Raw genomic sequence first — 72089 nt, 5'->3', positions numbered from 1 at the left:
TGTAATGCACTTTACATGGGACTGCCCTTGGAGATCATCCAGAAATTACAGCTCAGGTCAACACAGAACTTTATGCAATATAGGGCACTTCCTGGTTTCCCCATGTTATACCATCGCTATATCAGCTTCACTGGCTCCCGGTTTCCTTCTGGGTACAACTTAAGTTGGTGTTTATTACCTTTAAAGTTCTACATGGAATATTGCTAGGTCAAACACAGGACCACCTCTCCCTGCAGATATCAACCCATCCACTAGTTTGGGTAGTGATACCCTGAAAGTGCTTTCCTTTAAATATTGCCATCTATAGGGGTGGGAAGGGTGTCCTTTTCATAGTAGCCCCTGCTGTGTGGAGCTCCAGTACCCTCCCACCCTCTTAGCTTTCTAAAAGCCATTAAGACTTGGCTTTTCCCTGAGGCATTGGAAAAGCAAGGTTGAAGCCTGCAGCAATGTATAATTGAGTGGATGTAGTTGGGGGCAGGTTTTTTTCTGGTGTGTTGGATTTTTTTTTTACTGTTGAGTTTTTACCTTTGCTGCTAGCTAACCAGAGTGATGTCTCATGAGATGGGCAGCTTTATAAATATTTTATAATATTTGTTGCTGTTGCATGCCAACACCCAAATCCAAAGGGAACCCCAACATGAAGTTATCTTTATGCATGGATGGCTGCCCATGTAGCCTTTTGAACCTCTTAAATGTTTCATTTATTTTGGCTAAAAGTGGCTTTACTTCCACTCACAAGATCTTGTACAGCTTCATAGCTCAGCAATTAAAGTTAGTATTACAACTGCAAGGCCAGGGTCTCACCCCAAGAGTATACTCACATCAATGTATACAAACACATAAGCAGCATCATAAATATTTCATAATATCCAATTTATTAGGTTTAGTATGATTGAAACTCTATGCACTGTTATGTGGGAGAAACTGCCAATGAAATTATTGATGTGTGCTTGTGCATAGATCCACCTTGTGAACCATAACAGGTGTCAATAAGATATTCTCAGTTAGCAGAAATGCAACATTAAGCAGAAAATCTGTTTGTTTGTTTGTTTGTTTTAAAAAAGTGGGATAGCATCTAGAATGCTAGGGAAAATAGAAGGCTTATGAAGGTCTTATCAGGAAAATAAGATGATTAGAAAAATTATGGAGTGTGCGGAAATGGATAAACTCACAAAGGAGATACAAGAAAAAGATGAAACAGAATATTACTTAGTCTGGGAGAAATGGTATAAATGGTTGGAGGAGAAAGGGAGAAAAAAGGGGGGGGACAAATGAAAACTAAACAATGGTTAAATTAGATGGAGGAATATGGGAACAAATGGGAAGATATAAATTGTGGAAAGGAAATTAGGTACCTGTTTATGTTAAATATAAATAAAATATTTAGATGAAGAGGATATATTATAATGGTATATATATGATATACTAGAAATATATGTATAAAAGATATATTAAGATAAGAAAGAGAAAATGTATAAATATGGATTACTGATGCAAAGATGTTGAAAAGAAGATGTAAATATATATTTTTGTTTGTTTTTTGTTTGTTTGTTTTTTAAAAACTGTTTAATAAAAATTATTTTTTTAAAAAAACCTGGCTTCTCTTTATTTTTCCCCCCACATAGGCTTACTCCTTCTATACCAATCCAATACAAACTATAGTCAAATCAGAAAATCTTATATTCATTTAAATCAACAAAATTATTTCAATTATAACCTTGGCAACTTCAAGAGCTGTGGACTTTTTGAACTCTTAGAATTCCTCAACCAGTCTGCTGGTTTGGGAATTCTGAGAGTTGAAATTCAGACCTCTTAAAGTTGTCAAGCTAGAGAAACACTGATCTAAATACTCTACAAAAGGGTCTCAGAATCGCATCTTTGAAAAATATACTTCCCTTCCATCCTTGTGAAGTAATCTAATTTATACAGTGTCTTCAGCTTAAACATGGCTTCTTCATTTGTTTCTTTGCAAGGACAGAAATTCATGAGCAAAGATTGGGTGAAGGAAGGGAAGTATGTACATTTTGTTACAAAAGCAAAATCTAATAATTGCTCTGGAAGGCCCATATTAGTTTTCCAACAGTTTTTGTGGAAAGCATCAAGAGAACTTCTGTTCCCATCCTAAAAGTTGCTGCTGTATTTCTGTTCCTATGTTTCTCTAAATTGCTGTCAGGATCATCATGAGGAGATACACTAGTTTGATTGTTTACTGCTTTTGAGCCAGGGCATTCATAAATGTTTGCAATGAAACAAGCACGGAAACTGGATGCTACATTGTGGGATTCTTTGGTAGACATGTTCTTACCAAGTAGCCTAAACCTCTACTCTGTTATCCAACAGTTATTTGATAGTCCACTACAAAACTTCTCAAGGGAAACATAAGGAGCAGACCAAATTTTCACTAGAGCTGGCTTTCACTTTCTGAGCCACTCATTCATGGTTTTTCTAATGCCTTCTCAGGTTCTGACATGAGATTGCTTCTAGTTTATTACACTGGTTATTGGTCGAGTGCTTTTCTCAGAGAATAGATGATTGTTTTTCCCTTTCCTATAGACTTTCTTGATAGCATTACAGCACGTTTGTGAATTACCACTCTGGTTCTTTTGACCATGATCACACTGCTTCTCCATCTGCCTTCTGTGTTTGTATATCAAAAGACAACTACTCACCCATAGAATGGCCTCTTTTCTTTCGCCTCCTGTACTTCATTCTGGACTTGGAACACTTCTCCTTTTTGAGGCAAATTCTATTACGATAATTCTGGAGAATCTGTCATACCAGCGAACTGTTTTGTTTATACACCAGTTAGCCTTGATGCCTCTTCTAGTGAATTGCATCGTTGCCCTTTCTTATTAATACTTCTTGCTATCTGTCTGTTCCCCTGGGCTTCAAGCGCGGTCCATTTATGGAACAAAGCGTACCCTGTTTGGCCCAGTTTTTTAAACCAGGCAAAGCAACAAAATCAACCTGCTGAAAAATGCAACAAGAGGGAGCCCTAGAGGCCCTGCCTTGTATTGCAGTCTGATGATTCAACAATCAATTCAAATGTATGCCATAGGCATCTCCCTTACATTTCTGATCCTGCTTATTATAATACTCCCCCGTTTATATATTCTGCACCAGTTGTTATGATAGCATATGCAACTTTCTCCCATTATTATTCTTTTCTAGATGGCTTCCTTAAGGTAATAATAGTAATAGCCTAACAAGGCAGGAGGCAAATGCAGCAGAAAAATAAGCGTCGAATAATCACTTCTCCAGACTCTGCACTGAGTGCATTATGGCATGTCATGAGAGAACTTTGTACAGGTGGTGTATAAAAAGAAACTAGACATGTCTGAGTTTCAATACACAAGAGGTGGCAAAGAGTCTCCCTGTGTTTGATGTACTGCAGAGCCTTTCCTCTTTCCAATCAGGTTCCACACCAGGCAGATAATTCTCTTCTGTCAGTATTTATTGAGTGCAATTGTGTCAGGACAGGGTCATGGACAGCAATCTGAAGGGAGGCAGAAGTCAGGAGATGAGCCAGAAGTTAGGACTGAGGAACCAGGCAGGATCAAAGGACGAATCTGAAGGAAGGATTAGAGAATATTATTTATTTATTTATTTTGTCGCATTTCTATGCCGCCCAACTCCCAAGGGACTCCCAAGAGTAAGACAGTAACGGAAAATAGCCAAGAATCCAGGAACACATTGAAGTTTAACAAAACCATATTATTTGAGAAATGTTCGGCTGGAAAAGAAAATATGTCACACTTTTTTCTGCTCACAACAATCAAATTGCCCACTATCATTTAGTGACATTGGGTGGGAAAACGTAACAAAGGTCAACTCTGAAGAGGAGGTATTGTTGATTTTCTGCACAATTCACTGGCAAGGCAAGGGTACAGGGAATGACTAAAAATATCTCAGCAATTCGCATGCTCTCTGAAGCTGTGACCTGCATACCTGTAGTGTACATCCAGCGCACTATTCTCTTTTGAGTTAAACAAAGAACAGAAAAAGGCCTAGTAAGCAAATATAGGCTAAGGAAAAGAAAGGAAATACAACTAATCTAATTTATACCAACACATTGTATAACATTTCCAGATCTTTCTGCCTTGCAAACCATTCTTGCCGTATATTCATATGTTGCCCTTTAAAAACTTGTCTTTTTCCAGGGTGTCTTCTTCCCCTTCCTAAACCCATCTACTCTTCCTTAGACCAGTTTGGTCTGGTGGTTAAGGCACCAGACTTTAAACCAGGAGACTGTGATTTAGCCTTAGGCACGTCTAGCCTTAGGCATGAAAACAAGCTAGGTGACTTTGAGCCAGTCACTTTCTCTCAGCCCAATCCACTCACAGGGTTGTTGTTGTAGATAAAGTAGGAAGAGAGAGGAGTGTCAGGTATATTTGCTTTGAGTTATTTATAAAAATAATAAAGGCAAAATATTAAATAAATAAACAAACAAATACATTGTTACATTTATTTATTTGCAATTCAGCCTTGAGTTATGCTCTCTAGGTAGTCAAACTACATCAATGTTCTTTTCAACAGATCGTTACTTTGCTGTTTAATCTGCAATCATTCGGCACCCGTTCATTCTTGAACCTACTGTATATCACCACCAGCATTAGCTAATCATTCATCTTATATAGCTAATCATTCACCTCATTTTCCCATTCAATTACTACTACTTTAGACTTTGATATATTAATTTTTAGATCCATGCTCCTTTTTACATTTTACAACTACCAACATTTCCTGCAAAATATTTTTTTTTTTAATTTGAATTATATGCCGCCCTTCTCCAGAGACTCAGGGCAGCTTACAATGCGTTAAGCAATAGCCTTCATACTTTTGTATATTTATACAAAGTCAGCTTATTGCCCCCACAAACTGGGTCCTCAATTTACCCACCTTAGAAAGGATAGAAGGCTGAGTCGACCTTGAGCCTGGAAAGAATTGAACTCGCAGTAATTGCAGGCAGCTGGATGTTAAATGCTGCCTTTAGGAGACATTAGCCTCCTACGCCACTCAGGCTCCTACTTAACTTAAAATATTAAGTTTCTTGGTCAGCAAGTTAGCATCACATGCCCTTATAATTCCTCAGCATGCCACTGCTACCATCACCAAAATCATATATATATATAGCTATAAAGTTATAAAATAACCAAGTTTACATAAAATATCCTCGACTTACTCTCTGCACAATGTTAAACCATTCATTAAACATTCCATATATTCTTATGAATGCTTTACTTCCATTTTATTTCACTTCTATCATATTCAAAACCAACCTTCAACTCTGTAATCTTGTTCCATAGTTCAGGATTATTCTTTTTATCATATGCTTGCTCTAAATCAACAAATGGCCAATACATTTTCTTTTTTAAATTCTAAAGCTAAAAGCTGATGTGCCTATTCCCAGCCCAGCATAAAAAATCTCAGCATTTCCTGAATTTTGCACCTTGTCTCTTCTTCTCTCTACCTCTTTATTTCTTCTTTCTTTCTTTCTTTCTTTCTTTCTTTCTTTCTTTCTTTTTTATTTTTATTTTATTTTATTTTTTTGCATTCTGGAGAGTCTCACCAAATTCAGAAGAAAGGAGCCACCATGATACAAAAGGATAGTTTGCTTCTTCTACCACAGCTTCCAAATTTCTGTGGGGCTACCAACAACCTTAGCTCCAATCCCATTTCCCAAAGGCAAGAAAAAGAGATGCAAGTGGGATCAGAACATCTAATGTAATTAATACGCATGGCATCCCCTTTATCTGATGACACAAAACTAATTGATGGCTTGATCATGGGCCATCAAGTCATTGTTGACTCTTAGGAATCACATAGATAAATAAGATACCTTTAATTAAGATTAATGTTGCTTCCTTTCTGTCATATTAAAAATGACAGCTAAATCCCCAGCTAACTTGGCCATTGTTGAGAATTCTGGGAATTTAAATCATGTCCATTATGAAAAAGCTTGTGTGATCCATCAGCTCTACATTCTTCTGTGGTTTCAAGTGAGAGCATCTTTCCTAGTATAGAAAGAAAGATTCAATTTTTTAAAGATGTGCAACTGCGAATATATTGAGCATCTTCTAAGTAAATTTCTTTGGATGTTTAGCGTATCGTATATTTCAAAATAAATTCTGCAAATTCTCTAGTCTGTGTGACTCATTTCATTAAAAAAAAACACTAAACATTTGTATATCAAGGTTCTAGCCATCACAGCAATCAAGCGTTGGAAAAAAAAAATAGAAGTGAGAATGAGAATCAATATAATTTGTTAAGGGAAAGTGCCACAAAGAAATAATGTTTCCAGATAAACAGTGATCAAGTCAAAATAGTTATGTTGTCAGATCTGAAAAGGACAAAAAAGAAGATGAGGAGAATTAGAACAAAAGAAAGCTACAAAACACTGAGAAAACCTGACAGGCTGGTGAGAAAAAAAAAATACATTCATACTTCACAGAAATTACAAATAAATCCCTGTGATTTTGTAAAAAAGAAAGGTGAACACCACCAACAGTCTCCTATTATTTATTTGCCTTGTTTTCAGTGGAATGTTCTTTCTATTGTTTTACCACCCCCTCACCCAATCATTTTTCTTTGTCATTTCTCTGTTTTAGAGAAATTATTTCCTTCAACTGTACAAAAAAAGATTCCAATATAATTATATTTATATTCTGAACTAGGTTGCAGTTTAGCTGGTCTCCTAAAATGAATCAATATGTCTTCAAAACAATTAAAGTGTAGAGCCCCATTTATTAAATAATGAGTATTTATTTAGAATATATATTAAAGTCAAAGACCAGTATGGTTAAAAAGTACCTGGTTAAAAGTTCTAGAATAAAATAATGACAAATAACAAATAAAATCTATGTTAAAAATCATAATTTGGCAGCCTATCTATCAGTTGCAAGTTGCCTACTGAGCTCCGGACGGCTCCTGATCTCCGCTCCTTCCGTCGGGACCTGAAGACTTGGTTGTTCAAGCAAATAGGCTGACTCTGATTCTGGGTTTTATTATTTATTATTTATTAGTTAATTTGGTTTAAAATGGGATTTTGTTGTACATGTTTTTAACTTGTGTTCGCCGCCCTGAGTCCTTCTGGAGAAGGGCGGCATATAAATACATGAAATAAATAAATAAATAAATAAATAAATAAATAAATAAATAAATAAATAAAAGATAAATAAATAAATAAACAAAAGAATGGTCTAAGCAATAATGTAATATTAATCTTTAAATCTGTAACGTCTGTAGTACTAAAATAACACGGTGATCATATCACAAGATTTGGTACGTTAATTGTATAAAACGTTTATAATAGATTATTGATCAAGTTCCCATGAATCAAGCATTTATTTAGTTTGTGACAAAACATATACTGTTCTATGGAAGTTAAACACAGATCCCAATATCTTCTTCCTTGTAAATCTGCTTATAAATCTGCTTAAACTTTGGTCAGAAAAGAAAGGAAAGAACAGAGACTTGAAGTGGCTGGTGAGAACTGGGAAAGACAGAATCAAAAGAATGGCATTGAATTTGGGTTAAATGAAGTGAATTCTCTGAAGGTTGCATTAAATGGAGGTCCAAACTAAGCCCAGGACAGAAAATTCACAACAACGATCTCTTCTGACTTTTTTTCATACTGTAAAAACAGCTCCAAGAAGGTCAGGTTTGAATCAAAATCATGGCACTGATGGAGAAAAAGTGTTCGTTTTGTTCAAGTCATACTTCCAAGGAAATTTCCTCTTGACGAGATGACAGGAGTGACAACATATCTGCCAGTCCTGATCAACAGCAAGGGCTTGATTAATGCATCAAAGCCATTGTTTTATGTCAACTCTAGTATAAAATCCAAACCCTCTCTGTTAATATGAGTTTCAAATCAGGCTAACTCAACATTTCAATAGATTTTCCGTCACTTCCCAATAGAAAAACGGGTTCTACAAAAGCTTTTTGCAAGTTCCTATACCACCAGCATCAGTAAAGCTATAGGCTAGCCTGGAAAGTAAATATTCTGAGTGAAGGTGATGCGACATTACTGCATGTTTGAATCTTCATAATCACAAGACGGGTTTGACTTGAATAAATTGCCTTATCATTGTGCTCTAGTGTAGGGAACTTCAAGAAAGTATAACAAATTTCAGTGTAGTATAATGGTGAAATGATGGAAACTATCAATTCTGAGTGAGGGTTTGGCTTGAGGAAGGCTGCTGAATGAATCATGTATACATTAACTTCCTGTATGAAAGTATGTTGGTGCCTGCGCGTGTGTGCACATGTGCACACCTTTCAGTCTGGGCATGCATACACGCACAGTTTTGACACTCAGTGTCTAAAAGGTCCGCCATCACTGCCCTATACCATTTCAGACAAGTGTCTGTCCAGTCTCTTCAAACCTTCAATGATGAAGCATCTACAACTTCTGAAGGCAAGCTGTTCCACTGGTTAATTATTCTCATTGTTAGGAAGTTTCTCCTTAATTCCGGGTTGCTTTTCTCCTTAGTGTCAATTCATTATTTCTTGTCTTGCCTTCTGGTGCTTTGGAAAATAATTTGACCCCCTCTTCTTTGTGGTACTGGAATAATACTGCTATCATGTCAACGCTAGTCTTTCTTTTCTCTAGACTAGCCAGACCCAGTTCCTGCAGCCGTTCTTCATATCTTTTAATTTCCAGGCCTTTAATCATCTTAGTTGCTCTCCTCTGCATTATCTCCAAAGTTTCAACATCTTTTTTGTAATGTGGTGACCAAAACTGGATGAGGTATTCCAGGTGTGGTCTTACTAAAATTTTATAAAATAGTAGTAATACTTCAAGTGATACATTAGAGAAAGCTAATCTGCCTGATGCATGAATATCACCCAAGCATGGCTTCAAGTAATAAAAGTTACCCCCATTACCCTTCATGCTGGAATATCACCTCCTAATATAGTCCCATAAATCAATTATTTGGATAACATCCAATATATTTAAACATACACTGACATTAGAAGCTTCAATTGCTTCAGGGGCTAGGATATGAGAATTCATAATAATTAAGAGTACTTGAATGTTTAAGCACTTCAAACCTGCATCACAATTAGTTTAGGATGGGGAAATGATGAATACATAATTTACTGAGATATGTCTTTTGCCAGGAATTCAGTACAAGGTGTTAGCGTTTTCACCAAAGTATCATCATTAAAACGAGTACAATTCTAAGCAACTGCTGTAGTGATATAAAGAGTATGAATGTATTTCAAGTCCCCCTTCATTATAAATCCATTTGGCTTCTATTCTAATTGCCAAACTAAACTCAAAATTTATGTGATGTGTGTGCTGGTGTCATATGTGCCTGGTATTTTTATGTTACTTCTACTGTAATCTCACATTAATTAAATTTCCCATTAAAATGCTGTCAGCCACACTGCCTGAATTTGTGAATGAGAAAATAAAGCTCCTTTCTATTTTATTACAATTCCATCCACTAAATTTATCCTTTCTCTCAGTTTATTGATATCCTGAACCCACAAGAATATTATTTTCTAATAAAGCCGAAATGGGCAAATTGTGGATTATATGCTGCATGGGGTTACTGACGTCCCATTTGTGGTTTGCAAAGCAAACTGAAATCATGTTTTCCAGACTGGCCAACAAAATGGCTGATTTGTTATGATGCACAAGGCCCTCGGGAGGTATACTTCCACCTTGAAACCCAGTTCAAAACCCCAACATTCACACAGAAAAAATGTTGCCGGTGCTCTGCATAATATCATAATTGCAAAGGCTGATGTGAATCTTTTGCTATTAATAAGTTGCCACCTCTGATATAGCATAATCTATAACCTCTAAACTAGCCTTGTGTGTAATTTCCTTAAATTCAAAATATTGCCTTTAGGCTATTAATTATAGTTGAACATAAGTCAGTGTTTTACCTTAAATCCGTGCTCTAAAACAATTCAGCAGCTTCTTGTCTATTTCTAGTTCACTTCTAAGTTCAAACCAAAGTTACAGTGCCAACATTTGAAACCTTTTACAGCTCTGAATCAGAATACTTAAGGAAAAATTGATTAAAATCAATCTGACCCATTCTCTTTTACCGACAAGTTGAAGTAAGGTGCATAGAAGAGAACAGAAGATCTACTCTCTGTCTCCTACATTAAGGCAAAGGCAAGTAGTCCTTGTTTAGAAACCACAATTGGGACCTGCAACTTGGTTATTAAGCAAAACGGTTGCTAAGTGAAAACGCAAATATGTTTATGATCTTAATTCCATTTTAATTTGCTTTACAGAACTGCAAAGGTCATAAATGCATATAGCAGTATGTGAGGAATATTTTCAGTCATGGAATGAAAAAATGCTTCCTATAGAATAGTCGGATAAGAGATGGCATAGCCCGCTGCTGCACGATGGCTGGAGAAAGAGGCTTAGAAAAAACCCTACTTGGCTTCTCAGCCTGTAAAGAAAATGGTGGGAGATTTGTACTGTCAGACTTGAAAGATTGATGTCAGCCTTCCAAGTTAGAGACCAGACAGGAAATACAACCAGATGAGCTAATTCTAATTTATTATGAAGTTACACTAACAGAATTCTACGAATCTGAAAGTACAAATCTCCCGCTGTCTCCTTCTGAATCTTTTCTCTACTCCACTCAGCTGTGGACCATGCCTTCACTTATATGACCATTCCCCAACCCATGGGCCGTGACCCACTACCTTGAGCCCTTCAGAATTGGGCTGTGGAAATGGCAGGTGAGTGCAAGTGTATATCCCCATTTGTGTGAGCAGTGGGCAAGCGCAGTCACATATGCTCCATTTGCATGAGCGGCAGGCACCCATTGCTTTTGCAAATGGAACTGTGCACACATACACACTTGCCCACCACTTGCATTGAATCATCCCCTCTCCCCTAACCCCCCCAACCCAACTAGTCTACAAAGCCAGAAAGACTAGGAAACTGCCCAGGCAATATATTCTCAAGGCCTTTCTCACCATTACAATGCAAGGATTGGTTGCAAAGTTACTTTTTTATCACTGCAGTCACTAAACAAGGCAATCACTTTTGTACTTCAAATCTTCCAGCTAGCTGATATTTATAGTTACATGTACCAATAGAAGATAATATTTATAGCTCAGAGATGAACTGTGGGGTGCTTCGTGGCCTTTGAGCTTGCTTGTTTTCTTGCAGATGTCTCATTATTCAACTAAGTAACATCATCAGTCCTAACACTAATGATATTACCTAGTTGGGTAATGAAAAATCTGCAAGAAAACAACCAAGCTCAGAGACCACCAAGGGCCCTATAATAACATGTTTTGATTCCTCGGTTTGCTGCATTGTTGCCTTCTAAATTATTACACAATGTCCTTAATCAAAGAAACATAATTAATTAATTAATAGCACAGGACCCTGGGAGAGGCTAATCTGAATTCATTTTGTAGCAAAACATTAATAGCAGATGTCATTCATTCTAAATTGACTTGAATGCACAGAAATGCTTCATCACTCAAACGCTAGTCAGGTTGCTATGCCGCAATGATCCTCCCTGAAGACATGCATGGCGCTATGTATCTTGAAAGGGAGCCATCTTTATCCAATAGCACCAACCCTTCCCTTTAGTTAACATGCGCATGGTGGAGTACTTGACTTGTTTGTCCTTCATTAGCTTTTCATTTCATCAAATTATGTCCAGGCCTAAATTACTACTAGAAAGCAAAAATAAGAAAATGCAGGCCCACAGATACCCATTCTGGATCTCAGCCATGACCTTGAAATGAGATGTGACAGGTGGTAAAAAGTCCTTCCTTTCAGCGTTTTGATACCGCTGATCTCTTTTCTTTTGTGTCCCATCTAAGCAACAGCTGGATACTGACATTTGTCTTCTGAGGTAAAAGTCCTAGAAATGCCTTTGTTTGTCCCAGACTGTTATTTAATAGCATTTTAAGAGGCGGTAACCCTAGAGATATACACAAGTCTTGACATTTGGAATCAAGGAAATGACATTTGGATTTACTTAAATTCAGAAAATCCAAGTTTTAAATAACGGCAGACTATATTGCTGTGCCTCTCTTCTTTACCCTGGGGGACAGCTTTGCTTTTCTAAGGAACCTCATTGTTTTCCAGTAAATGTCTTAAAATTGTACAATGAGGTGTGTTTTTTGAAAACTTTCACTTCACTTCAGTTCAACGTTCTCTAAAGAGATACAGTTTATTATGTGATTGTCTACTTTTGTGAACAGAAATTATGGAGAATCCAAATACAGTTGTTCATAAATAACTGGGCTTCACACTGGTTCAACCAAAACTGGTGTAGATACAGAACATCTTGTATAGGAACAGATAAAGCTTCTTGGATGAGAAGCCAAACATCTTCCTCAAGAAAAATAAAACAGTCCAACTGCCTTTTGAAAAAAGCACCTTTGAGAAAAGCGTACTGCAGTGTGGAGATTTCAGATTTCCAAAAGGAAAGATGCATGAGAAAGGAATGGCCTTCTACCACCTAAGAAGTTCTCTGGAAGAAAGGTGGTCTTCAACAAAGTTGAATTTCTTCCAACATTTAGCTCAAAGATATTTTGAAATGATTTTCTATGCAGATATAGACAAACTGTTTCCATTTTTTACTTTTAATTTCTAACTATTCCGCCCAACAAGTTATTTAATGTATTTTAATTATGAGAGACTTGCTTGAAAGACAGACATAAGTCTCATGAGTTAAGACAATTATAAACTTTTTATCAAATGCTTAGATAATTGAGCTAGATAATTCCATGTGTGTTAGAATAAAACAAGTTATCTAACTCAATTTCAGCCTGGATGGTCACTTCCACATTTCTACAACTTTTGTTTCCTGACCCTTTAGAAGTTATTGTTTATTGAGTCAAAATGCTGAAAATAAAGAACAAAATGTCATGGTCCTTTCCCAAGCTGCCACAGGGCCTGCATAACAAAAAATTCCCTCATCCTCTACTGTGGTTGCCCTTGAAGACTATCTGGAAATTATAATTGATTGAGAATATACCAACAGAGGTATTTATGAGCATAGCTCAGTATGTCTATGTAATATTACTACTTTGCTAGCTGCACTGGCTCTAGATAGGCTTCTGAATGAATTGCGTATTGTAAACTTAAAACAATAATGACGGAGGCGTGGTGGGTTAACAATTAACAGCTCTTTATTCAATAACAGTAAAGTCTAACCATGACTCGCTCCTTACTACTAACACTGGTGAGCAAGCAGTTTCCTCAGCGCTCAATAAGCATGTTCCAATATTCCGCCAGTTAGTTGCCATGCCGGCGGACCAATCAGCTGTGCATCCTTGCCACATGGCCTCTGGCTTGCCGTAACATTGCCTGTTGTTGATCCTTGCTTATCTGTCTAAGGAAATGTGTTCTAGTCTTTTGGTTTCATTCCTAGGTTTTGTTATTGTCTTTTTTGAATCAGATAGAAAATAATAATCAAAAAACCCATCAAGGGGGAAACCACAGTCCCACCAAAACTGGCAGAGAATTCTATTATATACAAATAAACAGCATACTCCAGATTCACACGCACCAATGAAGTTATCTAGTTGGGTAATGAAATGTCTATAAGCAAACAACCAAGTGCAGAGATCACTAAGGACTCCATAGTTCAATCCTGAGTTACATCTCTTCCACTGGAGAAAAGAATTCCTACTAATGATAAATCAAATCTCCCAGAAACGCTACAAGATTTTATTATTCCAAAATAAATATATCTTTTTTTAATAATTTCAGATATACAGCAGTTAAACCAGAAATTAATTACCTCAACTACTAAATATGTGCATGGGCATATTTATAAGAACACAGAGGTCCAGGCTTGATTCTGGAGTGGTACAAAGAGCCCATGTGGGTTTTTTTTTTTTTCCTTACAAACACAGCAAGCAATAAAAAAAATAATTCTCATTGATTCACTGGCTTATTGAGTTCTTTATTTTTTTCCACATGAAAGCATCCATGGACAGAAACCAGGCACAGTGTGTGAAGAAAAAAAATACCATGAGAAAGCTATCCAATGACATTGCTTGTACAAAAAGAATAATTATGTTTCTAGTGAGACAATACATATAGCAACATAGATGTTTTACAGCACAGAGGAGTATAAATGAAACACCTGTTTGCAACTCTTAAAAACAGCAACATCTTCTCCCAAAATTACATAAATTGAGACTTAAGCCTTGTGTAACCCTTCAAATATGCCAGTTTTAACTACAATAGATAAGCTTTAATGGCTTGTAGCGTTTTATATCTTCTTCTGCAATCACTAACATGGGAAAGTAAAGAAACATAATATAGGAAGGTTTATTTCCATATAATTGCCAATAAAACTATATGGATGTTTCTATGAGGTTACCAGGAGAAATTTAGCTTTGTTTGTTTTGTTTTTTACAAGCTGATATTTCCTAAATCAATTTGCTAAAGACATTGCAGACTCAAACTTGAGGTACTGTTTCTTGATTTTTTAATTTGATTTTTCCTTGATAAATATAGCTGCTTTGATTAAAATGTATAGTTGCCATAACAACTTTACACCTCACCTTGTTTAATTGCTGGGCGTTGTTACCAGCATTCTGGTTGCTATGACAACTGGTGACTTTATTTTACCGCTATTTCCCACCCCCTATGGGGGTGTTAACAACATAGGGAGCTCTTCTGCTTCTCACTGATAATATCTGCAGAAAATAGGAAGAATACCCAACAAAAGAGTGTTTAAAATGTAAGTATCATCTAATAATAATAGTTGGATAGAAAAATGCAATGAGAGGGGAGGGAGGGAGGGGAGAGAGAGGGGGGGAGAGGGAGAGGGAGAGAGTGAGAATCTATTCCAGAAATGCCTGAGTGAAAGTGAACAGCAGGATAAAGAAGAGAGGAAGAAAGAGAGGTTCTACTTTTTGAAATCTTATAAACAAGGCCAGGTTACTTTACTATAGCATCATAAGCATCATAAGGTTTTCATAGTCTAGTTAATAGAATAAGAGAATAGACAATAAAGCAGATAGCATAGAGAATAAGCAGACATCACCATGAGCAATCACTACTTCCTCTAACAGAAAACTGCTAGTTCTTTAATTTTCTTCCTTCAAGTCACCTCAGGTCCCAGAGTTACAAAAATTCCCCAATCTCCACCCCACAGAAAAATGAAATAAAATAAATAGATAGACACTGCCCCCCCCTCCACTCCATTCAGATACCAACTCTATGGTACATTTTCGAATTTTCCATGCTACAGCATCTCAGCAGTTTTGTGGCTGGGGGAGATGAATCTTCAACATAGACGGTTAAAGGAACAGATCCCTTAGCTTTATGGCATGGAAAAGAAAGTTTTGTGAATGGGGATGTAGTCTGAATCAAGAGTTCCCACCAATGAGAAAATATTGAGTATGAACTCTGCAAAGCCAAAAAGGCAAAGAAATAAGGAGCTTCAAATAAACCTCAGCAGGTCCAGAACAAAAAGCCAAATTCTCAGAAGCAAATAAATAAACATTTTTTTTTCTCAAAACTATCTGATCCCTTGTATCAAAGAGCTCGTTCCAAACTGATGAAGAAATAGAAATGCCTGGTGGAATATTCTAAGTGGTTTTTTTTTTTTCCTCCAAAGATGCCAGTAAGAATTATCCACATAAATGTAAAAATGAAAGATTTTAACATCACACAGCTGGTCTGCAATGTATGTCATCCCACGTTTTGGACCACAAGATTAAATGAGCCTTGTGGTTGATCAATTTGGTTCTAGTTCTTGGACTAGAAGTGGAATGTCCTTAGACCTCACACTTTTTTGTATACTTATCCTGTTGGTTTGCGTTGCTATTTTGTTTCAGCTTGAATCCTTATTTACTGCTCACACTCATTGTATTATGGCTTAGGGCCAGGGTATTTACGAGACCGCCTTCTGCTACCGATAACCTCCCACCGGCCAATACGCTCTCACAGAGAGGGCCTCCTCAGGGTGCCGTCGGTCAAGCAATGTCGGCTGGCGGCCCCCAGGGGGAGAGCCTTCACTGTGGGGGCACCCGCCCTCTGGAATGAGCTTCCTCCCGGAATATGACTGATCCCGGATCTCCGCACTTTCCATAAGGCCCTGAAGATGTTTTTATTTCAGCAAGCCGGCCTAGCCTAATTAGGTTTTATGGGTTAGTTTTTAATTGTATAGCTTTGGGGTTTTAAATTGGGGGCCGATTGATTTAATTTATTTTAGCTATCTTAACTTTTATATTGTATGTATTTTAATTTCGGCTGTTCACTGCCCTGAGTCCCTAGGGGGAGAAGGGTGGTATATAAATTCAAATATAAATAAATAAATAAATAAATAAATAAATAAATAAATAAATAAATAAATAATGAGAGGGATAGGTTTATAAATGTTTTAAATGCATAAAGAAATTTGCGTGACAAGTAACAGTACATCAAAAATTTTCAGATAATTAAAATTCATGTGATTAAATACCCACCTAAGATGGGGAGTGTTTCCTTTCTTCACTGCTAACTTTCCATTAATTTGTTATTCATTTGCAGATAGCATTCTCTGTGGACATCATGAATATCATGCCACATTTTGTTGCTGGCCATTGTTGAAGAGGAAATCATTTTGAAAAAGTACATGTGACAGCAATTGCAAATGATAATTACCTGTCAGTAAGAATAGAAGGTAGGTGGAAGGAAATTTGCCTAGAGTACAATGTAATATACAGTAGCTGGACAACATTTAATTTAAAAGACTATTTGAGAGGATGCTGAATTCAAAAGCAATTTTTTGAGAGAGAACTCAGAGAAAGTACGTGTGCCTTTAACATCAGAAGAAATCTCTGTTATTGGCAGTATTTTACGAAACTGCCTGTGTCAATTTATTGATTTTCCATTTGTTGTTAATATCAGCAACAGTTGTCATCTCTATCAAAGCCTAGACAAAAAAGGGTTTTAGTCTTTTCACCAAAAAAAAGAAAAAAACAATTTACTCAATAGAATAAACTGCATTCATTGAAATAAGAGTTATTTTTTACCTTTAGAAAGCATCAAATCTTTGTGTTATTCCTCAGACAAATAAAAACCTGAGTGAACAGTTATAATTTCAGGCTTGCATTTAATGACACAAAATTCCCTGGGCATCCCACTGATTCTCAATACCTCGCACTGCATCGCTGAAGGTTTCACTGAAACTTTCTTCTTTGTGAAAACAGAATGTTGCCAAGTGACAACATTCCCATATGGTATGGTGCCATTTGCTTTGCTTTGGTTGTTTGCTATCTCCCTTTCCTTGATTTATTTATTTCAGTTGCAAAGTTGAGGCCATGTTAGGACAAATACCAACTCTGTACTGTTTCCAACCTTACAAATTAATTCACTTTGCCGTATGTGTTCAAAATGAGATATTTGGAGGTCTAGAAACTGGAATATTTTGCGATTATATTTTGTGATTTCATGTTGATTCCTTCGATTGGGAGGAAAAACCAGGCTTCATTTTCATATTTTGGACAAAAAAAAATGACAGTGTGCATCAGCTGCAGAGCTTTTCATATTCCTGTTGTGCTTAATGATGTGATAACCAGCCTCATTCAGCATAAGAGGTAATGATTTCAGGTGACTGTATATATTGTGTTCCAAGTTCCAAGCAGATATATATAGAGAAAATATATCTGCTCCTGAGACTTTAATCCATAATTTGAAAATCAACCTATGTAAAATGATTGTTTTTCATTGCTCATTTCCCAAAGGAAGATTTGTGAGATTAGGCAAAATTAAGCAAAGTAATTCTAATAAGATCTTCACTGGAAATCCTGATCGAACACATCAGGAAATTATTCAACAAATCCTGGACATCTTCCAGATATCAAGGTGTGCACAGTTGTAATATCAATCATACGTTTATACACTGCATTCGGATTTTAGATTTCATAAAATACAGGAAATATAACAAAGAATTGTCCTGTTCAACTTTCAAGATTATCAATATTATTCCTCACCTCTGACTTATTTTACATTGTATTATATCTATCGAAATATATCCACCTACACCTAGTCTTACCATGCTTAGAACTGATATCTTGAAATTATTTTATTTATTTATTTATTTATTTATTTATTTATTTATTTATTTATTTATGTAATTTATATGCTGCCCTTCTCCCGAAGGACTCAGGGCAGCTTACAAAGAAACAGAATAAAAAATTACATAAACATTAAAAATCCAATTAAAAATTGATTAAAATTATTTAAAATCACCCCTGTGGATCAGCCCATTTGATGAAAGAGCCACGTCTTCAGAAGGAAAGGAGGTCAGGGGCTGTCCTAAGGCCAGTGGGCAGCCCATTCCAGAGGATCGGGGCTCCCACAGAGAATGCTATCCCCCTAGGGGAGACAACAACAAAATTATGTTGACATATATGGGTTAATTCTAATCATAGCTATGTCTGGATCCAATGTAACATAGGGGAAAGCAAAAGTCAGTAAATTAGGATGGAGCAACAGAAAGATAAAATATGAGAACTAAATTTATCTCCTTTTTTTTTTTTTTTTTGCTTTAATTTATATGCCACCCTTCTCCGGAGACTCAAGGCGGCTTACAATGCGTTAAGCAATAGCCTTCATACTTTTGTATATTTATACAAAGTCAGCTTATTGCCCCAAAAAACTGGGTCCTCATTTCACCTACCTTTGAAAGGATGGAAGGCTGAGTCAACCTTGAGCCTGGTGAGATTTGAACTTGCAGTAATTGCAAGCAGTAGATGTTAATAATAGTGCTTAGTCCACTGTACTACAGGCTCCAGTTTATATTTTAAATTATATTTCTGTTTCCCATCATAACTAAGGTGACCAGATTTTAACATTGGTAAAGAGGGACATTGTGGGCGCGGCTTATTTTGTGGGCGTGGCTATCTGGTCATGTGACTGGGTGGGCGTGGCTATCTGGTCATGTGACTGGGTGGGCGTGGCTAGCTGGTCATGTGACCGGGTGGCCATGGCTATGTGTATAGGGTAAGGTGAACAGATTTTAACATTGGTAAGAAGGACACCATTGTGGGCGTGACTTATTGTGTGGGCGTGGCTTGGAGGCCATGTGACTGGGTGGGCGTGGCTAGCTGGTCATGTGACCGGGTGGCCATGGCTATGTGTATAGGGACTACTCAGAGGGCTGAAAAGTCATTTCTGACAGGTCCTCACACTTTTGACTGGTCCTCACACTTATGACCATCCTCACATTTATGCCCGTGCAGTATTCTTAACAACCATGTCACTCATTTCACAACTGCTTCTCTTCACCATGGTGACAAGATAGGGCAAAAATGTAAAATGTGAGGACAGTCGTAAGTTCGAGGACTGGTCAAAAGTGTGAGGACCAGTCAAAAATAACTTTTTCAGCCCTCTGAGTAGTCCATATGCACAAAAGGACTAACCAGAGAGCTGAAAAAAGTCCATATGCATTAAAGGATTACAGCAATAGAGAGGGATGAAGGAATGGAAATTAGAGTAGGAGTGAGGGTAAGAGAGGGAGGAAGAGAGGAGGAGAAGGAGAAAGAAAGAGGAAGTAGGGAGGAGAAAAAGAGGGTGGGGGGAAGAGAAAGTAAGAAGGAAAGAAAAGAGAGAGGTGGTAGGTTTGAGGAGAAAGATTGCTGTACAATAAAAAAGATGAAAGGAAAGAAAGCCAACCCCAAGCAAATATAAAGATATTAAGATAAAGAATGAATTGTTAAACTTTAAAGAATAAAAGAGAACAAATATGAATAAATAGCAGTAATTAGAAACACACATACAAACATACAATGTATTTTCTTTGAACAGAATATTTGGCTGGTTCACAAATTTAAACAGCGTTTAGTCATTTCAATTAAATTTACAATTTCTATATTTCCTTTTTGCCATATTTATTCCTCATCTATTTTTTTAAAAAAACAATATTACCCTTCATCCTCATCTCTAATCTTAATCAAATTCAATTTTTCCCTTCTATTCTATATTATACCCCTTCCCATTATCATCTATTTTTATATCCATCCTCACATTGGTTAATTATGTAATATTACAGTTGTTTAATACAAATTCAACATTTTAATATAAATCAATTAGTTATATAACTAGCTTTTTTGTATATTAATCAATATGAACATGAATATTCCAATTATTTCCATGCAATCCAATTTCTTACAAATCAATTAATTATATTTACCAATAATAATAAACCAAATAATTTCCCCCATATATTCCTCCAAACCACAACTTAACCATTTCTGCTTTCAACACAATATACAATTATTAATAGTATCTCAATTATTACAATTCCCTAGTTAAATAGAGCTTTTTTTCTTTTGTGTTTTAAAATCTTAAACTCTCCTCTTTTGCCCAAAATTTCCCATTGTTTGCAGTTTTGTACCTACCTTTTTTGGTGAGGAAAAAGAAAAAGAAAGAAATCTCTCTCTGCCTCATTTTGTCACCTTGCAGGTTTAGTTTCGCTTTCGCCTTTGTTTTCAGTATAGCTGGGGGGGGGGAAATCTGCTCCAGGAACTTTTTGCAGCTTTTTGCAGCTAATTAACCTAGCGGAAGCTGTTAACAGGGGCTGTTTTTTCTATTTTTGCAGACATGGGTCTATTCATTTTTTTTTTAACACTGATCAGCTGTAGGTCGGCCCTTTGAAGCCCCGCGGCAAGAGTTTAAAGACTTTTTTTCCCCTCTAGCCATCAGCGGGGATTCAGGAGGCAGCCGGGAGTCAGGAGCAGAATGAAAAATCGGGACTTTTTTAAAACGACGCGGGACGCGGGACAAATTGCTCAAAAGCGGGACTGTCCCGCCAAAAGCGGGACGTCTGGTCACCTTAATCATAACTGACTGACAAAATGTCAATTTCTCCATTGGCATCCAGAAATTCTTACATTTCCTTTTGCATTCAGGTATTAATTCCTTTAAACTGTCAGTTCTGGCTTTTCTTCAATCCATCTCTAAGTGACAATTGTAACGATGCAGACTTGTAAGTAATTTCTAATTAAAGCAGTGGAATTCACATAGGAAATAATATGATCTAGACTGAGCTGTCAGTTGTTTGGATTTACAGGTTAAAATATATATTATTTTAAAAAAGAAAGTACCTGCTGGAATTTGAATCACTGGTTGTATTGAAATATTCACAATGTATTACAAAGAACAATTTTGAAAATAGGGACATTACACATTCCATATTTAAATTTTAACTTAAGTATTTTCTTGTCTTGTGTCAGTAATTTAAACTTCTAGGAGGAAAAAGGTGATGCATAAAAGTAACACAGTACTGTTGAGATGGAGACTGAAGGCAGAGAGATACCATCACCTATTGTGTTGGTAGGCAGGTTTTTCCTAATGATATCTTTGATGATTGTAAATCTTTTGGATTCTTTCATTGTAGTAAGCCATTATTTGCTTAACCATGATTTCTTAAATAAACTGCATTTGAACTGCATGTATATATTGGATTGAACCAGTGGTAGGTTGCTACCGGTTCTCCCGGTTCACAAGAACCGGTAGTGGAAATTTTGAGTAGTTCAGAGAACCGGTAAATACCACCTCTGCCTGGCCCCGGCCCCAATCTATTTGCTGCCTCCCGAATCCCTTCTGATCGGCTAGAAGGAAAAAATCAGGACTCACTTGACAAAGAAGAGGAAAAAAAACAAGACACCATAGCTTTAAATTGAGAAGCCAAGAAGCCTCCCAACTGATTGGCTAGAACCAATCCACTCCTTGTAAACCGCTTGGTGGTGGTAGATTGGCAATTGAGGCCAAGCTGCCTGAAAGCAGTTTCCGATGTTCTCAGCAAAAACTGTTTAAACTCTTGCCCCAGCGCTTCAAAGGGCCACCTTACAGCTGATCAGCGGTAAAAGGCAGTGTGGTGATAGACCAGTGCGCTCCAAAAACAAAGCCTTGGTAGTACAGTGGTTTAATGCACCCTGTTATTAACACAGCTGCCTGCAATTTCTGCAGGTTCGAATCTCTCCAAGGCTCAAGGTTGACTCAGCCTTCCATCCTTTCTAAGGTAGGTTAAATGAGGACCCAGTTTGTGGGAGCAATAAGCTGACTTTGTATAAATATACAAAAGTATGAAGGCTATTGCTTAATGCATTGTAAGCCGCCCTGAGTCTCCGGAGAAGGGCGGCATATAAATCAAAAAATTAAAAAAAATTTAAAAAAAATGGATAGACCAGTACGCTCCAAAAACAAATAGGTAGACTGGAATGCTCCAAAAACAAATGGATAGACCGGTACAGCTCTGCAAGCAGTTAAAAGCCTGGTAGACCAGTACCTCTGCTAAATCCTAAAGAATTGTCACATGACCATTAAACCACACCCACAAAATAAGCCATGCCCACAGAACCGTAGTAAAAAAAATTAGAACCCACCCCTGGATTGAACATAAACCAGGCTCAAGCATAGAAACTTAATTGAGCCCCTGACACTGATTGCTTGTCACTATGTATATAATATGATTGTTCATTGTATAAGTTTTCACCTCAGGTTAACCCCTCAGAGACATTATTGCAAGGTGGGCAGCCATATAAATAGATTATATAAGTAAATAACCTCAGATCATTCCAAGCTGTAGCAAGTAAAAGAGATGACCTTAATGGAGATACAGAACCTCTATTTCCTAAGCAAAAGAGGCTAAAGCATTTTTTAAGTCCAGATCAGCCAGACAACATTTGGAAACTTAATCCACTGTAGTATAAGAAATAAGAGGATGCACAATCAAGGTTGTGAGATTCTGTTATTATAGCCAATCTCAGTAAGAGTAGTTTTAGCCTTCCAGGATTTGATCTACCTCAGCAGCTACTGAAGAGAATGATAAAATAAATTTCTGTGGAGTAGAAATCCCAAAGGGACATGAAAATGATTAAGAAGAATTGCTTTGGGCCATATGAGAGGACCACCTCACTACTGTTCATTAAAAGAGCCTCTCCTTTATTAAACTTCCAAGGGAGCCTCAATGCTACTGCCTAAAGAGCAACATTATTTTTATAAGTTGCTCCTTAAAGCAACAGCAGCATTTTGTTTCATGTTTATGAAGGAGCCTGAACAAACAGGCTGCTTTATGATGAGCCAGAGAAGCACTGAATTAAAGTTAGGGGAGATTTTTTTTTCAAATTGTTTGTTTTTTTGGGGGGGGGAGAGTATGATCAATCTTACCGTATTTTTCAGAGTATAAGACACACCGGACTATAAGACACACCTACCTTTTTTGGTGAGGAAAAGAAGAAAAAGAAATCTGCCTCTGCCTCTGAGCAATTTTGCTTCCTTGCAGCAAACAGCAAACAGCCTGCTTTACTTTCATTTTCATTTTCAGCATAGCTTGATTAGTACAAGGAAAAAAAAATCTGCTCCAGCAATTTACCTCCTTGCAGCAAGCAGCAGAGGCCCTGGCAAAACAGCTGAGAGCAAAACAGCTGAAAGTCGGGAGGCCAATCCAATCAACTTGTGCTAATTAGGATGTGCTGAAGCTAAAAGGAGCTGTTTTTTCTTGCTGTTTGCTGCAAAGAGGTAACTGCTGGGGAGCAGAGGCCAAAGGGTGGGGACCAGTGGGCGGGCGGGGCTACATTAAGTGTATAAGACGCACCTAAATTTTCACCCCATTTTAGGGGGGGGAAAGGTGCGTTTTATACTCCAAAAAATACGGTAATTATTTTTTAAAAAAATGTCTCTTCCAAGTGTCTGAAAGGACAAGGCCTTTTGAGACATTTTTTATTTCATACTATTTGCAAGTGGTATAAAAAATAGTATTTGGGGTTTTTATTTCTTTTCTTTCTAAGATAAAAATACACATTATTCCTTGTTGTTGTTATTATTTAAATTTGTTATGACCTTTGTGGGAAAAATCAGTGTTAAAGGAATGGATTGGCTAAGTCAAGTTGATATATAGAGATATAAGAAATTTGGCTTTTGAACCAAAAAAATCCCAAACTCTTGGGAGATGACCAAAGTTTGTTATTAAGAGGTGTGGCTATATAAATGTTTTAAATAAATAAACAAACCACAGCCTGCTTTCTTATTAGAACAGATCTATCCTCAAAGTGCCAATAGGAGAGGTTTTCCTTTACTGGTTTCTGGCATTCCCAAACTGCCTCTTCCTCTTGATTTATAGGAGATATTTTTCTCTCTTGTTTTATTTATTTATTTCCTTGTTTTATACCTTTATTGCTGCTCTTTGTTTCCTTGAAGATAAGTAAGTGCAGGAAATATCATCAGATCCAGAGATGGGTTTCTCCAGAACTGACCAGTTCTGGAGAACCGATAGCGGAAATTTTGAGTAGTTCAGAGAACCGGTAGCAAAAATTCTGACTGGCCGCCCCTTCTATCCTCTGCCTCCCAAGTCCCAGCTGATTGGGAGGAAATGGGGATTTTACAGTATCCTTCCCCTGGAGTGGGGTGGGAATGGAGATTTTACAGTATCCTTCCCCTGCCATGCCCACCAAGCCACGCCCACAGAACCGGTAGTAAAAAAATTTGAAGCCCAGCATTGATCAGATCCGTTACCTATGAATGTGTATAATACATCATCTGTTACTTATGTATTAGTCTCCCTCTCCCCCAATTTTCTGAGATCTATAAATATGAGTGCATCCTTTTGTCTGTTGGGGATCATTCTCAATATTCTTTGGCAGGAGAATAATTGCAGCTATCTTGTCTTCCATAGAAGATTTGTATATTGCAAAGATTAGAAGAATGGCTGAGAAAATATCTACAGACCTCTCACAACCTGGACATAAACTGCTTCAATGCCTCCTTTCAGGACTCTGCTATAGGACATTACATGCCATAACAACTAAACACAGGGACAGATTTTTCTCTCATGCCATTACTCTGCTGAACATCTAACTCTCACAGTAGTGTCAAATGTCTAGATATATGTACCCATGTTGTATGGCTGTAATACTACTATTTCTTCTTTATTATCCTCTCTTATTGGGATGATGGATGGAACAGCCTGTAGAAAAATAAACACTGGATATCCGGAATCAATCATACATGCACATGCACATACCAAAACCAGAGCTAATTAAGTAAGCTCTCTATTTCAAGTAGTCATTTCTTAATATTTGTATGATTATTTTGTTTATTTAATTCTTATGTGACTTAAGTAGCAGTTTTTGCTTTGATTTTCTTAAGAATATAAGAAGATCTGATTTTATCATTCTTGGACCCCTTTCTTCCGATCAAAGCAAAGCTCCCCCTCCATCGTGGGCTAAGCCATCATATTTAATTTGCAGGACTTAGTCTTGCAATAATTTCTTGTCTGTTCTGCATTTTCTCAGTAAACCAACGCTGCTCTTTGATAGAGATACTAATTATATCACTGACAAATCAGGAATTAAATTAATGTGATCACAATTTACCATTGACCAATATTAAGCAATTTATCTCAGATAGTTTCCAATTACTTTGCTTTCCCCAAACACTCTATAATAGATATGATTGCAGAATTCAATGGCAGAGTAACAAGTACAAATCATGTTATGATGGCTTGCCTGAATGTGCTTAGAATGAGGATCCTATTCAGTTCACACAGAATAAGGAACTACAAATATTTTCCAGCCTTATCCTAATTGTATCAGCAATTTAAACCCACAAATCTTTCATTATTTTATGTCAGCTTTTTTAAAAAAATTGACAAAACACAACATTACTCCATTTTTAATCCCTCCTTTTCTTTCTTTTTTGAAATGCACTAATTTTGAACTGCCCACAGAACAAATATAGGAACATTAAAAACGGTTGTGTAATTGTTTTGATGTTTCATCAGCAGGTTGCTCCCATTAATTTGTTCCTAAGACTGTTCACGTTGTCCATTTGTTTCAATCTTCTGAATGTTTTAGAAGTGTACAGTTTTGTGAACATTGAACGCTTCTTGTTTTGTTGGTTGATTGGCATTGTCAGCCCCAGCTCTAATAATTAAGAAATAAGTATTCCATCTTTGGCATCTGCTATATGCCTCAATTTCCTGTACATGCTGTGTGGGACCTGTGTCCAAAATGAAAATGAAATCATGTTGCAAAAACATTATAGAAGTATAATTACATAAAAGTAGGAAGCAAGGATTTCATTGGCTTAATAGCATTTAAAAGTATATCACCACTTATAGTGATGGTTATCTCCAGAAAGATAACAAGTGCTCATGCAAATTGCTAGACTAAAACTATGGAGATTAGGTTCAAATCCCATTGAATCATAGGCTCATTGGGTGACCTTGAGTTATAGAAAATTTCATTATGGCCTTATCTGCATGTCCAGTTGCCTTTATGTGGGAACAACCCAGTAGCTATATCTTGAGAATGAGATCATGTTCCCAAACCACCTCACAGGCAACTTCCACATGTTTTTTTTCTATGCATCAAAAGTAAAATTTCCCAGCTTCTACTGGCAGTCTACCTGTTTGTTTTGGTTTTTTGCATTATAGACATATGCCTCCACACCAGATAACTACCACATGGAGTATCAAGAATGCCTCTTAAGTCTCAGGTCACTGATCACTGTCTTCTATGGCAATGAATTTTTAACAAGTTCACCAATAGAAGGTGAAATGGTAGGGCTTGCTTGCTTGCTTTTTAACCAGATAAAGTTAAGATAATTATGACAGTTTTCTTTCTAGCCCAACTGAGAAAAAGAAAGGTTACTATGCTGGTTACTTTCTTTTCTTTTTGTCCTACAAATCCATCAGTAGACATGGGGAAGTGTCTGTTAAAAGAATATGTCATACAAAGGTCTATCAGTGGAAGCAAAGTCTCTTCAGAGACCCACCTACATAAAGAAATCGGTTGGAATTTCCTCTCCCAAGATCAGGAGTAAAGAAGAGGGAATCCATTAATCAGGGGCCATGATAACTATTCTCCAAACAGAACATGACTCACATCATTGTCAAAATTGAAGAAAGGATTGAAATCCAGACAGCAAAATCTTAAACCAATTTCATTTTCAGTTTCTTCACAGGAAATAAGCAATTTAAGGCTGCCACATGGAAGATCTCCATGTCTTAACCCAGTTTACCACATCAAGTTGGCATTTGAGGAGAAGTATCATATCTGTATGCTTTCATGAGCAAGTCCTGGATATTGCATTCCTTCCAATTAATTATATTCTTGAATAGTTCTTAACACAAAGACACTGCCTTTTAATAGGAAAAAAGTCAAGTGACTCCATTCAAACAATCATAATCTTAATTACATTCACATAATAATAAAATCTCCTTTAGCTTTCACTATCACATTAGATTTAAGCAAGACCAAATACAGCTTATGTGGGAGAATTGCCAGCTACTTAAAAATAGTCTTGAATCCAGTAGCCTCTTACATATCCATCATGTTTCCATTTGAGATAATCATGCAAAGCATAGAGAAACCATAAAGTATAACAAGCAAAATAAATTAAAGGCAGAAGATAATTGGGAAAAAAGGAACTTTAACTCCAAAAGGTTAAGTAAAACCCAAAATCCTTTAAAAAAAACTATGAAGAAATTGTTTAGTAGGCACTCTTCATTTCCTATCCTTTCCTATTTTTTACCTTACTCTTTCTCTACACTGGACCTGTTCATTCATTTGTTTCATCATTTGCCATGCCTAACTCAGAAGGTTAGCAGGAAGCATTAAAGGGCATCATTAAGTAGAAGCAATGCATTATTCATTTTGAATGAGGGAAATGTGAATTAACCATCCTATCCAAGGAGATGATGATAAGCTGGAAAGATGACAAATAGATGACAAAAATGTAGTTGGGTCTCTCCAATATCTCAAGATAGAGCCCTTCAGTGATAGGTACTTAAAATTCCCCTGACTGTTGCTTGCTGCTTTCCAATGAGTAGAATGTGAATGTAACTGAAACAGATTTTTATACCAATATCTAGGACAAGAAGTGTGGGGTGGGGGAGGGAGAAAAAGAAGTTTGCTTTGGATATTAATCATTAAAAATCACTTGGACCTTGTACGTTTATGTGAATCTCAGGGCTTATTCACTGCAGTAGACCAAGGAATCCATTTTAGCCTGATGTTTTCTGTTCATTCCATAATTTGATTTTCTCTGCAACCTAACACACAAAAGAAGCTCATTGTGTTGTGTAAGAACCTCAGAGTTAACCTCAATCAGGAAGTAATTCAAACATGCTATCTTTTTGATCTTAAAAAAGGTTTCAGGTAGGAGAAAGGGGCATCGAGAGATTCAGCATTAATCATGAAACATGACATTGCTCAATGGAATATATATTTTCAATTAAAATTTCATTCACTGTAGACTTATTTGACTTGTCCCAAATAATTTTCTTACAGTTGGATGGTTGGATGGTATGTCAAAAAATGTTCTTTCTGTTACTTGGAAGCAGTCATGTATACATTTGAAAAAATCACAAAATTCATTCCTAATGCACTGCAAGCCATACCATTATTCAGTATGAAAAGAAAAAAATTGGGAGAACTTTTGCAAAAGACAACTTAAACTTCAGAAATTAAAAGCATGGCATTATATAGCACAACCTGTTTTCTGATTTCTTTTACATAATTCTATATTACTGAAAGCCAGAAAATTAAGGCTTGCATTTTAAAATGTGCCATTGTAGCTTTCCAGTTGGAATGGATACTGTACTGTCTGTCATTTTATTTATGCGGGCTTTTCAGAATATATGGAAGAGCACCTTTCAGCATTGTTCAGCATTGCAATCATTGATTGCAATGAAAGTTCCTTCATCTTGCCATGGCATTGAGGATGACCACATTGCAGTTAGCCATTAAACCAGATTAAACCGGGCTGCAAATAAAGCAAGTTGGATGACTCCTGATATATAATAGTAATTTGCAATGCAAGAGCCCAACACAAATTGTCATACTGATACATAATCTCATTGCATCTCTGGAAGAAAATACAGAGCAATATTGGCATCTTATTTATTAGCATTCCAAAGTCATATTTTTAAACGTGAGATAGCTATTTAAAAACAGACAAAGGAAAAAGATAGGTGCTTACTATATGAAGACTAATGTTTTTTCCACATAGATGGATTTTCTAAGAGTTGTTAACAACTCATGAAGATTATTTAACTCAAAACAGGCTGCTCTTGTAAATCAAAAGAGCACATGAGGAAACATGAAGTGAATGAGGGTATTATTGAAGAATGGAACTGAGAAATCTACCCTCAGGCATTTTTATTCTTGCAGGAGTTCTGAAACCATGCTCACCTTACAAACATGCTTATAAATCCATGTGTGGAGAACTATAGCGATGACCTTGTAGAAGGCATGCAGAGACTATTAGTAAAACAAGGTGGAAAGGCATTAGGAAAAAAATCAGTCTGCTTTGATTCACTTTGATACAAGACGGAGGGAAGGTAAAACCTTGTCAGGCTTTTGACTTCCAGTAGTTTCTGTAGAATCTGACCTAAACTGACCCATCTCAAAAGACTGATATTATGGCTGAATAAGCCACTGTGGAGAACCTTAACATTCAGTTCAATAAGGCAATTCCTTCAAGTAGCAGCTGCAGGAAGACTGAAGGGATGATATTCTGTTTCTCCTGAATTCCTCAGGTTGCCCCTCTCTGGGCCTGCTACTTGATTTTTCTGCCTGAAATGTGATAGAAATGTGTGTCACCAAGTCAATAGATAATGTAGGAAGAGAGATATTATTATAGGTGTCTATTCCTGATCATAACAGTGCCAAAATTGTGAAATATGCATCATGATGGCACAATGCAATGATAGCTACTTTTCTACTTGCATTGCAGTGCCATGTACAAATACAAATACAGGCTGCCTTTGAAAAGCATTCAGAAACTTCAACAGGTACAGAATGTGGCTGAACAGGTAATAAATGGTGCTGGATACATAGGACATGTACCAAGACTATTACATGAGCTACATTGGCTACTAGTAGTATGTTTCTGGATGAAATTCAAGGTGTTGGTTGTTACCTTTAAAGTACTACATGACTTAGGACTAGGTTACCTGAGGCACCATCTTTTTCCAAGAGTTTCTACCCATCTAATTCAAACAAGCAGATTTTGTAAGCTACACGTCTAGTCAGTCAAAAAATGTCAGCTGGCCTTCTCTGCCATAGTCCCTGCTCTATATAATATTCTCCTTTCAGAGATTAAAATGGCCCCACCTTGCTGGCCTTTTGTGAGGCATTAAAAACATGGCTGTGTAACAGGCCTTTTTCTTGGCTTTCCTGTTAATTGGTTAATTATCTCAATTTTTTAAAAATGTTTTTGTGTGCTTGTGGGCATTTAAAATGTTTTCTTTTTTTAAAATTGATTTACAGTTAGAACTATAATCTGCCTAGAATCACTTGATTGAGATGGAATGCCATAAAAATTGAATAAATAAATAAATAAAACTAAAATAATTATATAACAACATACCTTTCATTACTTTGCCCCCTCAACAAGTGTATTTAGGCTGATTTCTGGCTGATGTCACAGCGATATCGGACATGAGGAGCAGGTCTCTGTGCTCCTACACCGAGTTCTCCACATTAAAAGGCTCCGAAAGGAGCTAAAGCCACCCTGGAGGGATGGTGAAGAAAAAGAGGGGTGTCCTGCAGGTCGCGGAGAGTCACAATCTCTCCCGCTTGTTCCAGGGTATTTTTTTCCCCTCTCCTTCACAACTAGGAGAAGAGGCAGCCAAAAATGGTTGCTATGAAACTGGGACAGCTGAGGCAACAAAGAAAGTGCAGGAGCTGTGTAAATGAACAGTGAATGGAACTGGGTGAGATGATTCCTTTTTACTCAAAATCTAACCTTAAAAAGAAAAGAGGGAAAAATCCTAAAGAGACTCTTAACTATTTATTAAAACTGTGAATAATTACATAGAGAAAAACTACAGATCCAAAAAAAAAAAGAAAGAACTAAGAGAGGAAAAGTTAAAAATTTCAAAGCACAGAAAATTAGATGGCTAATTGGGTAGGCGTTATTTTGGAAAGGCATTTCACAATGCTGGATCTATCTACTTTAATAATTAACTTTCCTTTTATAAATGGATTTAAATTAGATTTAATAGCTGTTAGAACTGAGACAATGCTGAAACCTAAGCTGAGGGTACCATCTACTGATGAAGGAAAATATACCATACTCTACAACCCTGGGAAAATTTTTGATCAGAAAAATAAACAACATTTATTTCAAGAACTGTGGTGATATTTACTGTTCTATACTTATCTACCTTATGACTATGGGAGGTTCAATGGTAAGAACAAGGAAGATACCAAAGTAAAACAATTTTTGAATGCTATTAAACTTATAGAGGGGACATAAGGATATATTTGGAGAGCTTCCTGGACTACCTGAACATCTGATTGAATAACCATGAGATATAAAAGAACTGTGACTATAGTATTCTTTGAGGAGCAACATTAGGCCTGAACATATGGTTGTTGAACTATTGAGTAAAAGTGGACCTTATTAAAATAAGACGAGGTGTTCCATATGGGGGAAATAAGTGGAAGTTCAAAAGAAATATTGTTGATGTTCAAAAGCATTAAGGACTCTATGACAAAAAACTTTAGGGAGATAAACAATTTAATGCAAAGCATAGATGGGAATATAGAAAGTATTCTACAAGGGACAATGAATAAAGACCAAGATGCCCAGGAGAAGGAGGAGACAATGGAAAGAATGGAGGAAAAGACAGAACAAATAAATCAACAAACAAAACAAGAAGAGAAGATAATAGATACCATAATGATTAATGAAACAAATCAGGGGAAAAGTATCTTAAGAGATTTAAAAATGGAATGGGAAGATACCATTGAAAAAGAGATACCTTGGAGACTTAGCAGCATAAGAGGATAGAGATGGGAGGAATACTTAAACTAAACAGTAAAAAGGCAGAGGTAGATAGAGACAAAGATCCAGGAGAGGATTATAGGAGATATGCCAAAAAATAAATAAGAATTGAAATATTAAAACAGGAAAGAGATGATGGATAGAAAGGAAATATTATTTCCTGGGTTTTTCTTTCCTTTTTTTTCTTTAATATAATAGGGGCCTGATTAAAAGTTAAAATAGAAGTAGAAATAAAGATAAACATATTATAAAAGTAATAAATAGATGGAAGATTAGAGGTTGAAAGATGGATTTAATATGTATGTTTAAATAATATGGTGATTGTTGCCAGTATGGAGTAAGGGAATTAGATTTTAATACAATGTGTGTACCATACTAGGATTAGTAAGGATGGTCTGATTAAATAGAATAAATTAAAGAATTAAATAGAAAGATTAGAGGTTGAAAGATAGTATTATTATGCAGGCTTAAACAATGTTGTAATTGGCATTAGAATGATACACTGAAATATTGAATAATTAAATAATGGTTTATATCTTAATACAAATAAGAGTATTAATACTAGGAGTATGTAAGCTTAATTAATGTAACAAATATTATTGATAGTAGTATTGTTATTTGTATCAAAATGAATGATACCCAGATACCACACAGGCAGAGGAGTGAAATCACTAGTAGAAAAATTAAATGTTCAAATTCAAAAAAATTCTAATTCATTCTGATGTAATGCCATTCTGCAAGATGTTCCCCTTCAGTTTCTTTCAATCATTTGATTTTAGAAAGAAAAAAAAATAAAGGTCCAGATAAATTTGAAATAAAATTTGGAATGAATTATAATTGGAATGAATTATTACTTACCAATTTATAACCCTTGTAAAGTGGGTTCCATGTTTTAAAATGTACTATAATTTTTATCCTTACTCTTATACTTATTACTGGTTCCCTTATAGTAGTTAATATCATGCTTTGTTTTATGTGCCTTTTTATAGTTATTTTTAATTGTGGCTGCTTTTTATGTATTTATTTTTAATTACATGTTGTACACTGCTCACAGTCCCTTTTATATGAAATGGGCACCTATACAGATATGATAAATGAATAAAAACTATTTAAAAAAAAAAAAAGAAAATGCACAACATCTCTAAAAATACCAGTATTTCCAGTTTTCAGTACAACATCTAGTACTGAGGATTAGCTCTATGGGTACAAATTTTCAAAACACATTTTAATGCAGCTTCTCCTTCTGGAAATTGCTGTGCAGCTCAGCAGTCTTCCCAAAGAAAGAAGATCAATGGCTAATTTTGTAGAACTACATTTTTCTTTTTAAAAAATAATAAAGTGGTATTTCATGTCACCAGAGGAAAATTATAGCTTGCAAAAGTGCAGTCACACAAAATCCCAGGCTTGTGTTACTTTTCTGCTCCCTCTTCTCTTGTCTCTCTGCAAAATTTGGGTAAGATTCACCAGCTAGCAATAGCAGAGGAGGGGGAAAATCTGCTGGGATATTGTCCTATGCTATCAAATATGCTAAGTGACCATTTCTCAAAAAAAGTATGATAATTTAAGTCCCTTTTTCTGGGATAATTTCAATATTATTCTATCACAATAGAATTGTGGGATCAAAATGAGCCAAGGTGGCGCAGTGGTTAGAGTGCAGCACTGCAGGCACTTCAGCTGACTGTTAGCTGCAGTTCGGCAGTTCAAATCTCACCGGCTCAATGTTGACTCAGCCTTCCATCCTTCCGAGGTGGGTAAAATGAGGACCCAGATTGTTGGGGGCAATATGCTGACTCTGTAAACCGCTTAGAGAGGGCTGTAAAAAGCACTATGAAGCGGTATATAAGTCTAAGTGCTATTGCTATTGCTAAAATCATAACAATAACAGAGCAACATTTCAAAACATAGAAAAAGCTATGAGATAATGAACCTGTTGGGCATGGGGGAGGTAGAAAAAAACTCCTTGAGGGCCACTATTCATTCTGTCTGGAGCACATAACACCAGACATGTCACTTGAAGGCAAAACCACAAAAGTTCATCTCACTTATTTTGGCCATGTCATGTGAGAGAATTCAGTGAAGAAAGCAATTATGTTTGGAAGAGTTAGTGGTAAAAGGAAACCAGGCTGTCAAACAACATGATGTCTGAACACCATCAAAGCTAACAGCAGCCAGAGCATAGAACAACTCAAAGAATTAGTGCAAGGTTGGAAGACATGGAGAGAACTGACCCATAGGATCACAAGAGCTGGACATGACTGAAAGGATAACACCATCATTCATTCTGTAGCAAGAGGTTAGGAAGCTGTGGTCCTCCAGAGATTAATGACCTAGAATTCTCAGCATCCATCCAACTCAGCAACATCCAGAGGACCACATTAGAACAAAGATTGTTGTAATGGAAAATAAATGTATAAAACTGCAAGTTCAAAATAGCTAGTGCTGCCTCATATTGTATAGTCTTCCTAACAGATCAACAACATTAACATTGAAATTGTTCTACAGCTTGTAGCTATTGGCAATCAGTTAGCTTACAGCCACAAAGAGACAAAGATTAAAAGTTTCCCATTCCCTGCTATTGGTCAGATCTGGAGAAAAGCAAGCTCCCTGATCTTTTCTTCAGAACTTTAAAAGCATCTCTGGCAAATTATGCAAGGCATTAGCACACACACACACTCATCAAATATAGAAAAGTGCACTGGAATAGATCCTGGAGCCCTTCTCCATTGGTCTCTCTGTGGCACATTATTTTCTGCTGCAGCCATTCTCTTCTGTTTTCCCCATCTAGCAATATCAGCCAAATGTCATATCAGTGCAAAGCTATCCTGATTTAAGTGGTGATATATTGGACAGAATAGGTAGAATTTACCATGATAGGGAGGGGGAACACCTGTTCTCTTTCTTCATAAAACAACTTCTGTTTTATGAAGCATCAACAGATAAGCACAAAATGATTGCCATGTTCCTTATTTTGTGTAATTTATACTGAATATTGTATATCCGCATCTCTGCAATATACAAGATAATGTTTCTATTGTTGCATTCAAGAAGGATATAAATGGCATGGGTGAGCTTTCAAGAAATTATATGGCAAAATCACACCATTCAGCATTTTTTTTAAAAAAAAAAAACTTTTGGCACACATTCAAGGGCAAAGAATTCAAAGTTCTTTTTTTCAAACTCATTGTTCCTGCTTTTGACCTTAATTAGGTTTTTTTCCCCTCTTTTATCCTCCATTCAGCTTTTAGAAGCTCCTGATGAATCTAGAGGGGCAAACTTTTCATTCTTCAATAGGAAATCGAGCCAAACACAGTATGAGGGAAGCAAAATTGAGGAGATCACCCCGGGAATAATTGTAAAGACCATTAATGGAAGCCTTGAATCACCTGGAGTTGGGCTTTTCAAGCAAATGCCATGGCTAAATCAAAAGTCTTTTGTTACTGGAAGCAAGAAAATGCAATGAAAATCGAATTTCAACAAAAGCAAGCATTGATTTTGGAAGACAAGATGGAACGCTGTTAATAATAAACCCCAACTACAGACCTGAAAAATATTTACTGTATCAGTTACATTTTTCATGCCTTTGGAATAAAAACACAAAAACCCAAAAGTTAGTTTTGATAATTTATTCCCATTAAATGTTCTTATTTAATTAAAAAGCTTATTCCCAAAGACTGATGATCATTTTAAGAGTCATCAGTGAAATGGTGTATGAGTCCCTGAAATGATTCTTAAATTTGTGGTTGATACTCACAGCTGTGTAAATCTTTACTTGGGAGTGGATTAGATGGAATCTTCTAACTGAATAAACTTTCCAAATCAAATCAGGAAACTGAATTGACTCTTTGAATTAAATTCAGTGGTGACCATGGTATCAAAGCAAGCAAGATGGTGATCATTGCATAGCAATTAAAAATCTGTCCCTTTTGTACGTGTGACAATGAGACGCATGGACAAAGGGATGGGACTCCAATTAGAATGTTGTAACTACTTATCTTGCCTATTTTTACAACAAAAAGGAAAAAAACCCAGACACTGCCGATTGGATTGATGGCTCCAAATAATTTTATTATTCGTAGATTCAAAATGCTTTTTTCCATACCCTTAAATGAAACTAATGGAAGATATTAAAGTGATTGAAAAATAATTTTTATATCAGGAAAATTCATAGGCATATAAGAAGAATCCTACTAAATCTGACCAAAAGCTATTAGCACTCTTCCACATACTTCTGTCAGCAACTACCATCAAGGCAAACAATCTATTTCTGTAAATAATATATGGCTCTCATGACTCTGAAGGCCTTATGCTTTGTGAAATAGTCTAATTTCCCTTTAATTCATTTAAATTGATAGCTATTGCTACATCTTGTGGTAATGAATTCCACAGGTCACTTTTCATTCTACCTAAAGTTCTTCCTTTTCTTTATCCGAACTATGCTATTACTCAGCTTAATTGGGCAATCAAAGGTTCTTGTGTTTTGCAAGACAGAAAACAACTTCTTCCAATCTATTTTTTCATAACATTCATAATTTTGTGTGCCTGTATCATTTCCTCCCACAATTCCCCATTTTGCCTAATCTAATAGAAGCCAGATTTGATCATTTTTTTCAAAGAGGAATTGCCCCAATTAATTGTTCCTTTGGTTGCTTTTTTATGCAGCTTTATTATATCCTTCCAGAAATGCAATAAGCAGAACTGTACACTATATGCTAAGCATGATTGCACTTTAGATTTGCCCAGTACTGGCAGTATTAATTTTTTTATCCTTAATGATTTCCCCTTACAAATTTGCCTTTTTCTCATCAGCCACATACTGAGCTTTCATCCACTATTCCAACCTCCTTTCCTGCTCAGTATTACTAGCTCAGATCTCATCAGTGAATACAGATAAAATTAGGGACTGTTTCTTACCCTACCATGCACACTTTGCTGTTGCTTACACTGAGATATTTCTAGTACACAAACTTTACTGTCCGTTAAACCTGTTTTACACACACAAAACACACAAAGCCTAAAAGATGAGGTAAAATCAAGACATTCCAAAAATTAAAACTGGGTGTTTTATCAATGATATTTGTAGTTTAAAGTTAATATGCATTAACTTGTAGTCTACTATGTTCAGCAAATTCTTTTTTGGTAGATTCTGTAATTCTATTTCATAGAAATCTGTGACAATTCTCTTTTCCAACCCTACACTATCTACACCAATCAGGTCCAATGGTTGCCTCATCTGAAAACACGAGCTGCTTGTTACCACTGTAGTGTCTCAAAATCTGGCTTATCTTTATGTCCTGCAAAGATGCTTGGACATCATGTGAACATGAAAAAGCATTACATGTCACCATGATAAAAGAAGTGATACACAGAGACATTCCTGTCTAGTAGGCTTCATATTTAGATCAGTATTTCTCAACCATATCAACTTTAAAAGATACAGTAGTCCTTGACTGACAACCATTCATTTAGAAGCCATTCAAATTTACAACACTGAATTCCTCACCTTTAAGACCATCGCCGCATCCCCAATTCGGGCACATGACAACCAGCATATATTTACCACAGTTGCCGGATCCCAGGATCATGTGATCACTATTTGTGACTTTCCCAGCTGGCTTACAACAAGCAAAGTCAATGGAGGAAGCTGTATTCACAGCACTGTCACACGACTCACTTGGCAAATGTAGCAGTTCACTTAACCATGGAAAACTCACTCAATTGTGATCATAAAATCAAAGATTACCTGTATGGACTTTAACTCACAAAATTCCCCAGTCAGCATGCTTTTGTAACCTGGTTTAGATGGTTCAGCCCTATAACCAATCTGAAATCCCAGCTGGTTCTGTTGTTTTGCAAATATTTACTTGACTCTCATCTTGCAACCATCTTGTAATGCAAATTTATTTGCTGAACCTCTGGACCATAGCTTACCATCTGGACTTTGTTCATCTTCTATATTCAATCCCTGATCTGGGCTATCATTCAGCTGTTAAATAACATTTTCTAGGTGTAAAAATAGCTTTCTGCTTCCAGAAATACTGCAGGGGAGGGATTATCCTGTCTTCTTTCTCTGTCACAAGTTGCCAAATGTCTTCTGTCAAGTTTTTTACAACAGGTCTGGATTTTACCAATGACTTAATTAGGACTGTAAACTGTAATTTATATAAATGGCAGATTAATTAACTGGCCTTTTTGCATTAGTTAGATTGCAAGATATGGAACCATCTGTTTATTTTTATATGTTTTCAAAGTCAGAAATTGTAGGCACTTGCAGAAGAATGTTTACACAAATACATTTTGTGACACTGCAAACAGAAAATGGTCCAAACTGCTAATGTTTGTCTTTTGTTTGCTAGTGTAGCTAATGAGATTGTCTGGTTCTTGCTTAGATCAGATTATGATTAAGCGGTTCAAGCCATTTGGGTCTATAATTCATAAGCAGGCACAGAGTGACTTAAGTTGTCATTTCTACAGAACTAATGTGCCAATTATGAAGATAAATGAGTACCATAAGAAAGATCCTGATCAAGATTGCTACCAATCTAGCCAAATATTTAGAAACCACACAGGTAAAAATTTCCACTAGTAGTTGGCACAATGGTCACAGTTATCAACTTTCTGACTGTCATACAAAATCTATGATCCACGAATCTATCAAGTCTTTTAAAGACATAGCCACATTCCATGAAATAATTATGCAATGTGCAGTATATATATAAGGAACAGCAGGCTCTAAATAGAAAATGACACTATATATTTATGTTGTGAGGTTTTTCATTTATGGTTTTTGCTGACTAATAAAGACAGCTCAGGTTTTAGAGATGAGTTAATAGAAAATGGATGAGGTATGGAATCAAGATGCATTTGGTTGTATCTTAAAGAGTCAGTGATAAGTTGTCAATGTAGAATATATTTGCTGGAGATGAAGGGGAAGTTTCTTCATTTTTTCCTTTTCCCTCCTTTCATATATTTATGTATTAGGTTTCTGTATCTTTTTTTCTGTTTAATATAATCTTTAATTAAAAATAATCGGAATTGAAATTTAATATTTAATGTGATTTAATAGGGAGGTAATAATCTCAATTGTATTAATTTAATTTCAATTTAGAATATAATCATTTTTTTCTACTTGGTCTTGGACCATAAATAGGCTGCATGTGTACTTGAATCAAAATAGGAGATGGCATTTTAGTGCAAAGTTATAACCATTAATATTTAAGATAACCTATTACAGGCAAAAAGGTAAAATAGTGGAAAACCAACTATAAACAAGGCAATAATAGAATAAGTAGCTGGATGTCAGCTCTGATTATGTACTGTCAATGTGGTTGTGTCAGAACAACATTTTCCTTTGTGAAGATACTAATTTAGAGTAACCATTATTCTGGTCAGCTCAGCTTGCAGCTTTAAAAATTGTCCCAATGCTATGAGGAGAAAAAGAGAAGTAAGAATTTGATTTTAGGAACTATTCCAAACTCAGACATTTTTTATTAAATGCACATTTTATGCCTTTTTTGTTGGGTATGGTTTGGTTTGGATTTTTTTGAATTTCTGTTGATTCCTGACACAGAAGCATTAATTAATAAAAATGAAGACAGATACCTGTATCAATAGGATATTCATGCAATTTGATTTGGTTCTCATGAACAGAATACAGGGCATGTTTGCCCATCACTAAAACAAAATTGGACAAAATACAAAGATAAAAATCAAAAGTTCTAAAAATGTATTTATTAATTTATTTCAAATATGAAACAAGATAGTGTTTCCAGAGTCTCTAATTAAAAGCAACCATATTAACTGAATCATTAATCTTAATGGGAGGTTCGTCTTCCTAAACAATGCCAAGTAGGCAAAGAAACTCTTACATAATTTAAATCCCCAGACATTGAAAATTGTTCAACAACAGCAAAACTCCACTTTAATGTCTTTGCAGCTTCACTTAAGACTGAATTGATGTATTGATTGCACTTGGGATTTTGCTGAGTTTGGGGTTTATATGAGAAGCATATTTAGTCGTCTTCTGGGTAGGATAAATGAACTGGATCTGGACCCAAAATAATGGAATTTGACTCTGTAGGTGGGTGCTCATCCTTGCCTGAACATCTAAAATACTGTAGATTGTGTCTGAGATTCTCGTTCCCTATTCTTCCCACCATCTTCAAAACCCAAACCATATTTTATTTTCACTTTGTGGCTGTGTCATAGTTTCCTAGTATATTGTCTGTGCCCAGAAAACTGAGTTGATTGAAAATAAGCATGTCAGATCAGATAAGCATGTCGTGCAAACACAGTCTCAGCATCTCATGTGAAGTAATTTTCTTATATTTTTTCCTACTATATGTACTCTTATTTCCTCAATAATGCCATTTCATCCATTGACATTGTCATGCTCCATCTAGTGGTTCTGCCCCAGCAACAGGTAGAGTTATAGCTAGGAAATTTTTGTCTAATTTTTGCAGCTCTACCATAATCCTGATCATCATTCAACTGGACTTTTGCAATGCACTCTATATGAAACTGCCTTTGAAAATGACTCAGTTAATACAGTATTGCTAGCTGTTGTGCAGGATCATGGTCATCATTAGGATACTTCCCTAATTACTTGTCTCAGTTCTAGACTCAATTCAAAGTGTTTGTTATCATCCATAAAATGAGCACTCCAGAATACTTTAGGAACGTCCTTGGCAAGTATATTCTGCCCACCCAAAGGGCTACTGAGTGTCCCACCCTATATGAGGTGCAAGGAATATGAGGTAGGGAGCAGACCTTCTCTGTAAAAGCCCCAATGCTCTGGAACTCATAGCTACCATAAGTATGTTAGCCCCAATGCTTTCTCGTGCTCAAAATCTATGAAGACCATTGCATTTCAATGGCTCAATGGTTCATAGTTTGTTTGTGAATGACTATTAGTTTTATTATGGTGATAAAGGCTGTTTTACATCCTAAGAAGTTAGAATGTTATGGTTTCCTCTTTCGTGTGTTGTGAAGTACCCAGTCTTGTGACTGGGTGTGCTGCCCCACTCACTCACACTCACATGTGGTTTATGGGCAGATTTATTTGTCTTCCCCCAGGAGTTCTCTTCATCCGACTTTAGAACTGTCTCAACCAAAGCCAACCACAAGCAAGCCCAGATTAATTCCCCAGGCAATGGACAATTAGTTCACAACACAAATAGCAAGCTTGTCAAACAGTGAGTCCAATAAATGAACATAAATCCCCCAGGCAAAATGTAAAGTACATCCATGTTAGCTCACGGGTTATAGAAATTCAAAGTCCCATGAAACACGAACAAGCATACAGCCGCGATCCACATATGTTGCTTCTAGCAACGCCTCCCTCTGTCTGCCATGCTAAATAGTTCCCGGTGCAGCCCATCAAGAGGGATGGGGCTTTTTCCCAAGCAATCTGGCAGACCTCCGTTTCTCTGCCCTGTGAGCTCTGAGATCTACCACTGCTGTCAGCTCCTCCCCTCTTCTTCATTGGCCTGCAAGCTGTCCCCAGCCGACAGCTGGCAGTCCAGGGTCAGAAATTCCCAATGTGCCAGGAATGATCTCATTCTCCCTCAAGCCGGCCTCCGAAGAAGAGAGGAGTCATCCAAAGGAGATATCACACTGGGGTGATACACAAATATTGCAATTTTTAAAAAAGTAGCACATTTTCAGTGGAATCTTTTTCATTGTTTGTAATGTAAATCACAATAGTAAAGAAAAATAATCTCTTGTCAAACAGAAGAGTATGCTTTACACATCCCTGAAGTTCTGCCATTTTCTTCATAGCTGCATACAGTATGCATAAGCTTTATTCAAGCTGTCATTTCTCTCCTTCCATTAAGCATTTGTGAAATCCTTGATATAGCAGGCATTCATAATTTAGTGGAATGGGAGTATGCTAATTAAGAAGTCGTTCCAATGTGCACTTCCTCCTTATTTTTGATATCCCATATGCACTGGGTGAATTATGTACCCATTGGTTCCTCTGATCCCCAGCGTTTTATCAGTGTCAGGTTGGTACATGATAGATCATTTCATTGACTGTATGATTTGTATATAACATTCCACAGACATCTTAAACCAAATGGGAACATTGATAGCTTCACTTTGACTTATTACAGTTGGGACAATGTGCTTTGCAAATTGAATTTTGTGGAGAGGAGACTGCTAGAACCACACACATGAGGTTCAGTATTCATTTGACTCATAATTTAACTGGGGCAGCCCAGCAATCTGGTGCATCTAAAAAAGAAATGAAACAGCAAGACTTCTGAACTGCTTACTTGGGAACATTTGTCATGTTCTTTCCTCTCCAAGTGATCATTTGGTTAGCCCTCTTCAGATATTAATCATGGGATTTATACTTCATATATTAAAAGTATGAATAATGCTGTTTCTTGCCATGATGTTGGACCGCTTTCCCTTTCTACCCCAACATTCAATCAATGGATGCTAAGTAAAAATATCCTCCAGTTAAATGTTTATGGAGATTCTCAGTCTTCCAGGTCATAGTTGTCTCAAAGTTGCTTTTTTCAAAAGGCAACTGGACTGGTTTTTTTTCCTTGACGAAGAAGAAGAAAATGTTTCGCTTCTCATTCAAGAAGCTTCATCAGTTATGACTGGATGGTGGGGGGATGGAAGGATAGCAATTTGACAGCAATCCTCCAGTTATTTTTTTTATTATTCTATATCCATTTCCTGTAAAATAATTCTAGTACCCAAAATAATAACCAGTGGTTAAGGTACAAGACTAGAAACCAGGAGATTGTGAGTACTAGTCCCACCTTAGAGATGAAAGCCAATTGAATGACTTTGGACAGTCACTTTCACTCAACCCATGTGCCCAGGTAGTTGTTTTGGGAAAAATAGGAGGAAGAAGGAGTATTGTGTATGTTTGCTGTCTTAAGTTATTTGTAAAAATAATAAAGGTGGGGTACATATAAATAAATAAACCAATAACTGGAAGAAAAAAAAGTCAAGATGGCTTCCACCATTCTTCTGTCACAGTCAGAGGGGGATTAGCCTGGCATTTGATTTGGCCTAAAATTGATTTTGAAAAAAATTATAACCAATCCATAAAAAGAAAAAAGAGATGCTCTGTATTGTCACATTTCTTTTCCACTAGTATGTGGCCCACAAGGCACTACCCCTGACATCAGAAGTCTTTTGCTCTCCCCAGGATATTTAATATGGAGGGGGGGGAAATGGTTTTGAAATGCCTATTTTGTCCCATATCTTTCTTCCAATACAGAGATATTTAGAGTGTTTTAAATAGCCATTTCACTGTAAGGCATTTTAATTTGATAAAACCGGAATGACCTTACTGATCTAAAGTTTATCAACATTAGAAATAAAATAGATGTGTATTAAATGCCTTCTTTCTTATTCATGCTCCTCATTTTAGTGTGAAAACAGGATATAATTGATACAGGAAAATCTTTTCAATCTCTTTTTTGCGAGAACTCCTTTTTAGAAATAAAATGAAATTTTGTACACAAATGCATGGGCATAAATGGAAACCATAGTATATATCTAAACATAATTGAGTGTAATTGAAAGCAATCTCAGAATTCCAGCTGTGATCCGAGTTTTAAATCTTTAGGTAGTTAAAATTTTAAAAATCCCTATTCCATTCTAAATGATCATTTAACTCAAATTAACTATTAATACATAAATCAAAGCTATAATTAAACCTCCCACCATGTCTGTTCACTTATTGATTTAGTTGGGTGCCTCCATGGAGATCCTCATGGAAGTTAATAGCTCCTATGAAGTATCTCAGAAAATGCTGCCAAGAGTTGGCCATAAGCAGTTGTTTCTAAATCTAAAGCTTTTATTCATTTATGGAGATAATTTCCTTAATGATGTCCCCTCTCCTTTTGGCTCATATTGTGCTCAGTCTTGTATATCGTTACTCTGTGTTGAGCTAATTCCTGAGTGTCAGATTCACATTTGATTGCAAGACACTTTCACATTTTCTGGCTTCAGACCTCTAAACTTTTAACAACCTGAGCCTGATACCATTGAGAGAACCTGATAGAGAAAAACTACGGCTAGCTGTGCCATGTAAATAATTAAAGATACTATTCTTTGATTGCATTATGCAGAGAGAGATCTAATTTATCCAATATGGCCATTAAATATTTCATGCAAGCAATCATACAGTTGTAAAATCAAATGTCCTCCTATCTCATTTCTCAGTGAGCTTGGCAGTCAAGAATAATTACCTGTGCCTCCAAGGGCTGCTCAACCATATGTTTGCACTCTCTCACAGGCAATCACCACTGCCATGACTACACACTTATGTTATTGTACCTAAAATATTCTTCAGGACTCTATAATCCAAAATGTTGAAACAGTGAAACTTGTTGGTTATTTGTTTCCCTGAACTTTATGAATGGGTAAGTTATAGAGAAAGACATGATAAGCCTAATTTCTATACCAGGCGTCCCCAGCCCCTGGGCCATGGCCTGATGATGGGGCTGTGTTCCATTCAGAACTGGGCTGCACCAGCGGCAAGCAAGTGTGCTTGCATGCACAGTTCCACTTGCATAAGAAGCAGGTGCATGCACTCGCACGCACAGCTCTACCTTTATTATAATAAAAAAGGAACAACTAGAAAAATCACATAAAACAATCAACTGAACCTTCAAAGGAATAAAATTTAGGAATTCAAGGAAGAAGGAATTCAAGGAAAAATTCAGAGAAGAAAAAAATCGCAAAACATTATCCTTCCTGGACATCCTTATCAGCAGAGGAAATGGCTACAAATTGGAAACACAAATCTACTAAAAAAAAATAATAACCCACCCATACTAACAAAGTGCTCCATATCAAAGTAACAACCCAACCTTCCACAAGAAGAGCTGTTTAAAAACATCATCTAGATGAACACAAACACATTGCCAGGAACCCAGAAAAAGAAATAGACAAACAAGACAGCATCTTCCAACAAAATGTACACCCGTGCAACTTTATCAAAAAATGCCTGACCACTCAACCCACTACAGTATAAACAACACAAGCTATGAAAAGGATAATACTCATACATCAAAAACATCTCAGAAACAACCGACAGCATCACCATAACACACAAGCTAACCAAAGTCATCCAAAACATCTTACCAATAGACCAGTTAGAACCAATAGACCAATTAGCCAAAAAAGAAAAACAGGAAACATCTGCATCATGCTTTGTTAAAACTGTGACAGCCGCTATATAGGACAGACAAAATTAGAAGAGCCTATCTAATGAGCACCAACTAGCAGTGGCAACTCCTTAAATGCCTTAAAGACACATGGACAGACTTAATCATAGTTTCAACTGGAATGATTCATTGATCATTTGTTTATTTCCTTGGCTATCCACAGTACTCTCAAAAATCGTTTCGAACACCAAAGTTCCAGAATTTCAATATTTTTCTATTCTGCCTCTTGAAAATCTTTCACTTCCACATAATATCACAAAGAAACCATTGTCTGCATGATTCTGAGCTTTGTAAGTCTAGATCTAGACACATCACAGTATCTTAATACCTTATTTTGAAACTTAAGGACATTATACTATAATTTGAAAAAAGCGAGTATCCTTAAAATATAGAGTGATCTCTTCCTATCTTTCACTCAATATGTCATTCTCCAGATTTACTAACATGGTTTAGTTAGAGCCTTACAGATTATTTCCTACTTCCCAAATATCTCTAATCCATGCATTTGTTAAGGTAAAGAACTGTTTCTTTCAAGAATGCTGAGGAATCCTATTACATGAATTCTTCTACAGCATGTTAATTACGTACCACAGAGTCAAGCTTGACTTCTTTAATTGCTTGGATAAATATTCACATATCAACTTATTTCTAGCAATAATGTATAGATAGTCTAAAGGTAATCTTTTAATCTTTTTGATCCTATCCATTTACCATATCCATTACTTTTCCTTTCTTCTGTTTCCCTCAGTGTAAGAAACTGTGGGGAGTCTGGGGAGGAATGGAAAACATAGAAATGTGCAAGACATTTCACAGCTTAATTTATAAATAAAAAGTCAGTTCAAATGGAAGAGATCTGAGAAAAAGCATCTCAAAGCAGCCAGAGTAATTCTACCTTAATTAACACTATAAATTAGGCTACACAATTTTGATTAGTTTGCAAGATTCTGTATTTCCCCCACATGAGCACTAAAAATACCACATCTAAAATATTTTTAATTTGATTTGACTTGATGTGACTTGACTTGATTTGATTTGAATGGCCTCCCACCTCACTATATGACTCTGAGCATTTAACAGCATGTAAAAAATATTTTTTAAAACATTTGCAATAATAAACAAAATACATCTGGTCCCAAATCCATAATAAACATATTTAAATGGCATCCACAAACAATACCCAGAATAACAATAAAAACTCATGGGCTTAAACTAATTTCTTGACACCCAGTACCAAGGAAGACAACCAAGTTCTTAAAGATTACTAAAAACCTGGCAGGCTAGGAAAAATTAAATATTTAGGAAGTAAAACTTGCTTTCTTGGTTTTGTCCAGCCTCCTTGTCAAGCATGGCCATTTTTCCAGTCCAACATCCTGTTCCATCATATATTCATAAGTACAGAGTTTTCTACTTGCTGATCCTCTGCTCAAAGAATCATTCAGACCTTATTCAGAGCCGAGGTGGCGCAGTGGTTAGAGTGCAGTACTGCAGCTACTTCAGTTGACTGCTAGTTCAGCAGATCAGCAGATCAAATCTCACCAGCTCAAGGTTGACTCAGCCTTCCATCCTTCCGAGGTGGGTAAAATGAGAACCCAGATTGTTGGGGGCAATATGCTAATGCTAATGCAATATGCTAATATGGAATATGCTATATGCTAACTTTGTAAACCGCTTAGAGAGGGCTATAAAGCACTATGAAGCGGTATAGAAGTCTAAATAAAATTAAAAAAATAAATTAAAAATTTGATCTATAATTGACTGATTGGTTCTTCTTGTGATTCCTCTTCCTCTTACTAACCATCTCCAGAACCACAATTTAAAAGCATCTGTCTTCTTGCTTTGTTCTTTTTTTCCTTCCACATTTACAGCTGAACATGATTGTTGGAAGAGCCCTTGCCTTAAGCATTTGTCCTCATCTTCTCTTCAACACAAGAAAAAAATAATGTTTACTACCACTATATCACCTTCAAGGATTTACAAAGTATGCTATTTGACGTCACATTTCTCTTCTAAAAATATTTACAGACTCCTCATCCTGGACAGAAACTGTTTCAACTCCTACCCTCAAAATGACGCTATAGAGTACTGCACACCAGAACAACTAGACACAAGAAGTTTTTTCCCGAATGCCATCATTCTGGTAAATAAATAATTCCCTCAACACTGTCAAACTAGTTACTAAATCTGCATTACTATTAATCTTCTCATCATTCCTATCACCCATCTCCTGCCACTTATGACTGTATGACTGTAACCTTATTGCTGGTATCCTTAAGATTTATATTGACTGTTTTCTAATATGATTTGATTGCTTATTTGTTCCCTAGACTATCATTAAGTGTTGTACCTTATGGTTCTTGATGAATGTATCTTTTCTTTTATGTACACTGAGAGCATATGCACCAAGTCAAATTCCTTGTGTGTCCAATCACACTTGGCCAATAAAGAATTCTATTTCATTCCATTCCATTCCATTCCATTCCATTCTATTCTCAATACTTAAGATTAATACATTTTTTTTATTTTACTTGTATAATGAGCTGTTTTAATTCATTTTTTTTTAATTAACTGGTGCATCTGTTTCTGTAATTTGGTACCTGTTGTCATGCCTTCCACTCCTGCCATTTTTAAAATTTATTTGTTGTATAAACAACAAATAATTTATTTGTTGTATTAACCAGGGATAGGGACAATACACATGATTGTCTCACTTCCTCATTCTCTGTTTTTCTGAATTCAGTTCTACCTATAAGTTTTCCATTTATTGTAAATATTTCTCAGAAAAAACATTAGGTATTTTGAATATATTATACTATGTTTCACATTCTGGCATGATCTACAGAATCAAGCAACTTAATGTAATTGATGAAGCAAAGGTAAGTTGTTATGCTTTCCATTGTCCATCTTATGATGCTTACCTGATCTTTTGTCCTTCTGCCTTTTCTGAAATCTGCTTATACATTTTTTTTCATTCCATAATATGAAAGAACTATCAGACTGCAAATTCATTCACCCTAATCTTTAATAGCAATGCATTTTAAGATTTTGCCCTGTTTTTATGTTTAGTCAGTTTTCAGAAGTGGTTTCCCAGTTCTGTTATGACATTTTGCTGCTTCATTACACTGTTGTTTTGCAAATTGTTTCATTCACACTCACCAGCATGGACTCTTTTGAAGAAGGGCATCAAATAAATTGAGATCAAATATATTAAAAAGACATTTTGCTAATTAAATTTTATTATGGGCAGAGAGTTTCAATCACTTAAATCAAAATAAGTTTAAAGAGAAGTAGTTGCTTAAGGGTCATCCACGTCAATATAGGGAAAATAATTATTTCCATTAGAGAAGAAATTATAGTTCTCTTTCAAATAGATTCTCTTTCAGTGAATCCCTGCTGCTGAGGCTGTGAGGATCAACAATTTAAACATCAGACCCTCCATTCCAATTACTTTTTTAACAAGCATCAAACATAAAAATATAGCAGAAAACTGAAAGTGCGGGATTACAAATTGCCACATGTGTCTGCCATCTATTGGTATGCCTCATGTCCAATTGCAATGAAAAGAAGTTTTGCAGAAGAATCCATACCGAGGAATAAAATTATGCATGGCACGGAGAAAATGAACATGAAAATGTTTTACTTCGTCTCTCCAAAGACTAGGATCAAGAGCTATCCAGCTGACTTGAAATTTAGAATAGAGAAGGCAGTTCCTTACCTATAGCATACAACTCATATCTGGAATTGTATTACTACAAGACATGATGATGGCCACTAACATGCATGCCTTAAAAGGGGATTAGAAGAATTCATAGAGAATAAAGCTATCGACACTATTTGTCTTGAAGACTTAAGTAATGCCAGAATATATATATTTCCTATATTTCCTATATTTTGACTATATTTCCAAATATAGTCAAAGTGCAACTCTAAGCAACTTTATCAATCACGTACTATAATATTCCTTACAACATTCCTTACATAGATTGTTTTTAATGTAAGCCAGTTGTGGATTGATGATCTTCACAAAAATAGTTAAAAATAGTAAAAAAAAAATGTTTTTATCAGCCCAATATAATATGAACTCTTACTTATGTTCATTCATCTTTTTGTCTTTCTCCAATAATGCTTTAGGTGTTGCTTGTGACATTTCATCTCCCAGAGTTACTCAGAAAACAGTGAGCACCCAAAGAGTGACAAGCAAGGAGAGACTGCATAGAAACAATCTATGTAGATACTCATTCCAGGTGGAAACCAAAACTCTGTCAAATTGACAACACATCTTTAGGAAAAAATCTCAAAACCAATTTAGGCCTATTAGTCACAGGGAGCACACCCATCTAATACATCCAATCTCCATCTCTATGTCAACCCTGAAGTTGGCTGAACTGTGGCCATTTTCTTTTGGTAGCTTTTCTCTAGGGAGGTTTCTCTTCTCACTGCTTCAGGGCTGACACATCCTGGAGCAAAGGGGCCGGGAGGAGGGGTGTGTGTAGAGATAGCTGGGGTGTTATAGCCTAAATAAAATTCTTTCCCCTGGGAATCAAGGACGTTGGTACAGGTATTCTAAAGGTGGAGATTGAGGTCATCTAGCAACTGGACTACATGCTGATTGGACGATGTGACTGTAGACTCTGGGGGAAGTGACTTTTATATTATATTATATTATGTTATGTTATGTTATGTTATGTTATGTTATGTTATATTATATTATATTATATTATATTATATTATATTATATTATATTATATTATATTATATTATATTATATTATACTATACTATACTATACTATACTATACTATACTATACTATACTATACTATACTATACTATACTATACTATATGCTCCAAGATAAAAGTGTGTGATCAACTGCACTTGCACTCTCTGTGATCTAGGGTGGGTCCATGATTGTCATAGTTTGGACCATGAATTCCAAACTCCAAAGTCAGGTGGACATACTGTAACTTGCCCTTGCCCTCCTTGGCCATAGAACCTCTTCTACCTCACACTCCACTTCATAACCACTTGTATACATCATCTCCAACTTCAAACTACAGGACCCCCAGAGGTCTTCTCACTCTTGAGGGCACAGTCATTGCAAAGAAGGATTTTGATTAGGGCTAAGAGCAGTGTTCTTATGTCATATTAATATAAATTCTAACAATTTTGGTACCTTCCTTTAGACTGTCATATACTTTTGTCTCACCTTGAATTATCTTGACTCTTTTCTTAAGAAAGAATAATCTTATATAGAGTATTCCTCTATAAAATAAATGTGATAGAAATTATATTAATTTCTCTTTAGAATAAATGTGATAGAAATTATATTAATCAAAATCTTATAGAACAAATTTTCAAATCTTTATCAAACCACATAACTACAAATAACAGCTGTAGAATAAAATTCACTTGAAAAGAAGTTGGCAGAGCATCACTTCAAAACTTGATATTAATGTAGATTGTTCTTTTTTTTTCTAGCTAATATGAGCAGCTGCAATACTCAATCAGCCTAAAAACATAAAGCAAAATTATCTGAATTCCAACCCATTCTAGAACAATTGGGCCACTCTGTCATCTCAGAAAATTACATGTTATTTTCTCAGGTAGTCATTTTGTAAACAGAAAGAAGAAAAGATTTGTGTTTGTTTACAAAAAAAAAAAAGAGTGATTTTTTTTTTATAATCTTAACCCACATTAGAATGTCAGCTTCAAGTTCAAAATCAATTTAAGCTAGACTTTCCAAACAGCAAAAATGGGATGTGAGTAAAATTATCTCTGTTTTTTTTTTTTTTTAATTCACAGGCTGTCAATACTGGTCTTCTAGCTGGTGATTGAATTGGGCAGCCTTTTTTCAATATAGTGCTTTTATCTTTACCTTCCAAGCTTTTAGAGAAAATCAAATAGAATGTAATACTGTATTTGGGCAAGTGTGTTTAGACACACAAAGAATTTGTCTCCAGTGCAGAAACTCTTAGTATACACACAAAACAACAGAGTGATAACAAGCATAATAATGATACCAAAAAGAGGAGGTTGCAGAGAAGATGAGAAGGCTAATAATAATACTACATGACTCATATGCCTGGACATAAAACAATACTATGGGAATTAGATATTCAGCAGAGTGATGGCACGAGAGAAAAAACTGTCTCCGTATCTAGTTGTTTTGGCATGCAATGCCATATAGTGGCATCCTGAAGGGAGGAGTCAAAACAGTTTATGTCCAGAATGTGGGTGGTCTGTAGATATTTTCTCAGCCCTTCTTCTGTTCTGTGCAATACAGTATACAGGTCCTCTATGGAAGACAGGATGGTTGCAATTGTTTTTTCTGCAGTCCTAACTATTCATTAAAATCTGTAGCTATCCTGCTTGGTTTTGTACCAAATCAGACAGTTATAGAAATACAAGTGACAGACTCAAGAATTCTTCTGTAGAACTGTATCAACAACTCCTGGGGCAATCTGAACTTTCTGAGCTGATGTAGGAAGAACATTCTTAGTTGTGCCTTTGTAATGATGGTTCTAACATTCTGGGGGATTATAGAACCCAGAAATTTTGAGGATTCTACTGTTGATACTGTGCTGTGCTGTTGAATATAGTAAGAGGTGGAACAATAGGAAGGCTCTTCCTGAAATCCACTCTCATCTCTATAGTTTTAAGCATGTTCAGTTCCAGATTGTTCCAGCTGCACCACAGTTATTGGTAAGTGGTAAGGGCATGGGACACTACCGAAGCCAATAGGAGGGAACCAAGAGCAATATACACAGATCCATCTCAAAGGTCCCAAATCATCTGGAGGGGATACATTAAAATGCTTTCTTACAATCTAAATAACTGTGTAATTAACCAAAATTAAGTCTAACAATTTCTTACTGATCTAAATAGCACTACACAACAAATTTTGAAAAGAATTCCACTTGTATGAAATGAATGAATTTCATCACTACAATATTTATAAGCTCTGTCCCCACCTCTACCCTGCAACGTGTACTGTACACACATCCACACACATATCTGTGAACTTGCTTGGGGTCTTTCCTAAATGCTCAGAAAGGTGGATATTCTCCCAAAGTAAAAATGAGTACTATTTAAAATATGTATCAGATACAAATCAAAGGTTCACCAGCACCCCTCTCAATTCTCTTTCCCTGGTTTTTTTTTTTCTTGATGTATTTAAAGCAGCTCTGGGAGTGGCAATCCTAAAGTAACCAAAGCTTGGGAGCTGTGGTTCCCACCCCAACCCGAAGTTATTAAGCAGAACATGGTCAGTGTAAATGTGCCCCATAAAACTGAGTAAGGTACAGAATCAAAACTCAGAAATACTATCCAGGAGCAGATCTCTGATCCCCAGGCCAGAAATACAGTAAAACATATAATATTCTATATTCTCTCTCTCTCTCTCTCTCTCTCTCTCTCTCTCTCTCTCTCTCTCTCTCTCTCTCTCTCTCTCTCTCTCTCATACACACACACACACACACACACACACACAGAGAGAGAGAGAGAGAGAGAGAGAGAGAGAGAGAGAGAGAGAGAGAGAGAGAGAGAGAGAGAGAGAGAGGTTTTGCTTTTAGTTCACATATTAAAAGAGTTTTTTGATCCAGGCTTATAGGGGTGACAGAGTTGTTTAGAGGGAGGAAGGAAACCTCCCTTGACAACCTCAGACAATAACAATTCCTTCCTTGTTGCTCCATCTGTTCTTGCTCTCCGTGCTATCATGCTATCATGCTACATGCTATCAGCCTAGCTTGAGACCAGCACTGATCTAATTCAGTGGCTTAATCAAACTGGAAGCAACATTAACATGCAAAAAGGGATTAGAATACCCGTCGAATGTGACTCCGTAACTATTCAGCCGTAACTAATGCATCTTCCAGGCAAAAGGGGGCACATTAACACATAATGCATTATCTCTGAGATGCCAAGTTGCCAGCCAGCATCAGGAAACCCCTGCAGAAAAATTTGTTCTCTCTCGGCAGCTATTCCACCTCAGGACTGAGCTAAGCAAGGTGCCTTGTGTCTCCTATTTTGTAACAGTGCATCAGTCTTAGTACAACCTTCAGACCAAAACCAGGGGATATGCAGCTGGAAACTTTCCCAGGCAAATCTCTGATGAAGTCCCATTCAATGAAGCAGTTGCTTAGAAAGGAACGTATGATTATTGTGGCCTTGTGAATTGGGAAGAAGATGGTGGATACATTTGCTGCATAATAGTTCTGGATGTTTTCTCTCTCTTTTATTATGCATTTTGCATTTATTTCCCTTGATAAAGAGCTCACGATTTGCTGTGTCTTTGATAAGTATTTCAAGACATTGTTCTTTACTGTAATTAAAACAAAGTCTTTGTATGAAGTGTATGAGGAACACAATTTGTTCTCTATGTTTGATGAAACCAATTAAATCTGCTGCCATGGGAGTGGGTGAGGTGGAGTTTAAAGGGTTTTTATGTAGTATATTTTTAAATGTTTTAAATGGCCATAAAAATTTGTTTAATAACAAAATAATAAGATACAACTTATTTTGCTTCAGGTATCCCTTCACCTCTGACATTCAAATGAATCTACACTTCTAGGGCTTTGCCAATTTCTTATTGTATCAATCTGACCAAACAACTTACTGAAGTTATCAAAAAGGTGATATTCCAAAGTTCACTTTTGGGCCCATTCTTCTTTGTGCCACTTTTCTGTAGAAGCCAAGGCCTTGATTTTACCTTGGAAACAGCTTTCATAGTCCAGACAATCTCCTTCCCTGTCAAATTTGTTCTCGTGCCTTATACACAAGGCACTTATGGACTTTTTATCTTATATAAAAATCTTTATCATAAAATACAATGAGATAAAAAATATACTATTGAATAGAATAAACCTATCAACAACATAAACTCAGAGCAAAACAAACTAGAACCAATTGTCCTATTCACATATTATGGACAGTCCAAAAGTCCTGTTCCCCAGTTAATTCACTCATATTTTTTGCCACAACACATAATCTAGGATGATTAGATTATCATCTGCAAAGTAGTTGGATTGGAGTCTTCAAAAATACCAAATATCTCTACAAAGAGTTTCACAGAATTTTCCAGTTTCTATATCCTAATGCACCTAATCACATATCATTCCGGAAGATTCCTTTGTCTTCAAGAGCAACCTGAACATGGAAGCATATCGAGTCAAAGAGAAGCAGGAAGGTACTACAGCTTGAAAGGAATTTCATAATTCCAGATCCCGTCTTGTTTTTATTTTTTACAAGATAATTCAATTAATAATTCACCTCCTTGACAGTTTGCCACCTGATAAGTTTGCAGTGGCTGATGAAAAGCAATGCCAATCATAGCCTTAGCCGTGATGAATTCTCCAACATTTCAGTAATGATGGTACATTAGCATTTATTGTATGATCACTCATCACCAGACCTTGCTTCCTACTATGGCAAGCAACGTTTAACAAGCTTATCACATAAATACCTGATGCTTAAACTCTTTGTGACCTCCTATCACATAGAAATAAATCTGACATTTGCACTGAACCAATAACACTGCAAAGCAACCAAACATGGACTGATAATGACATTTTCTATTTTCATGAGTAAAACAAATACCTGCATTCCAAATCTGCTTTCTGAATGAAACATCACAGTTCCAATGATTCGTGAATTTCACATCAACAGGCTGAAAATGATTTGTGAGCAAATCAGAATAAAAACTTCTTTAATTAAAATGATCTGTTCCCTGACTTACTGCACCAATGGAGTCAAAATATAGCAATGTATTAGCAAGCAATGGGAAAAAAAATAGAATAAAGGTTGGAATTTAATCTAAAATTTTATTTTGACATGTACCAAAGTCAATGTTCATAGTTACATTACAGAGTTAATGGGCTGCTTTATGAAGTGGGAAAAGAGAATATTTAAAAAGCGGAGGTATCAGAAAGACAAGATTGATTTCTTCTACAAAAATACTTCCGGATGCAGGAACGCAAATATTTTAATTTGTTTTAATTTGTTAAAGAAAATTTTTTTATAGAGCCAATGAAAACTTAGTTTAAAATAAAGCTTTTCACTCAGGATTACCTTAAAAATGGACTGTTTGAAAGTTAATAATATTCTTGAAGAAAACCTCAATGGAAAGAAATATTTAAGAAAGTAAGTGCCCACTTTTAATTCTCCTGGTTGGGTTATTAATGAGAGTAGGCTAGATTTTTCCCACCTGTTTAGAAATAAATCCAACATATTGTGATAAAAATTTGACCAGGAGATTAGTAAAATAGAGAGCCTGGTGGTGCAGCAGACTAATAGCCTATTATTATCATTCAGCTGCCTGCAATTACTGCTAGTTCGAATCTCCCAAGGCTCAAGGTTGACTCAGCCTTCCATCCTTTCTAAGGTAGGTAAATTGAGGACCCAGTTTGTGGGGGCAATAAGCTGACTTTGTATAAATATATACAAAAGTATGAAGGCTGTTGCTTAACGCATTGTAAGCCGCCCTGAGTCTCCGGAGAAGGGCGGCATATAAATCAATTTTTTTAAAAAAAATAGTGATTTCATTCATTCATTCATTCATTCATTCATTCATTCATTCATTTATTCATTCTCACATTTTGGATGCTGTCAGACTCCAACTGACCCTGATTGTACATTATAATAATTTTCTATTCAGAAATAAACCTTTAAAAGCTTTTTCAATCAAACAGGAAACACTTTTTGGGTGTTCCATTGTCAACCAAGTTCTAATAGCACCTGCAGATTTTCTAAAATTCCCATCATTTAAAAAAATATTGGGTTTCTATAAGAATTAATTAGCATTTTCAGTGCTTTAGGCTTCAACATCTTGTGATAATCCATAATAAAAAAGAAATGGCAAACATGATGTTTAATGCCATACCGAAAAAGTAAAATAAAAAAAACATTAAAATTGACATCAAAGTGTTTGGGTTGCAGTTAATAATATTCTGGCCTTTGCAAGTATGGATTAGGTAATCGTTGAGTTTCATATCACGTAGGTCTACAATACTGCAGCTGTAACCTCACTTGGAATCACAGCAGACTTGTACTGGAAGACATGCAAGTGATATGTGTGACATCAATGTATCTATTTGAAGACTAGCACCTTCCAAGGCTGGCACAGCAGACAGCCGGATGAGTTGTTGTTCCTTTTCCTGACTACCAGCAGAAAAGTTGGTTTACTGTAATAGAATTACAATAGAATATTTTACTGATATCTGATCTCAGGAAAAATGTGTTTAAAAATGCCTCATTGGTGGAGGAGTTGAACATCTTCTTTGCCCACTTTGAGGTCAAAAGACTGACCCTCTGGCCCCAGCCCACTGGCCCTCCAACTTTCAGCCATTGACCCTGCATGAACACCAAGCGAGAGTTGTATTGAAGGCCATGAATCCCAACAAAGCTTCAGGTCCAGATGGGGTGCTGGGGAAAGTGGTAAAAGCCTGTGCTGACCAATTATCAGAGGTCCTAACAAGAATTTGTAACATCTCCCTGCAAACGGCCAGTGTCCCACCATGTCTGAAAGCAGCCACCATCATTCCAGTCCTGAAGAAACAGTCATAAACAGCCTGAATGACTACAGACCCATTGCTTTGACGTCTGTAGTGATGAAGTGCTTCGAGAGACTGGTTCTTCCACACTTCAGGTCATGCCTTCCATCAAACCTCGATCAACATCAGTTCGCCTATAGAAGAAATAGGTCGACCGGCGATTCCATTGCCACTGCCCTTCGCCCGAACCAGTAGTAATAAAAGCTATCAGTTCGGGTGAACCTGTTGTAAAAAAATGCTACAGGTTCGGACGAACCTGTATTTCCAACGATCAGCTGTGCCGCACGATTTATATTCGCTAGAAAGCAGGAAATCCTGCTTTCTAGCAAATCTAAGTCACGCAGCACAGCTGTTCCCTCCCACACACACCTGCTGTTCTACTTACCTTAGAAAGCCTCCTTTTTCAGCACTGTGCAGTAGCGCCTGCAATGCGCCTGGGCACAAAGCACACATTTGGTGCACTCTGCACATTATTCATGTGCACGTGCAGAGTGCATTTGGCATGCGCTGCCCATGCACATACACAGCAAACCAGTAGCAGACTTCAGAGCATTTCACCCCTGCCGTACATGTTGTATTGAGACACCTAGAGAAATCTGGGAACTATGTCAGAATGCTCTTCATAGACTACAGCTTGGCCTTCAACACCATTTTGCTGGGCACTCTCATTGAAAAGTTGACTGACTTGAATTTCCCTCCCCTCACCTGTGATTGGATTAAAGACTTTCTGATGGACCATCCACAAAATGTGAGAGATGGGTCCTTTACATCCTCCTCCCCGAAGTTCAGCACTGGCTCACCTCAGGGCTGTGTACTTAGTCCCTACCTGTACTCGTTGTACACACATGACTGCATATCTTCTGACCCATCTAAACTGATAATAAAGTTTGCAAATGATACCATCGTGTTAGGTCTTATTACAGGAGGGGACAAATCAGCATACAGGGAAGAAGTCCAGAAGTTATCTACATGTGCTCAGAAAACAACTTCCATCTAAACACCAGCAAGACAAAGGAGATGGTGTTGGATTTCCAGAAGCAGAGAAAGGAACCTGCCCCACTCTACACCAAGGGGGCTATGTGGAGAGGGTCTCGTTCTTCAAATTCCTGGGAGTGCACCTTAGCCAAGGTCTCACCTGGAAAAATAATGCATCTCAGTGGGTTAGAAAGGCTCAACAGAGACTCCATTTCCTCAGGGTCTTGCAGAAAAATCACCGGTCCATGATAGAAAGCGTCCTCACATATTGTGTCACGGTATGGTACACTGGCTTAACAGCCATGGACAGGAAGTCATTATAGAGGGTGAAGACATTACAGCACAATATATCATGGGCTGCCCCCTAATCCCACTGGATGAAATCGCCCGCTGTCTCAGCAGAGTGAGGAAAATACTCAGGGATGATTCACATCCTGGACAGCATTTCTTTATTCTCCTACCATCAGGCAGGAGATATAGAAGCATAGCCAGCCAAACAAATAGGCTGAAACATAGCTTTTATCCATGGCTGTCAGGCTTGTAAATGCAACATAGCAGCATAATCAGGCTAATGTGATAGACTTGCAGTGCCAGAGTAATGTGCAACATGTATATACCAGTATAATATAATAGTATACATATATGTATGAGGATATGTGTGTTAGTTTATTACTTATTGGATTTAGGGATTTCTTTTTACTTACTGATTTTTTGAGATGAATTCGGTGTTCTTGGGTGGGCTGCACCTAGGGAGGCTCATTCAATTTCATTGTACACATGTGCGTTGACAAGAAAGATTTGATTTGATTTGATTTGAAATATGATCACCTTTAGAGGAAAATAAACTATAAATCTAGATGTCACAGGAAACCTAGTTAACGTTCCATTTCTTTTTCAATCATAGGGAAGATTGCATGGTCAAGCAGCCATTTTAGCTTGTGTCCCTCCCTCCCACCCTCCCTCCCTTCCTTCCTTCCTTCCTTCCTTCCTTCCTTCCTTCCTTCCTTCCTTCCTTCCTTCCTTCCTTCCTTTATGCCTTCAAGTTATCATTGACAAGCCCTAGGCCCCTACTATGTTGGTTGCCTCAGGGTTCAAGTCTTTCTCCCTTCCTATTTAACTTGTGTATGAAGCTGCTGGAGAGGTAATCAGCTAGCAAGAGGCTCTGTGTCAATATGTTCAAGATACCAATCATATACCTCTCACCCCATGCTGGTAGAGATGCTGTTTAGATGCTATTTCAGTGCCTAGAGACTGTAAGGGCCTGGATGGAGAGAAAATGGCTGCAACTCAACCCTAGCAAACTAGAGCGGTTGTGGGCTTTTCCAATGAGGAAGGTTGACATTTCTGATTCTGAATGTGCTAATACTCTCCCTCACAATCTAGTATGCAATTTGGGAGTTCTCTTGGATTCACAGCTCCAGCTGAAAGAGCAGGTTGCAGCCGTGGCCAGAGAGGCATTTGCACAAATCCATCTTAAGTATCAATTGCACCAGTATCTAGACCAGGAGGCCTTACTCACTGTCACCTGTACCTTAGTCACCTCCCATTTAGATTATTGCAACATGATCTACATGGGGATATCTTTGAAGGCAATCCAGAAGCAGCAAATGATCCAGAATGCAGTGGCAGTTTTTGGTGCTTCATGGTTTTGTGATGGCCTCCCCCTTGCCAGCTCGGACATGAAGAAAGAGCTGGCTCCGGGAACTTTTGAGGGGGTTGCAAAGGAGTGTCAAAAAGTTGCTGAAGACTCTGAGCCAGGAGTGGAGAGGCCAGACTCAGTAGAGAAGTCACTGGGGGGTGGGGGTGACTGGACAAAAGACTGGATAACAGGAAAAGGAGAGATGCAGATGCAGTTGGAGCAGGAGTGAAATGCTCCCAGTTTGGACCAGATCAGGCGATCCGGTAGCAATTGTGGAAAGTGGTTCGGAGAACCGGTAGCAATGGCGGTGCAAGGCCTGTGCACTTCCAAACCAGTAAGGAAGGTAAGTAGATTTCATCCCTGAGTTGGAGAGACCAGAGGTCCCACTGGAAAAGCAGTGGGGGAGCAGATGCACAGCTGCAGCTGATCAGCAAGGATGAGGAAGAACTGCCTCTTCCATCTGATTCACGAATGCACAGAACTGAGAGGAGGTAGGCAAAGGGAGGTCAATGAGGCTACTCATGACAGCACCCCTCTTGATGAGCTGCCCTATTTAGCCCAACACATGGAGCACAGCACCACAGGAACAACTCATCAGTTTCTTGCTTGCATTCCTTCAGCCATCATGATTCTTGCCATGGTCTTAAACCTTGACTCTGCTACTGAACTTGGATGTTGCTTTTCAGACTTTGGACTTGCTTCTTGGACCTTGAAATTTGGATTTTGGTTTTGGTGATTTGTGTTTGGACTTGTCTTTTGGACTCTGAATCTGGTGAGGGGACTTTAGGAACTTGCTCTGGGTTTCCAGATGGGAGAATTGGACTCATTGGGTTTTGAACTAATTCCTGTGTGGGAGTGAATTCTGGGGAATACTATTTGGAGTTAATAAAGTCCAATAATCACTCCAATTCTTGGGGGGATGGAGCAGGACAGGATAATGGCTCCCCTAAGTAACACCAGTGCCTCCTCCATGCATGTGCATGTGCAGAGGGTCAAAAACAGGACGTGATGACATCCTAGCAGGTGGGCAGAGCCTCCCACCTCTGGCTCTACCGGATCGCACGATCCGGATAGAGCCAGCTGAATTTCAGCACTGAAATTCCCTGTCCTTTTAGCTTTCTAAAGCTGTAAAGACTTGTCTTTTTCCCCAATCAATGGATTAGAATGAGGGTTGAGGTGCTAGAATGATTGATCTGGTATTGGAGAGGGAAGAGTACTTTTGTTTTTAAACTATATTTTTATTTATTTATTTATTTATTTGATTTGATTTGATTTTTATACCGCCTTCTCCAGCAGGACTGGAATGGATCTAGATAGACAACTTCATCCAGGTACTGCAGCAGTTGCCGCACCACCACACTCTCAAGAACCTTTGCGACAAAACGAAGCTGGATTATGGATTTTATGGAGTCATAATATGAAAGTCCTATAAGTCATATAAGTCCTACAAATGAATAAAATAATTATACCACAGTGAATTGACCTGGCATAGAAAACGGTGCCTTCCTCAGCTCTTATTTTATAAATTCAAGCTCCTATTTTAAAGAAGACTTATAAAAAAATCAAGGGCAGATGATCTCACAGCTCCAAAAGAAGTAAATTCTTTCATTCCTCTGTTGCCCCAGAGCAATGCTGATAATTACTTACATGACAGCATTACCATTGGAAGCCTTCAATAAGAGGCTGGATGGCCATCTGTTTCAGATGCTCTAGCTTTGCATTTCCTGCATGAAACCAAGGGCATTCCAAACAAATGTCTTACTGATGTACTGTTGGTTCTCGAGAACAAATCTATGGGCAACTGACAATGGGGATTAAATAGCTTTCATGCACTTTTGGAGAAAATGGTCTGTAAAATTGAACAGGCAACAGTTAAAAAAAAATTAAGAAATATCGGTTTACCATGAATCTCTATTGAGAAGAAGTAGATTCTAACAATGGTGGGATTCAAATTTTTTTTGAATTTTGAATTTTTTTAGTCAGTTCTGTGGGCGTGATGTTGCTTGGTAAGTGTGGCTTGGTGGGCGTGGCAGGGAAAGGATACTACAAAATCCCCATTCCCTCCCCACTCCTAGGAGAAGGATATTGCAAAATCTCCATTCCCACCCCACTCTGGGGCCAGCCAGAGGTGGGTTTTGCCAGTTCTTTGAACTACTCAAAATTTCCACTACCGGTTCTCCAGAACCTGTCAGAACCTGCTGAATTTCACTCCTGGATCCTAAGTTCTTTAAGAGGATCTTACATTATTTCTATTTGAAATGGAGAGGATGACAGGCCTAGATTTATGAAGAATCAGTCCTATCCACTGAAATCTATATACTGTAGGCAGCAGAAACATCTAGATCTTTATTACCGTGTTTTCCCGAAAATAAGACCCTGTCTTATATTTTTTTGACCCCTGAAATAAGTTCTTGGCCTTATTGCCATGCACTCAAAAAGCCCGATTGGGTTTATTATCAGGGGATGTCTTATTTTGGGAAAAACAGGATACATTGGCAAAAGAATAACAAAACGGCAAAGGAAATTCAACATAAATTAGTATTTTAAAAAAATCTTGATTTTGCAGATAGTGAATGCAACCAGGAAATAGGTGTTAGGCAGAAATAATAAAGAAAATTGGTTTTTTTTTACGCTGTCTAGAGCTATAGGCATAAAATTTCAACAAAAACAATCAGATTATATTTCAAGATATATATATGACTGCATTGTTGAAACTGGTTTATCTTCCACATTTGCTTATTTCACAGATTAGATGTTTGTATCCTCTGTGTGTATATTTATAGCTATAGATACATTTTTACTCCTGAACTCGCAAATGAATGTCAGTTTGTTTAGAGGAAAACACAATGACGGTTCTTCAAACATTTAAGCAAAATTAGACACGATGGTGGTAATATATATAATATAGATATATTGTTCAGTTTTGGCACCTATTATTTTCTGACAAACTGCAGAATTAAAATGCTTGATTTCTTGTTTGCATGTGCACCTGAAACAGATTCACAGGCAGGCCTGTAAACTGCGTAAGCAGATTGTACATGAGAGGGGCTGAAGCTCAGGAATCAAAGAAATTGGACTGGGAATCTTGCATTGCATTCCTGGAGTTTTGCTGGGAGACAATGAAAGAGGGCTGCAGTGAAGGGATTCCACTGGGGTTTTGATAAGGACATGTCTGGTTTTGAATGTTTTACTGCAGGTATGCCACCATTTTGCATTTAACATGCAAAAAAACATCCTTTGTGCCCTGGTATGCTCTAATCCTTATGGCTTCCCACTAGGAATGGGTTTTATTTACCTTTACTACCGGTTCGCAACGGGAGCATGTGCATGTGCTTGCTTTGCTCACACGTGCGGGCTTCTGCGCATGCACAGAAGCTTCTGCACATGCACAGATCATCCATGATGATGTCCGGGTGGGTGGGTGGGCAGAGCCTCCCGCCACTTTTACTACTGGTTGCAAGAACCGGACAGAACCGGGGAGCAACCCACTACTGCTTCCCACCAGTGACTAACTAAAAAGTAAACAAAACAAGATGTGTACAGCAAACTGGACCTCTGTCTTTAGTAAGGCACCACAAAAGAGGAAAAATTATTTATTTATTTATTTATTGGTTCAATTTATATGCCTCCCTTCTCCGGAGACTCAGGGCGGCTTACAATGCGTTAAGCAATAGCCTTCATACTTTTGTATATACCTGCTTAGTAGGGCTTCCCCCCCCCCCCCAGCGGTGTTCTTTTTTATACAAAGTCATCTTATTGCCTCCACAATCCGGGTCCTCACCTCAAAAGGATGGAAGGCTGAGTCAACCTTGAGCCTGGTGAGATTCGAACTTGCAGTAATTGCAGGCAGCTGGTGTTACTTAACAGTACTTTAATCTGCTGCGCCACCAAGGCTCCATAAAATAACAAAACCTAGCCAACTATTGTAAAGCCAATCCTAACCCAAGATAGCAATGAGTCAAAAACCAGTCAGGGAGGTGCCCAATTTTTACGTATTAGTTAAAATAATCCCATCAAGTTTCTCAGTTTATTCATGGTTTGGGGATTCATGAAGATGATTGTCTGCTTCCCTTTCCCCTTTTTTGGATCAGGGGACCTATTGCCCCTTTCTCAACAGGAAAGAATATTTCCAGTGAAGAACTAGATTGCAAGCGCCCTTCCTTTTCATTTATTAAGATTGTCAGCGCACCATTGACGTTTCCTTATAAATCAGAGGTGGGGAACTATAGCCCCCTTTATGACTTGGGGACTTAAACTCCCAGAATTCCTGAGCCAACATAGCTGGCTCAGGAATCCTGAGAGCTGAACTCTACAGGTCATAAAAGGTCAATAGTTCCCCACACCTGTTTTAAATAGAGACAGTACCAGAGAATGGCCATTATCTCTTCCTCGTTTTCATTAAAAATGACCTTAAAAATAGAAATTATACAATAATAAAGTGGGAAGGTGTCCGTAAAAATAAAATGGCCTTTTTCTGTCACTCGGTTGCCAGCATGTATAAATGAACTTATTCTGGCTGCCTGAACATTTCTCAAAGTCCACTTGCTTCCAAATGATTGGGAGTAGAAGAAACACACACACACACCAATACACATAACCGCCCTTCAGATTGCCAAGATCAATGCAGGAATAGCCACTAGATCAGAGGTCTTCAAACTTGCAGGTGTTTAAAGTAAAGTTTCAGGCTAACATTAATGCATAACCCAGCAACCTGCTGTCTTCAGAGAGTATTGAAAATATTTCTTCTAGAAAACAAAACCAGTTTTGTTTCCTCTGTTCATCAACTATGCATGTAGCTATTTAATAACCCCATTATTGTGTGTTAATTAAACTTAAATTGGTTCTTAAGTTCCACTTACAGTGGTTTAGTAGCTATATCATTTACATAATTTCAAATTACACAACCCATAAAGCACTCATTACAGTACTTTTCTACTATTGGGAACTTGCAGTAAAATACTCAAATCTTTAATTGGTAGGGGATGAAATTACACGGCTATTTTTAAGCAAGCTGTAATTTCAAGAGAAAAATTTTGCAACAACAAATTGGACATTTAGCTGATGCAATATCAATAGAGATTCTCAGCTCTATCTTGTTAACCACTTACATATCATCAACTGCAATCTTGCCTTTTCAAGTATTTTACTGCAAGTTCCCAATAGTAGAAAAGTACTGCCTTTTTGTGAGTAACTCATGAACCAATGACAATTTAGAGTTGGGTTTTTATTTATTTTTTGTTAGAGGTTTACAAAAAAAAACAGTTTACCTAATTTCTGGATGCACCAAAACTCAGTCTATCTATCCTACCCATCCCTCTCTCCCTCCTTCCCTCCCTCTTTCCCTCATCCATCCATCCATCCATCCATCCATCCATCCATCCATCCATCCATCCATCCTATTGATTTATATATATTTATATTTATATATGCACCAGAGTGTTGGGCAACTTATAAAGTTCCTGGCACCCCAAAAAGGACCCCACCCCACACAACAAACAACTTTACTGGGCTCCAATCTCCAATCTCATTCTACCCAACACCTATAAGAAAGACCAGGTCTTCAATGTTTTGCAGAAGATTAGGCATGGCCGGTCCTGCCAGATCTCAGTGGAAAGGGTGTTCCAAAAGGGGCAGGAGCCGCTACTGCCTACTTGTGCTAGATAACAACATTTAAGGGAAGGAACCTGGAGTATGTTCACCCTATCTGACCTGGCGGAGTGGACAGATACCCTAAGACAGTGTTTCCCAAACTTGGCTATTTTAAGATGCATGGACTTCAATTCCCAGAATTCCCCAACCAGTATGCCTGGTTGAGGAATTCTGGGAGTTGAAGTCCATACATCTTCAAAGGGTCAAGTTTGGGAAACATTGCCCTAAGAGAGAGGAGACCTTGCAAATAACAATTCTTGTGTCATTCATGTCTTTAAAAGCACCTTGAATTGCACCATGAAAGAAAGTGGAAGCCAGCACAGTTCACAAGGCAAAGGTAAAACATATGTGAATCATGGAGCACCCAAAACTGCTGCATTCTGGGCCAGCTGTAAATTTCTGGATGGTTTTTAAGGGCATGTCTGTGGAGATTCTTAGTCACCCATGCTTGTCTCAAAGATGCTTTTTCAAAAGGCAACTGGACTTCCTTTGTTTTTCCTTGAAATTGTTTTGCTTCTCATCCTAGAGGCTTCTTTAGTTCTGAATGAAGAACCGAAGAAGCTTCTTGGATGAGAAGGAAAACGACTTCAAGGAAAAACAAAGAAAGTCCAGTTGCCTTTTGAAAAAGCACTTTTTTAAAGGGCAGATCGATCTAGAGCACATTAGATCTATGTATCTAGATGTATGGTTTGGAGAATTACCTTACATATTCTAGAGATTTTTTCTGGGATCTGTGTAGCTATGATTGTATTGTCCAAGGCTCTAAAATAAAATTAAAACTGGAATGCTAAAAGTAATGGCTTCAGATTCAATTCCTCAAAGAACCAGGTGGGACTTCCAACTCCATAGCCAATGTTTTCTACCTGACAGTAATTCTTTCAAGAGGAAAAACAAGGAACAAGTGAGATAGAGGATTATATTAGCTATAAAAATAAACTTTAGATTTATTTTAGTCTAAATTTAATAGAATAAATGTTGCTCTATTTACACATGTTCTTCCAATCCATGAAAATAATTGTCAAGTATTGCAAAATGTGGATTTTTGAATACACAATATACATATTAAGCCCACTCCAGAAAAAGGTTTGGGAAAATAAAATTAAGCCAGGTCGATAAAATTATCCATTCCATAATTTGCATTATAAAGCCCATATTTTAGCAAGAAAGATTAGTTTGCCAATGGTACGACAAATAAAACAGTGTGCTTTGGGTGTGAGTGTGCATTTGGGTGTGTACTCAAGATGTAAATGACAACTGAAATGGGCACAAGGTTCACTGTAATTGGCTTTTTCTAATACTGTGCTTGGAGAAAAAAAATCCATCACGGTATCAGCATGTTGCCTTAGAATACTCATTGCTTTCAATAATTAAATCTTATGCTTAATGGTTCCAAAAATAATCCTGTTGATGCAGAAGAAGAGATGCAATTCAACTTTTTAAATTGAATCATTAAAGCGTATTTTATCAGAGTGAATGCTGCTTTGTGACAAGTCAGATCCATGTTTCTGAAAAGATGTTTTGCAACAATAATCTGTCTATGAACTGTGTTGAAATGTAAATATCATTCATTTTTCTTGATAAATTTGGGGGAAAAGACTTGGACATTATTTGAACAAAAGGTTAGATTCTTCTTCACAATCATAACAATAATCAAGTAAATTTATAGACTATAAAATAGGTTTTCATGGTTTTGAAATGCTTAATTTATATAAAGGTAAGATTTGCAATGGAACAACTCTATTTCTTTGATTTATCCATTTGCCGCATTCTAAACATGTTCATTTAGAAATAATCTTCCAACACTTGATTTCTTTTTTCTTTTTTTTTTTACTCCAGTTTTAGGGTGATTTCAGCTATATAAAATCATGTTAATAGTGACAGAAAGGTTGCTTTCAAATTATGTTAGTTACAACGAAACAGCATTTGTTTTTGTAATTTAGCTGAATTAATCAAACTTTCTTAGTTATTAGAAAACAAATCTCCGAGTGATGTTTTAATCTAGCAGAATGCCTTTCCCATTACTAACCTGGACTCTTACTAAATATCAGAGGAGGCCTTGCTATTTGTCTTCCCACCTATCAGCTATTACCTGAAAATTGGACTTCTCTCTGATGGCACTCATTCTTTTCCTCCAATATCTAAGCAGTAGCTCTTCCTCCAATATCTGGGGGAAATGACGTTTCTCTCATTAGTGGGCTTATCTGGGCTTATGTGAGTATGAAAATGACTTGCCTTTGAATTAGTTTTATTAAAAGTGTTTAATTATTAGCTAAGTTAAGTATTTGTTTTCTATTTTAAATTGTTGCTTTAGTTTTTTTTTATTTTTAAATACTAATGCAGAAACAGCTTTATTTAAATTTTATCGAATTGATTTATTACGTGCCATCAAATAAGGGTCAACTTTAGCAACCAGTTAAACAGCTATGGAAATAGAGATATAACAATAATTCATAGGCAATGCACATAGGCCATTCCCATTAATTGCATGCTCCTTCTTCCTGCAAGTGAAGAATGGTTGCAGGAACTGGGTATATCTAGTTTAATGAAAAGAAGGACTAGGGGAGACATGATAGCAGGGTTCCAATATCTCAGGGGTTGCCACAAAGAAGAGGGAGTCAAACTATTCTTCAAAGCATCTGAGGGTAGAACAAGAAGCAATAGGTGGAAACTAATCAAGGAGAGAAGCAACCTAGAACTAAGGAGAAATTTCCTGACAGTTAGAACAATTAATAAGTGGAACAACTTGCCTGCAGAAGTTGTGAATGCTCCAACACTGGAAATTTTTAAGAAGATGTTGGATAACCATTTGTCTGAAGTGGTGTAGGGTTTTCTGCTTGGGCAGGGGGTTGGACTAGAAGACCTCCAGGATTCCTTCCAACTCTTTTATTCTATTTCTATTTCTAAGTGAGGTTTCTCTTGTTTTGTTTGGCTTGGTTTTGCTTTGTTTTACAGGTATAGGAATGGTGGTTCAGAGCTATCTTTTCAAATGATGGGCAAAGAAATAAAAGTATATATCACAGTGAAACCGTCAGACATGAGCAGGACACCTTTGCAGATTTGTTGCTGTCATATCTACTGCTCACTTCTTTAAAACAAGAAAATGGTTTGAGAAAATCAATTGAACCCAAGCTGGAAATCTTTCTTTAATGCTACTATATGACACTAGAATTTTATTTTATCTGCAAGCAACCTATGAGTCTGTAAGAAGTCGGATGAACCAAGCAATCAACCAATGACAGCGTCGACCACCAGCCAACTAACTTGACCTCCAGCCAGAGTGACTTCATCACCAGATGACCCTCACATGACGTGACCAGTCAGTCACGGAACCAACTGTCCATACAAGACCAACAGTATATAAGCAGAGAGAACTGAAACAAGACACTTCAGCTGAAGTTCCACTGATCATGTTACCTAGCCTGGTGACGAAACATTCGGAAACTAAGCAACAAGCTCGGAGAACAAACCACCACCAGCACCTGCCACCTAAGCTACAAATATTTTCTACCATTTCTAACTAGAATTTTTATTGTTTTAAGATTTCTGATTGAGCAGACTCTAACTGAATCCAATTCCTTTTTGAAGAGATTCAAAGGAAATTTATTTTGGGGTCAGGGGGAGAATTGAATCAAAGTTGTAAGGAATCTATTTTCAAAATCATCCTTTTAGAGCACAGGTGTCAAACTTGCCACATCACGTTGCTGTCACATGATGTTTTGCGATGTTTTCCCCATTTGAGGAGCTGGGGTGAGCATGGCCTGCACGTGACACATCCGGACCGCCAGCTGTCAGTTTCACACCGCTGTTTTAGAGGTTTTGTTTGATAATGTTGCATTCCTACAACTATTTGGGCTGTTTTCTCCTGGTATGGTAGTTTCCAATTATGAAGAAAATGAAGAGATTTATTAAGCACTGTAAATGTTGGACCCACCATCAGGCGAAACAAGAAGCTTGCCTCAAGTGGGAGAGCTGGGAAATAATAGCAGTATATTGAAGACAGACGCATGTATGACACGGCTTGCCTTTTACTGCTTAGCTAAGAAAATTACAGATACTCCTTGACTTACAACCACAATTGAGCCCAAAATATATGATGTTAAGTGAGACATTTGTTAATGTCTTCTGCCCCATTTTATGACTTTTCTTGCCACAGTTGTTAAGTGAATCATTAGCATTATTAAGTTAGTAACTCCATTGTTAAGTGAATCTGGCTTCCCCATTGACTTTGCTTATCAGAAGGTGGCAAAAGGGGAGCACAGGACCCCAAGACACTGCAACCATCATAAATATGAATCAGTTGCCAAACATCCAAATTTTGATTGTGTGACCATGGGGTTGCTGCAATGGTTGTAAGTATGAAAAATGGTCATAAGTCACTTTTTCCAGTGCTATTGTAAATTTGAAATGTCACTAAACAAACTGTTGTAAGTTGAGGACTATCTGTATGCTGCTTCATCACTGTTGTTTAAGTAATATTTTTACCAGTCTGGTCAGCTTCAATATGCTGTAGGTTGGGAAAGTCTGATTTTTAGCCATAGGTGACAAAATGGCTAGTTCTGTATAAAATGGAAATTCATGTGAGGTGTGGGGACTCAATGACATTTACAACGGTCTAGTTGCAGCACAGTATCAAACTATATAATTACAGCAACTTTATTATACTAGTATTGTATTAATCAGTCCCCACTTTATACTTAATTAATCTTTGTATAGTACAGTAATTCATTTAATTTTGTCTCTTCCTTTATTATTGCATTTTCCAATTCAGTCTGCAGTGCTACTATTCTGCACATCAATTTTTATTTTATTGTTTTATGTCCATATCCTGGGAAAACTTGTATATTTGCTTGCTTCTCACTGTTGTTCTGAATATCTGTCAGGGTAAATTTACTTACAGATTTAATTGATGAGCTGCTTAATCTTGGATAATCTTAGATAATTAATGACAGTGCTTTACAATGGAACATTTATAGAAAATTGAAAGCTTGCTCTATTGCTGTTTTGGTTCCAAGTCTATAAATTGTAAAACCAATGAACATTACAAGATCATCATCAACAGCAAAATGCTTTGTGGGCATATTTTTTTTGAAATGTTGGATGAGCAAGAGAAAGACAGAAAGTGAGTTTATTATAGCCATAAACATAAATCCCTTCATTTCCAACAAGATACATGTTTAGGATTGAGCCTAGTCCATAGAGATTTCTTTCCAAAATATCTATTCTATAAGCATACATTAAGAAAACATCACAGTTCAGTTACAAGTGAATTCTTTGCAATTGAGAAAATAGTCCTATGACAGATGCACCAATATTCTGACTTTGTTTACAATTGGTCCTTGTAGCATTGGAACTCCCATATGGATGGGAGGGCCCCATTTGAATTAAATCATAAATGCCATTAATCCCACCCCAAGAGTGTTAACTGTACTGAAGGTGATTGGAGCATCGCATCGAATGAAATCAGCCATGATCTATAAAAGTGGATGCAATTATACATTAATTAGTCTTGACGATTCTTTGTTTTCACTACCAGGTACATATTCTGAAAAATACACATCACAACCTTATATTTTTTTAAGTACTTGCTCAATTCCTTTTTCTATATCTTTTTTTAATTGATATTTTCAGTTTTGAAGTACAAAAATATAAAAGCAAATAGGGAAAATAGGGGAGGGAAAGAGGAAGGGAGAAATGAAGAAAAGAGGGAAAAAAGAAAAAAAAAGGGTGTTGAATTCTGACTTCCTCTGGTGCAGTAGAATAAAACAGTAACATCAAACCTCAACTTTTTACTTTTACATAATAGTATAAACTAGCAATTTATACAACAACAAATCTATCTAATCAGTAAAATCAATCCTACTTTCTATATTTCTAGGTTATCTCACATGTTGTAAACAAAATGGGCATATAAAGATTCTCCTGTTCCGATATCTTTCTTTGTTACTTATATGATTCCCAGTATTACTTAAGAGACACTTATATTCTGCTTAGTCAGTTTTCCTGCAAATGCATCCTAAGTTTCAAGCAGGCAGATCAGATCCAGCTCTTCTATTGTGGTTTTTGAATGGGAGATTTAATTTAGGAACCTTCAGGTTGATACACAATCGGGATACCATAACTACAGTACTGAAAAGCTGAGGCAAATATTTTTCCTTCTCCAGATTTTAAGAACAAGCGTTAGACTGATAAAATTGCCTATCGCACCAAGTAAGTTAAAGTGAGTTGAGTACAGCTTCAGATAGCTGTTTTTCTATAAATTTCCTGCTGTGCTAGTAGTAAATATTGGACACAGAGAAATAACCATAGTATATCATCTTTGTAAGAATCAACATTTTTCCCACTGACATGATAGTAAAACCTGATTCTGGCAAGTCTAGATATATTTAGGCCATTTATCCTGGCCTAGCACCATTGAATCCATGGGATTAACCCGAACTTTAAAAGAATGGGAACTGAAGGTTTAATATTTACTACATTTAAATTCTCCATTTCCTTCAAGAAGCAAAGAAAAGCATATCAGGGCTTCTACTACTCATTTAAGGATGGATTCCATGTTATCTTATCATATAGTAAGGAGAGAAGAACATCTATTTCTTCTCTGTCTATCTAAGCATCCCTGTCCCACAACTGATAAATCTGATATCCATCTTTTCAAAGGGCAATCAACAATTTGTTGTTACAATGGAAGAGAATATATGTAGCTCATGGTTGAAATATACTGGGTTCTCTCTGAGCTTGTTTGCTTGCTTGTAGATGTTTCATTACGCAACTAGGTAACATTATCAGTGAGAGTAAGTGTGGAGTTTCTATAACAAATGAAAAGATCAGAATACTAGGTAAGCAAGGATTAACACCAGGCAAATAAACAAGCAGAAAAAAAATACCCTAATCAAGGAACTACTGTACCAAGGAGAAAACCACACACCCCCACCAACACTGGCAGGACAAGCCACTGTATATAAACAGGCAACATTCCCACACTCACTATCTGTGTTTTGGACACATTATAGACCTTATATGCAGAGCATGTTTTTAAATCACTTAATAGTTTTATTTTTATCAGAATTCATTGACACAATGGAGGCATGTTTAAACTGAATTGAAAGACAGCAGGAAGGAAAGAGAGAATCCAAGAAATAATGAAAACGATGGAAGAATCTCATAGTCTACCTGGGAGAAAAAGACTCAATGTCTTTCAGAGAATTTTATTCTTCAAAGGCAATATTATTTATTACAAAATGGAAGAAGTAGATTTTAAAAATGGATATACTTGTACCCTAAATTCAGATCTTAGCTCAGTAGATTTATAATTTAAGGTATATATACATACA

At 36.8% G+C, this 72089-nt stretch overlaps 1 long non-coding RNA gene across 1 annotated transcript; it reads left to right on the top strand.

Moving 5' to 3' along the window:
* The first annotated feature begins 14605 nt into the window (after positions 1-14605).
* Positions 14606-69816, top strand: LOC117671447 (uncharacterized). The gene is made up of 4 exons (XR_004592878.3): positions 14606-14705; positions 16502-16634; positions 46975-47089; positions 67711-69816. It is a non-coding gene; the product is annotated as an uncharacterized LOC117671447 (long non-coding RNA).
* The last annotated feature ends 2273 nt before the right edge of the window (positions 69817-72089 follow it).

The sequence above is a fragment of the Pantherophis guttatus genome, chromosome 1, assembly GCF_059756535.1.
Source record: "Pantherophis guttatus breed Tessera chromosome 1, ASM5975653v1, whole genome shotgun sequence".
Lineage (NCBI taxonomy): Eukaryota > Metazoa > Chordata > Lepidosauria > Squamata > Colubridae > Pantherophis > Pantherophis guttatus.
This window is presented reverse-complemented; position numbering and strand designations above follow the sequence as displayed.